The 72,089-nt window shown below is 35.9% G+C and overlaps 1 protein-coding gene across 1 annotated transcript; it reads left to right on the top strand.

Moving 5' to 3' along the window:
• The first annotated feature begins 23,081 nt into the window (after window positions 1-23,081).
• On the top strand, window positions 23,082-55,697 carry LOC143248639 (transmembrane emp24 domain-containing protein 7-like). The gene is made up of 3 exons (XM_076497156.1): window positions 23,082-23,404; window positions 45,683-45,928; window positions 52,634-55,697. Exons 1-3 carry the CDS (start codon window positions 23,231-23,233, stop codon window positions 52,847-52,849), a joined length of 636 nt encoding a protein of 211 aa, XP_076353271.1. The 5' UTR covers window positions 23,082-23,230; the 3' UTR covers window positions 52,850-55,697.
• The last annotated feature ends 16,392 nt before the right edge of the window (window positions 55,698-72,089 follow it).

The following is a 72,089-nucleotide window of genomic DNA, read 5'->3' as shown; positions in this document are numbered from 1 at the left end:
CAGCAAAAACCTCACTAAGAGTAAAATATATTTATTTTCCTTTTTTATTTTTTTACGTTACATAACATCAATCAAAGTTTATCATTTCATAAAATGCTTTCTGTTAATAGTAAAACAATGAACAAACGTAAATAAGCATAAGGACTCCTTAATCCTTAAGAAAGTTCATTATTATTGTTACTAATTCATTAATTTTATTTATGGTGAACTACTATAGTTATTAATAACATGCACCTCTTAAAGCTGTTTAATTTAAAATACTTCAAAATAATAAAAATGATAATCTGCTGTAAAACATTACCATGGGCAGGCGAGAGAATTTTTTAGAAGATTATCCATAATTTGTGCACACATCTCAAAAACGTTCGCCATCCCTATTCTAGTGGATGATATCTGATGAGTGTTGTACTGGTTGAGCCAGTTTATATAGGACTTCAATAGTTTGATACACAGAGTAGTCCAATCTTAGCTCTCTTTAAAACCTTCAGAAAATACCAAGGAGAGACAGAGATGCGATTTCTGAATGACATTCAAAAATATGTGCTACCTCTCCAGTGGGTGACACAGCAAGCATCAGTTGGTGAAATAACAAAATTGAATAGTGGCTTAGAGAGGCTCTCTAAGCCGAACGATATGTTGCGAAAGCATCCATGGATCATGGATGATCCTGGGACCATCCAAGGTTAATGAATTAGCTAAGAAATGGCAACTAATTGCTATAGTTCCCCAACAGGGATTGGTTACTCTAAAAAAAAGTCAAAGTTTCTGAGAATGCCAACTAAACTGCCCACAATTCAAATATTTCAGTTAGTTGATAGCTGACAGATTATGAGAAGTTCTAGCTGTGGTCACGGTTCTCATGATATAAAAGAAGGAGATTACCCCAGTATTCAAAAGTGCAGCAAACGAAGATTAAAACAATTTACTGTTGTATTTCAGGCAGATAATTTGGAATAGCTTGTATCCAGGAACAGACTGTACAATGTTGATCATGAGGTTAATTGTTATGGCTTTCAGCTTCATCTAGCTCTTGAGCAAAGTACAACTTCACATTCTGTGATAGTCATCACTGGTTGGATTAAATGTATGACCCACTAAAAACTGAACAATTTATTTGGCTAAGTTCTTAGCTTGGAAGAGGGCACCACAGGAATAACTGACCACCTATGCATATGATATGCATTAAAACTCACCTGTAAATGGCTATTTGAGATGACAAAGATTTTCTTATTGATAAAACTGATTGTGAAAGGGTGCTATGTTAAATGATAAGGCATCACCTGGATGTGAGAGGTCTACTTATCTTTACTGAGATATTTTATGTGTCAATGTAAAAAAGCAGCAACTTCAACCTGGTTTTAAGAGAGGAAGGAGACTATAGTGTCGTAGTTGCTGCAGATTTATCCTATCCTGTCACCAATTTTGTATCAAGTTTGAGTCAGTTAAGAGTTAATTAACCACCCGCACATCCTGGTGTTACAGTGTAACCATGCTAGTATCTATTGAATGCGCAGGAATATCCCAGTCCTCCTATGATTCACATATCACGGCTTATGTTGATGATGTTTCTGCTTCTACATGAGCCTGGAAGGGAGGAGTGAGCTATTTGCTTTATCTGTGGAGCACTGGACCACTTTCGAGCAACAGGGTATACAAATCTATTGTTTGTCTCTGGTAGCTCAGCAGGTACAGGATTGTCAATAACTGGTAGTAAAGAATCCAGCTATAGGTCTGTAATCTAATGACCAATTACTTGAAGCATGTAAAACATAACACTAAAACGTTCGGTGGTCAGTCCAGCTCTTTCAGGGATATGTTGGTTTTGGTATGTGCATGATAGAGTACAAAAACGAGAGATAGCATTTTTAATTGACACAAACATTCTCAAAACAGTAATACATATCATGGTAGATCAGACACTTCAAACAAAATCTTCATTTGTACGAGCTGACACAAACTTCATTATGGCAAATGAAGATAAACTCGACATTAATAAAGATGTTACTCTCTGACATTATTTAGAAATATCTCTTACAGCTCAAATGTGGTCAATGCTGAACTCGATTCTGGTATTGAAATTGTTGGTACAGATGTATCGTAGAGTTGTCAGTCAGTTTTACTAGTGCAACATGTGAATTGATGTTTTGTGGAAGAGTTTTCCAGTACCAGCCAAACAGGTTCCATGAACAATGAACTGCATGATTGTATGTGGGAGAGAATGTCACAGTCCTCATTTGTACACAAGCGTCATTTCATAGTTTACTCTGAAGAAAGTGTGTCTGTGCCATGTAATATTGTTTTAGAACCTGCGCATGAAACAGAATGTTTACTCATTAAAAGGCAAGTAGAATTAGCTGTGACAGATACATCTCTATATTATTTGGCCTGTTCAATAAGACCTTGACTTTCAAACAGGTAGCAATGTGAAAATTGCCTGATTTATGACAACAATGTTTTAGTGTATAGTCATACATTCGAGTCTGCAGTTTAGGGCTTGCAAATGGTGTTTCAGTAGATATAAAAAGGGAGGTTTTAAACGAAAGCCAAGAAAACTGGCATTCATGTGCATTGAAGAGAGATTTTAGTCACAAATGAGTATAAAATGGAATCCTGTAGATCCTTTTACATTAGCAGTTGTGTAAGATTAGCATCGGCCTCTGTACTGTTTAAATGGAAAGACTACAATATTTTCAACCTCTCATGTCATACTACTACCATTGGTTTGTGGGCAACCTTACCAAGATAATTTCTCTATTGACAGCTCTCACGAAAGTGAATGGAGGTGTGATGTATCACTGTTATCAAGTAGTTGGATAGGCTTCTTATCCTTAGTCGTAGCTAGTACTCACCACTATTTTGAGGCACACGATTCTGCTCTCTTTGTATAACACAAAGACTGGTGGATATCAAGGTGTCACTCACGTTTATGATAATTTGTGGTGGTTTTATTGTTGTATTTAAGGTAAGACTTTTTTACTGATATCAATAATATATGGTGCATGCCATCTAAGGAAAAGCTGGCGTAAATAGAGTAAACCCAGGAGAGAGTTCTTGGTTCTATCCTACAAAGAACATTTCTGGCTGTCTCTAGTCCACGTACAAAGATGGAATGAAGTTACTTGTACTTGAATTGGGCTATTAACAGTTTTAAAAATGGGTGGAGACTAGTCTATTACTCAATATGTCAGCACAGAATCGCTTTATTCAGAAAACGTGGTGAGATCAGGGAGCTAACGTTTAACAGCGAACTGTTTTCTGGGTTGTATAAAGTATTTTGTATGGTAAATCTATACATTTCACCTTATATTCTCCAGTTTGCTGGCTTACTAGAATGAATAACACAGGCTGTTACATGTATACTTGCTAAGCTTATAATCCCAGCTGAAATAAATTGTTATGCACATTTACTATGTGCCACGCTAGTATGTGACCACAAATCATCATAGCATGTCACACAACTGAGCAGAAATCATCAGGATATTTTTCAAACATACTCATATCTGTGTAATAATTCTTGCTTCACATAAATAAAACATATGTTTTACAATGTTTACAATAATATGTTGGGTAGTTTGTTTCATTTGTTGTAAATGAATTATCAGTTAAAAGGTCAGCAACTGATAGAGGAGGTATTATTACAATACAGTGAAGGAATAAATGTAGCAGTGTAGAAACTGGGTGTAGCCAGTGTAGACGCTACAAGCTCAGCAGCCACCATACTTTGGTTAGGCAGGACTACATCTTGTGCGCTAATGTGTTGGTTAATTAATCTAAGAGTTACATCAGTCGATGAGCATACACAAGGACTTCATACATGTTGCCAACCTGTGTCTATACGTTAGTGATAAACCTTTCATGTACTGACTTCATCAGTAATGAGATAACCAATGCAATGAATCACAGGAGAACTGTCTTATCTCATTCAAATACAGACGATGAGATGAAAGAATCTTAGCTAATACTATTTATTTGGCCGTTCAAGATGGACAACATGAGGAAATGCCAGAGCTAGTAGCAACAGAAAACTCTAATAGTCAGCAGAATTGTCGAATTGCTGTCAATAACCTCCTGGTTAAGGTGGATGGGATTAAACCTAATTAAAGCAATTAGGATCATCATCTGGTTGAATGATCATGGATTAAAAAGAATTGATTATCCTTGCTTTATATGCTGTCAGATGATGTTCATCATACAAGTTGTGCCTTACATTGTGTGATTTGTACTTGATTACCATTAAAATATGATATGGTGGTTGGTTGGTACAAATAAATATAGCACCTAGTGCAACAACAATTTGTCTGAATGGAAATGATAGTTTGGAATTCAAAGAATTGAATAAAAAGATGTTGTCCCTTTTGCTTTCTGAGCTAACAGATGGTACTTTAATGTATGATGTTTAAAAAGAAAAAATACGTCGAATTTGATGACATAAATGGCAGCACATTACTATGCTGCCTTAGACAGTCTATTTTATGTTATTAGTGTATGTGAAAATGTGTAGTAAATATACGTGTATGTGGCAATATATGCATATATATATATAAAAATCACACAAAAAACAAACTATTTGACAGGATATTAATATAAACAAAGGATCTATTCTGGATGTCAAAACGTTGTTATATGAGGTTATATGTGATGACTGATCTCTTAGAGTTATGTTTATTAATACTAGTAAGAGAATATTTTCATTTCAACACAAATATCTGGTGCTGGGAGATTCTAAATACATTTGAGAGGAAACACTATTTTATCTGATGGTTTTCGGTAACTAATTCATATGATCTCAGTTGGATAGGGTGAAATTATTGGTAGTAAAAATATCACTAAATCAAACATCATGACAGTTGTAAACTTGGTGTATTCAGTATTTTACTTAATTACGATGGAATATTTCAAATTACATAGGTGTGAATATTCAATTAGTACATAGTTTTTAAAATATTTTCTTAGTCTTCTTTAAATACGAATTTCAGTAAAAGATGCATGAATATGCAGACTGTAAGTGTAGCACAGCGGGATGTCTGTAGACTTACAACGCTAGAAACCGGATCCAAATACACCTGGGGAGAAGAGCACAGATATCCCAATTTCTAGTTTTGTCCTCAATTTCAATCAAACTGCAAGTGTACCAAATGGGGAAAAGTTATACCTGTATGGTGAAAAGTGAAATGTAATTTACAAAGATTTTCAACTTTATTATATTGCAATATTTTCTAAAAAGGAATTGAATTACAAATTAAAAAATAATAAAATTAAAAATTTAAAAAAATGTATTGAGTACTTGAAGCATCTTGCTGAATTACAATATTCATTCATCTACAGTCTATTGCAGCTAAGTGTTGTTCCTTCTCACTAATTATTTTTAAGCACATATGTTTGTTTTTATTTTTAAATAAATCAGTAAATAAAAAAACAGTTTATATGCATGAAGATAATTATATCTTTATGACATCGATTCTTGGCTAGAATGAGAATCAATGATGACTTGCTAAATAACGTTTCAGTGTAAGCTATATTTTCAGTTTTAATTTGAATGTTGGTTAGGTGCGCATGACATCAATATCAAGTAAGCTTGGAAGTACACTTAGAAACTTTTAAGTTTCACGTCACAAAATGCAAGTGAATTCCAGGTATATCGAGAGACGAGTGTAGGTAATAAATAGGCCTGGCATGACTAGGTGGGTTAAGGCTTTAAACTACTGTTTATTTGTTGTTAAGCACAAAGCTACACAATGGGTTATCTGGGCTCTGTCCACCACGAGAAATCGAACCCAGGATATCAGTATTGTAAGGCAGAAAACTTCTTGTGATCCTAGCAGAGAACTCAAATTAGCTCTGAACCATTGAGCTATTACTAGTATAGTAACTAGGAGCCTACTAGTCACTGACTGTAGGCCCGTCGCACCAAACATGCTCGCTCTTTCAACCGTGGGTTATATCATAATGTGACGGTCAATCTCACTATTTATTGGTAAAAGAGTAGCCCAAAAATTGGCGGTGGGTGATGATGACTAGCTGCTTTTCATCTAGTCTTACACTAGTAAATTAGGGACGGCTAGTGCAGATAGCCCTCGTGTAGTTTTGTGCGAAATTCGAAAACAAACAAGCTAATAAATACTGGAATCGGCGAAGCATTGAAACAGTGTATTTTGCTTAAACTTGTTACAGTTAGCAGCAAATCCACCCACTACGTTTGCTGTTAGCAGACAAATCATTATTGGTTAGGGTGTATTCAACAACAAAAATCTGAAAAAGAAAAGTTGAAGGTTTACAATATAATCATCATCACTGTTCTCCTATATGGCAATGAAACATGAACACTTTAGAGACGACACGTCAAAGCCCTTGAAAGACTCCATCAGTGACGCATCCATTGAATCCTTGGAATCAAATGGGAGGACAGAAGAACCAACATCCTCAAAAAATCTGATTTTACAAGCATTGAAATATTGCTCATAAAAGACAAATTTCATTAGGTTAGTCACTGTTTCTGTATCCAGGAACATAATCTTTCTTGTCAAGTTATCTTCTCGGGGCGAACAAATAAAAAGATGAAAGGATAACCTGAAATACAACCTCAGAAACGAATTCATCACCCTCAACATATGGGACCATTCCCACCGGAGTCGTCTAAGCCATCATACCAATGAAACATTAGAAATTGATCAGAGAAAACAGAAGAAGAAAAGAAAGAAGCTTATCCTCCTTGTAACAATGTATTCCTCTAACCACCATTTGACAGAGATGTTCTAAACAATGTCAATGTCAAATTGGACTGTTCAGTCACAGGAGATTTGACAGAGGTTTTCCAAACAATGTAAATCCCAAATTGGGCTGTTCAGTTGGTGAATTGATAGAATAAAAACCACAGATTCAACTAGTCATTTACTTAAGTTTTCCAACCTAAAACACTATCTGCTACAGAGAATAAAATATGAAAACTTATTTGTTCTACATCTGTTACAGTTACTTCTGTTTCAACTCTTACTGTAGAACTTCATTGGACTACTCCATCCAGATCACTACCAAATATAGCTCTAAAATTTTGCTGGTTAGTTCATCACTAGCCTATCGATAAATCAATGGATTATGATGAGAAGATGTCAAAACCATTCCAGAGTGAAGAAGGAGTAATGAATATCAAGCTATTCATCGTTCTGCCTATTTAAAAGTCTCAGTTTTGACAACATTAAGTAACCTTCCAGCTTAAAAGGATAATAATTATCAAGCTGCCTTATTCAACGAATTTGGAGTATACAGAGGAAAATTTCAGAACTCCAGAACAGCGTAGGTATGAAAGAAAAGACATCAGCAAAACTTGTAAAAGACGTGGGGAGGTTTGCTCAATTATCCTACCGTGATGCTCCTCATAATCAAATACGGAAAAGATGAATGCGAAATAAAGTGCTTTCAAAAATGTGGATTTATTCGTGACAATGGCGGAAATTGTAGAGAACTTGTTTGTTATAAAGATTCTAGCAAAATCCAAACTCTGATTGAGAAGATTGATGCAGATGATTCTGTGAACGTGGAAAGTTTTGCGAAAGTTTACAAGAATGTTTTAACAGAAACTGATGAAGTTGATTTAAAATCTATAACAGAATAGCAAGATGGTAACAATGTGTGAGATTCAGAAGATGAACAAAATGGAAAAGATAGTGAGGAAATAGAAATTCCTACTTCATCGCAAGTGTTAAGTTATATTAACGTTATCAAATTGTATGCAAACATAAAGGGAGAAAATGAACCTCATGAAAAGGCCATAGAATTGGCGTTTTCTTTCAACCGCATGAGAAGGCCCATTAAAAAAATGAAGCAATTGAAATTGAACATTTTCTTCAAATAAATTTGATTAAGATTTTGTGTACTTATGTATATTTCGAATATCTATTTTGTTCTTAATCTAATAAATATAGCTTAAACAGTATAATAACTTTATTCACAAGTGTCTTACTTCCCTTGAGTCAAGCAAGTATAATGTTCCGCTCAAAAATTATATATAATTTAAGAACTGCATATTCACTATCTAAACCGGACATTTTACTCGGTCCAGTGCGATTCTGCCTTAGGTTTTATTGTATTTTTCTATTTTGATTTCAGTGTACGTTCAGTATTTGTTAGGTTTATTGCAATTTGATTTTAATTTTAGTTTGTGTTTTACTTTAATAAATTCAGTGGCCCAGCATGGCCAAGCGCGTAAGGCGTGCGACTTGTAATCCGAGGGTCGCGGGTTCGCGCCCTCGTCGCGCTAAACATGCTCACCCTCCCAGCCGTGGGGGGCATTATAAAGTTTCGGTCAATCCCACTATTCGTTGGTAAAAGAGTAGCCCAAGAGTTGGCGATGGGTGATGATGACTATTTGCCTTCCCTCTAGTCTTACACTGCTAAATTAGGGACGTAGCTTTGCAAGAAATTCAAAAACAAACAATCGTTTTGTTTTATTTTTGTGAATATTGTTCTGAGACTTAATTTAAAGCTGACAGATTTCAGATCTCTAAAACAATGAAACATTTGATGTAATATGTACAACAAGTATAAACATGTAACTTGTTTCTAGCTCGAGATAAAAGAAGAAAATCTGACTCGTAAATTTCAGAAAGACTAGTGGTAAATAGGAAAATACGCTGAAACAAGTTTAAAACACGAAGGTAATGAAAGAAATTAAAATGGAAAATAAAAATGAATCTAACTCCACTGAATTTTATTAAAATATAACTGGTGGTAAACGAAAAAAAAAACAAATGCTGAATTTTTTTATTTTTTTTTTGAATTTCGCACAAAGCTACTCGAGGGCTATCTGTACTAGCCGTCCTTAATTTAGCAGTGTAAGACTAGAGGTAAGGCACCTAGTCATTACCACCCACCGCCAACTCTTGGGCTACTCTTTTACCAACGAATAGTGGGATTGACCGTCACATTATATCGCCCCCACGGCTTAAAGGGCATGTTTGGCGCGAAGGGGATGCGAACCTGCGATCCTCAGATTACGAGTCGAGCGCCTTGACCCAGCTGGCCATGCCGGTCTGAAAAAAAAAGTATAATGTGTAAAAAGTAAGAATTATTATTCTATAAGATTTATTGCTATGCTACATAACGAAGACTGTTTCATAAAGTAAATCTTCAACTGTGTTCTTAAGTTTTATCAAATTCTCCTCGCTCTAATTTATAATAACGAATTTTGATTAGCCTTTAACTTTGAACCTATTTACTTTGTAGGCAGAATGTACATGATGTTGAATCACGCCCTCTTCTATCTGCGTTCTGCCTCGACGAGTTTTTTGTTTTAGGCCTGGCATGGCCAAGCGCGTAAGGCGTGCGACTCGTAATCCGAGGGTCGCGGGTTCGCGCCCGAGTCGCGCTAAACATGCTCGCCCTCCCAGCCGTGGGGGCGTATAATGTGACGGTCAATCCCACTATTCGTTGGTAAAAGAGTAGCCCAAAATTTGTGGTGGGTGGTGATGACTAGCTGCCTTCCCTCTAGTCTTACACTGCTAAATTAGGGACGGCTAGCACAGATAGCCCTCGAGTAGCTTTGTGCGAAATTCCAAAAAACAAACAAAGTTTTGTTTGTTTTTTTATAGTTAACCACAAAATTATAAAATACGACATCTGTACTATGCCCACGAAGGGTTTCGAAAGCTGGTTACTAGCGTTGAAAGTACCTAGTTAATTAAAATATTTTATGTGAGATACATGATACGGAATGTTTATATGGGGAAACTGTTTGAGTGATTACGATTGAACTTGTGAATGACAAGTGAAACTACATAATTTAATGATTTATAACTACAAAGTACGACACATCTTAATTTTTGCTCTCTATTTAAATATACTTAGCTTTTAAAGATTCTAGTTTTTAATTAACAATATAAACGCTTATGACTCTTGGTGGCACTCCTTTTTTTATTCGCTGGGACAGCGGTAAGTCTTTAGATTTACAACGCTACATCAAGGATTCGATTCCCCTCGATGGATGTAGCAGATAGTCCGACGTGACTTTGCTATACAAAAACACACACACACAAACAGTCTTTTTCATTATTTAATGGAAAATATTTATCAATCCCACCACAAACGTGTAACACAAATGATCTTACTAACATTAGAGTCAGTTTGTTTTTCATGATTTTATTTCAGAAATAAACAGACAGATACATTTAATATATAGAATGTAGACTAATGTCTTTTTTTCACAAGCAGTTCACTATTTACCTGCCATTCTGGTTTACACATACATATAATATGCAAATTGTAATATACAGTAAGATTCTCTTTTGTTGAAATCTGTATTCAGTTTCCAGATACATTCACTTTTCAAATCAAAAGATTCTGAAAAATATTTTTCTTTAAAAAAGATCATTATCATAATATTTTCTTTATTACAACAAATCAAATATTTCTTAAAGGTCGTTTATTATTCCAAAACTACGTAAGCTATAGCAAATGGTTACAATTATTCAACTAAAGGCCTTTTAAAATATCCTTAACTGCTAAAAAACCTTCATAATATTGTCTATAGTATAGACAACAACCCAGTGAGATAATTGATAGATACACACCTAGTATAGCCACTTAAGTGTAACGATTTGATCCTAAATGAATATTAATTCCACTTGTCATCACACAATACATACAATATGTAATGGTACTAATTATTGGAAGAAAAGTGCAAGCAAACCCAAATGCTCTGTACATTGAGATAAAAGATATCCAAAGAAAAAAAGTAATTCGACCCACCACGAAGAAAACACGAGTAGAGGAATAATCCTCATTTGTTCTTCGTTAATGTACGTACAAAGTACGAGCTGGCTAAAACTACTAAGTAGAAACTGTTCCACTGTGTTCTGCAAACAGTTTTTGGTGATCTGCACCACGTCCTCGTGTCCTGCAAGTGGATTTATAGCTGACGAAAAAAGTCGTTGGAAGGCCACAACCCAGACACACACTACAACCGTCAGCAGCTCAAATAACTGATATCGTAAAGTGAAAAGTACACGGTCGCTTAACTCGTGAAGATGTGGTAGCTGAACTTCCATATAATGAACGTAGGTATATGACACCAAACACATGAAACCGACAGCCATGAAAATCCAGAATATAACACGCATTTGTAACTTTTTGTTAGAAGGTGTCATCTCCACTTTTTTAACTTGTTTTGCCATAACTGTATTACTCTGATCAGGAACCCAGAGATCTATAGATTTCGATATTAGAACAGCGTTATTAGGTTATCTCGTCGACTCACGTGCTTTATCTGCCTTGAAATAAGGGATGGTTTATTAATATTAGTTTTATTAGAAGGTGATACAACTGATTTTTAAAAATAATTGTGGATAAAAAGTTTTATGCACAATGTAGTATACTCAAATAAATTTCGTAATTACTAATTTGATTCTTGCAAAACAAATCAATAATATATAGTTTTATTTATAATTAGATATGAAAATATTGGATGAAACTCGAAGGTTTTGTCATATGTTTTTTTTTTGCTGTTGTTTGTTTTTAATGTCGTGCAAAGCTACACGAGCGAGATCTGCGCTAGTCGTTCCTAATTTAGCAGTGTAAGATTAGAGGGAAGGCAGCTAGTCACCACCACCCTCCGCCAATTCTTGGATTACTCTTTTACCAACGAATAGTGGGACTGATGTTACATTATAACGCCCCACGGCTGAAAGGGCGAACATGTTTGGTGTGACGGGGATTCGAACCCGCGACCCTCAGATTACGAGTCGAATGCCTTAACCAAAGACTGTGCCGGGTCTCTTTAGAAGTAAATGAATGGGTACAAATTCATATATATCTATTTTTATCTGTTTCTATTTCGATATGTCCATATGATTTTGGTGTTTTGAATGTAGTTATAGTGGTGCATTTTGAACTGAATGTAAAACGTTGTCGTGAACATGTGTTTAATCCTATAATTTATACAAAGGCAACATATTACAGCTATTGTTCATTAAGGCTTTTTTCTCATTGAACCTTAACCATGCCCTCTTGTACAAAATTATACTTATTTCAAGAGGTTACGCAGAAACTTATTGAAGTAAATATGAGTTGGGGGTCTATCATCTTGAATATGCATAACTGGAGTGGTCATTGACGTAGATAATATATAATTGTAAAGTTCCGTATGGAAAGTATTCAGTGTTGGGCAGTTCCTTTCGTATAATACAATGGAATATGCTTTGACTTGAATCTTTGGTACAGTAAAATTCTGCTCATCAAAGAGAGAAAGGGAGATTGAGTAAAAGCCATATTCTTAAATGAGAAGTGGTTAAATGCCATGTTCCTAATTGAGGTGTCGGTAAACTCAACTTACCTTTGTTTACTCTCAAATAGACTACTGTTATTGACTGATTTGAATGGGTGAGATCATGGTGATGATTCTTTCTTTACGTGTTGCAGAATTGTGGCTCTTTTGCTCCAGTAACCAAAGTAGTATTTATAGTGAATATTGAAACGAGCCATAATTATAAATAAATATTTGTTTTATTTGTACATGGTCTATTTTTCTTTTACTTATTTATTGCTGTCCGTGTTCCAAATTATTATGCAAAATGTTTGGAGAATATGATGCTTTGCAGATACTTATAACTTTCGAACGGACGTAACCATAGTTGAAAACCATGCGTAATACCTTTTCATTTCATTATTACTTTGATATTTCTTAATAAGGCCCAGCACAGCTAAGTGCTTAGAGCGCTCGACTCGTAATATGAGAGTCGTCGGTTCGAATTCCCGTTACACCAAATTTGCTCGTCCTTTTAGCCGTGGAGACACTATAAGTGATGGTCAATCCGACTATTTGTTGTAAAAGAGTAGCTAAAGAGTTGGCGGTAGGCTGTAATGCTTAATTGCCTTCCCTCTAGTCTTACAGTACTAAATTATGGACGGCTAGCTCAGATAATACTCGTGTACTTATAATTTTGTGTACTTATGTATATTTCGAATATCTATTTTTGTTCTTAATCTAATAAATATAGCTTAAACAGTATAATAACTTTATTCACAAGTGTCTTACTTACCTTGAGTCAAGCAAGTATAATGTTCCGCTCAAAAATTATATATAATTTAGGAACTGCATATTCACTATCTAAACCGGACATTTTACTCGGTCCAGTGCGATTCTGCCTTAGGTTTTATTGTATTTTTCTATTTTGATTTCAGTGTACGTTCAGTATTTGTTAGGTTTATTGCAATTTGATTTTAATTTTAGTTTGTGTTTTACTTTAATAAATTCAGTGGCCCAGCATGGCCAAGCGCGTAAGGCGTGCGACTTGTAATCCGAGGGTCGCGGGTTCGCGCCCTCGTCGCGCTAAACATGCTCACCCTCCCAGCCGTGGGGGCGTTATAAAGTTTCGGTCAATCCCACTATTCGTTGGTAAAAGAGTAGCCCAAGAGTTGGCGGTGGGTGGTAATGACTAGGTGCCTTACCTCTAGTCTTACACTGCTAAATTAAGGACGGCTAGTACAGATAGCCCTCGAGTAGCTTTGTGCGAAATTCAAAAAAAAAATAAAAAAATTCTGCATTTGTTTTTTTTTTCGTTTACCACCAGTTATATTTTAATAAAATTCAGTGGAGTTAGATTCATTTTTATTTTCCATTTTAATTTCTTTCATTACCTTCGTGTTTTAAACTTGTTTCAGCGTATTTTCCTATTTACCACTAGTCTTTCTGAAATTTACGAGTCAGATTTTCTTCTTTTATCTCGAGCTAGAAACAAGTTACATGTTTATACTTGTTGTACATATTACATCCAATGTTTCATTGTTTTAGAGATCTGAAATCTGTCAGCTTTAAATTAAGTCTCAGAACAATATTCACAAAAATAAAACAAAACGATTGTTTGTTTTTGAATTTCTTGCAAAGCTACGTCCCTAATTTAGCAGTGTAAGACTAGAGGGAAGGCAAATAGTCATCATCACCCATCGCCAACTCTTGGGCTACTCTTTACCAACGAATAGTGGGATTGACCGTCACATTATATCGCCCCACGGCTTAAAGGGCATGTTTGGCGCGAAGGGGATGCGAACCTGCGATCCTCAGATTACGAGTCGAGCGCCTTAACCCAGCTGGCTATGCCGGTCTGAAAAAAAAAGTATAATGTGTAAAAAGTAAGAATTATTATTCTATAAGATTTATTGCTATGCTACATAACGAAGACTGTTTCATAAAGTAAATCTTCAACTGTGTTCTTAAGTTTTATCAAATTCTCCTCGCTCTAATTTATAATAACGAATTTTGATTAGCCTTTAACTTTGAACCTATTTACTTTGTAGGCAGAATGTACATGATGTTGAATCACGCCCTCTTCTATCTGCGTTCTGCCTCGACGAGTTTTTGTTTTAGGCCTGGCATGGCCAAGCGCGTAAGGCGTGCGACTCGTAATCCGAGGGTCGCGGGTTCGCGCCCGAGTCGCGCTAAACATGCTCGCCCTCCCAGCCGTGGGGGCGTATAATGTGACGGTCAATCCCACTATTCGTTGGTAAAAGAGTAGCCCAAAATTTGTGGTGGGTGGTGATGACTAGCTGCCTTCCCTCTAGTCTTACACTGCTAAATTAGGGACGGCTAGCACAGATAGCCCTCGAGTAGCTTTGTGCGAAATTCCAAAAAACAAACAAAGTTTTTGTTTGTTTTTTTATAGTTAACCACAAAATTATAAAATACGACATCTGTACTATGCCCACGAAGGGTTTCGAAAGCTGGTTACTAGCGTTGAAAGTACCTAGTTAATTAAAATATTTTATGTGAGATACATGATACGGAATGTTTATATGGGGAAACTGTTTGAGTGATTACGATTGAACTTGTGAATGACAAGTGAAACTACATAATTTAATGATTTATAACTACAAAGTACGACACATCTTAATTTTTGCTCTCTATTTAAATATACTTAGCTTTTAAAGATTCTAGTTTTTAATTAACAATATAAACGCTTATGACTCTTGGTGGCACTCCTTTTTTATTCGCTGGGACAGCGGTAAGTCTTTAGATTTACAACGCTACATCAAGGATTCGATTCCCCTCGATGGACGTAGCAGATAGTCCGACGTGACTTTGCTATACAAAAACACACACACACAAACAGTCTTTTTCATTATTTAATGGAAAATATTTATCAATCCCACCACAAACATTTAACACAAATGATCTTACTAACATTAGAGTCAGTTTGTTTTTCATGATTTTATTTCAGAAATAAACAGACAGATACATTTAATATATAGAATGTAGACTAATGTCTTTTTTTTCACAAGCAGTTCACTATTTACCTGCCATTCTGGTTTACACATACATATAATATGCAAATTGTAATATACAGTAAGATTCTCTTTTGTTGAAATCTGTATTCAGTTTCCAGATACATTCACTTTTCAAATCAAAAGATTCTGAAAAATATTTTTCTTTAAAAAAGATCATTATCATAATATTTTCTTTATTACAACAAATCAAATATTTCTTAAAGGTCGTTTATTATTCCAAAACTACGTAAGCTATAGCAAATGGTTACAATTATTCAACTAAAGGCCTTTTAAAATATCCTTAACTGCTAAAAAACCTTCATAATATTGTCTATAGTATAGACAACAACCCAGTGAGATAATTGATAGATACACACCTAATATAGCCACTTAAGTGTAACGATTTGATCCTAAATGAATATTAATTCCACTTGTCATCACACAATACATACAATATGTAATGGTACTAATTATTGGAAGAAAAGTGCAAGCAAACCCAAATGCTCTGTACATTGGAGATAAAAGATATCCAAAGAAAAAAGTAATTCGACCTACCACGAAGAAAAACACGAGTAGAGGAATAATCCTCATTTGTTCTTCGTTAATGTACGTACAAAGTACGAGCTGGCTAAAACTACTAAGTAGAAACTGTTCCACTGTGTTCTGCAAACAGTTTTTGGTGATCTGCACCACGTCCTCGTGTCCTGCAAGTGGATTTATAGCTGACGAAAAAAGTCGTTGGAAGGCCACAACCCAGACACACACTACAACCGTCAGCAGCTCAAATAACTGATATCGTAAAGTGAAAAGTACACGGTCGCTTAACTCGTGAAGATGTGGTAGCTGAACTTCCATATAATGAACGTAGGTATATGACACCAAACACATGAAACCGACAGCCATGAAAATCCAGAATATAACACGCATTTGTAACTTTTTTGTTAGAAGGTGTCATCTCCACTTTTTTAACTTGTTTTGCCATAACTGTATTACTTCTGATCAGGAACCCAGAGATCTATAGATTTCGATATTAGAACAGCGTTATTAGGTTATCTCGTCGACTCACGTGCTTTATCTGCCTTGAAATAAGGGATGGTTTATTAATATTAGTTTTATTAGAAGGTGATACAACTGATTTTTAAAAATAATTGTGGGTAAAAAGTTTTATGCACAATGTAGTATACTCAAATAAACTTCGTAATTACTAATTTGATTCTTGCAAAACAAATCAATAATATATAGTTTTATTTATAAATAGATATGAAAATATTGGATGAAACTCGAAGGTTTTGTCATATGTTTTTTTTTTGCTGTTGTTTGTTTTTAATGTCGTGCAAAGCTACACGAGCGAGATCTGCGCTAGTCGTTCCTAATTTAGCAGTGTAAGATTAGAGGGAAGGCAGCTAGTCACCACCACCCTCCGCCAATTCTTGGATTACTCTTTTACCAACGAATAGTGGGACTGATGTTACATTATAACGCCCCACGGCTGAAAGGGCGAACATGTTTGGTGTGACGGGGATTCGAACCCGCGACCCTCAGATTACGAGTCGAATGCCTTAACCAAAGACTGTGCCGGGTCTCTTTAGAAGTAAATGAATGGGTACAAATTCATATATATCTATTTTTATCTGTTTCTATTTCGATATGTCCATATGATTTTGGTGTTTTGAATGTAGTTATAGTGGTGCATTTTGAACTGAATGTAAAAACGTTGTCGTGAACATGTGTTTAATCCTATAATTTATACAAAGGCAACATATTACAGCTATTGTTCATTAAGGCTTTTTTCTCATTGAACCTTAACCATGCCCTCTTGTACAAAATTATACTTATTTCAAGAGGTTACGCAGAAACTTATTGAAGTAAATATGAGTTGGGGGTCTATCATCTTGAATATGCATAACTGGAGTGGTCATTGACGTAGATAATATATAATTGTAAAGTTCCGTATGGAAAGTATTCAGTGTTGGGCAGTTCCTTTCGTATAATACAATGGAATATGCTTTGACTTGAATCTTTGGTACAGTAAAATTCTGCTCATCAAAGAGAGAAAGGGAGATTGAGTAAAGCCATATTCTTAAATGAGAAGTGGTTAAATGCCATGTTCCTAATTGAGGTGTCGGTAAACTCAACTTACCTTTGTTTACTCTCAAATAGACTACTGTTATTGACTGATTTGAATGGGTGAGATCATGGTGATGATTCTTTCTTTACGTGTTGCAGAATTGTGGCTCACTTGCTCCAGTAACCAAAGTAGTATTTATAGTGAATATTGAAACGAGCCATAATTATAAATAAATATTTGTTTTATTTGTACATGGTCTATTTTTCCTTTACTTATTTATTGCTGTCCGTGTTCCAAATTATTATGCAAAATGTTTGGAGAATATGATGCTTTGCAGATACTTATAACTTTCGAACGGACGTAACCATAGTTGAAAACCATGCGTAATACCTTTTCATTTCATTATTACTTTGATATTTCTTAATAAGGCCCAGCACAGCTAAGTGCTTAGAGCGCTCGACTCGTAATATGAGAGTCGTCGGTTCGAATTCCCGTTACACCAAATTTGCTCGTCCTTTTAGCCGTGGAGACACTATAAGTGATGGTCAATCCGACTATTTGTTGTAAAAGAGTAGCTAAAGAGTTGGCGGTAGGCTGTAATGCTTAATTGCCTTCCCTCTAGTCTTACAGTACTAAATTATGGACGGCTAGCTCAGATAATACTCGTGTAGGTTTGCACGAAATTAAAAATAAACTTCTTAATAGCCATTATTGGTACGTTCCTTTAATCAAAAAACGGTAAAAGTTTACAAGATTATGCAGGAGAGGGTAATCACTATGATTAAAGATTCTTCTTTATTTTTTTATTTTATTATGAGGATAATGAGATGGCAGATTTTTCTGAGTTAAAAAAAATAAACTAAGCTCCATTTTAGGAAATTTCATTTGAATTCCAGGGTGATTGACTTGTGAAATAAGTTCCCGTGAACAGTTGTGCAGCCAACATTTTGCATGAGCTAAAAGGGGAGAACGGATTATATTTTTTTTTTCCTGAATTGAGACCGGTGGGCTTACATTTTTACTTTTGTTAAGAGTTGGGTATAAGGTGTAAGATCAAATGGTTTGCTGCTGTCCTTACGTTATGTTATGACATAAACAAATCTCATATGTTCTGTTCTATAGAGTTCCCAGGCTGATGACAGCCAGAGCAATCCAATACGACTCTGGTCGAAGTAATCTGAGAACACTGGAAAGAGACTAGAAGTTTTATTATGGACGATGTACACCAATCAGAGATAACCTCAGACGCTGAGTGGTAAACTATCAGAATCATGGGGCAGTGGTAAGTCTTCCTGAGTCAGAAGTTATACTGCCAACGTAAACATAATCCACAGAGGTCGAGCAGAAGCAATAGACAGAAACTTAGACTACCTCATCATTTTGTTAGCTTGTATTAACATGGTCGAGAAAACTGTTAAGTTGATTTCATTCTTATCTAATTGTGTCTATTCGTTGTTCTCGGAACTGGATAATATCTCTTATCCGTGAAGAATATTGGTTAATGCGACTTGTTGTAAAAATATTTTGATAGCAGTCTTTTATTTTCTGAAGCATCAAAGTTAATCTAAAAAAATCAAGAAAAATTTGCAAAATAGTTAAGAAGATTAATCGTCGATCAGTGTATCAAGCAGGTCATCTATGGAATATAATGATTCAAATGCATAGAAGTAAAACTGCAAAAATCTGATGTAACATAAAAGTAAAACTTGTGTACAGTAGCGTCACTTTATCACATTTAACAACTGAAATAAATTAGTATTGATGATGTTTTATAACAATGTGTGGAAATCATTTGATGCGTAACCATTTAGCAAAGCATCTATATTCATGAGGTAGCAAGCGTGTGTGCTGTTGAAGTCGATGAAACTTTGTATACTAGATAGGCAAAGGCATTTTCTGAGGAAAATATAGCTATGTAAAAAAATTAAAATATGCAATAGTGTATGCATGGATGCATTAAAAAAAAACAATGTCAATCACCAAAAACTTCATTTTTATGCGGCGTTTACATGAATATTCTTTTTTTTTTTTAATTATTCTCCAGTGGGTCAGCAATACGTTCAAGAAAAGTATCTCAAAATGGCTGGTATGAGTATTATTACTTTTACTTATCAGTAAGAGAGATAATATCCATATAAACCGTTCTGAGATACATTTTTTATTTCAAGTAGGTTTCTCGTCATCAAGAGTTCAAGAAACGTTCAATTTTAAAATCCAAGGTTCAATATTCCTCAGTGAACAGATAATAAATAATCTGTTGTGAAGCGTTAAGCTAAAAATAAATAACAAAATATATTCTGAATAATTATTTGCATGTTAAAATTTAAAAGTCAAATCTTTTGTTAATACACGTGTTGTGTTCATTCACCCAAACTCATTAAGAACAAGAAATTGAAAATATATTTAATGTTGAGTAACACATTTATATGCAAAACGGCTCGTTTGGGCTGAGAAAAACACTTTACATAGAAGAGCGAACAACGTTTCGACCTTCTATGTAAAGTGTTTTTCTCAGCCCAAACGAGCCGTTTTTGCATATAAATTTCTCAACAAGTGGGTTTCTCGTCATCACTGAGTAACACATTGTTTGAGGATTTTCATTATCAAACTACGAACAATTTAATTGGAAAAGTATAAAAGTTAGTTTTAGAAAAACAAGAAAAAAACTATTAAATAATTTAAAAAATAATCTTTGAACAGTATACCAAGTACGAAATAACAAAAAAGGTGAAACCTATTTCACACAGCTACAGTTTTCATGTCTTTTCATTTAATTTTGGTAATTTATTTTTAACTCATATGTCGCTTTAGTAAACAAGTAAACATTTTGCTATTCTACTAATAGGACATTATTGTTAATTTCCAGTCATGCAAGAGAAAGGGATAAATTAGAAAACTTAAAGTAAATATTTAGTAAATATGATAGTTTCACAAGTGAACATGCTGAATTAGTGTGATATTGGAATATATCATGATTTTCTATATTATTGTAATGTTATACTATTTATTCTTTGTTCTGTGCACGTTTAGGTTTCACATAACACCTAGTGAAGGTTAAGAAAACCATTAAGCTAAATTTTACCTTTATTATCCTCAGAAATAAATAATAACTGTTATGAAGGAAGGATATCGCTTAATCCATGTTGTGCAAGTACGTCGACAACAGTGTATTTCAACGGTTATTTAGGTGATACCTAGATGTTATGGCCCATCTACATGGCCCAGCATTGTCAGGTGGCTAGGACGCTCAAATCGTAATCTGAGGGTGGCGGGTTTCAATCCACGATTCACAAAATATGCTCGTCCTTTCAGTCGTGGGGGCATTATAATGTACGCTCAATCCCACCATTCGTTGGTAAAAGAGTATCCCAAGAGTTGGCGATGGGTGGTGATGATTCGCTGCATTTACTCTAGTCTTATACTGCTAAATTAGGAATAACTAACGTAGATAGCCTTCATCTTGCTCTGCGAGAAATTCAAACGACTACATAATTTTTCAAAGTTGTGATGCTTTTCTTTAATCTTATTCCTTACACCCTTTGTGAGCCAAATTGGTTTTTACTTGTAACCATCCTTTTCTTTCTACAAGGAATACATTTATCCTAAATATTAAAAAAAAATTCCATTTTGATCAATGTCTCGAAATAACTTAGATACTCAGTTCACAAGAGACAATTCTTATAGCGTCCTTTCAAAATTTGTTTTTGAAATGTGTGACCAAAATATCATTATTCCTGATATATTATTCAGCAAAACATTGAATCTATTAGAGCAATGATCACTTATGCCCAGATTTTCCCCAGTTCCCCATTTAGCCATGTCTGCATTAGAAGTTAACAATAAATCTAAAATAACATTTTCTAGTAAATTATTTGACATATTGGTGAAGAAGACCACCTCTTACAGTTTCCAGAAACCTCCCTCCCCATGGTTTGACTCTAATATTTCTCAAGCTATATGTCTAAAATTAAAATCACCCTTAATAATGACCTCATTAACAGATGAAATCTTAATCTCACTGTAAAGTTTATCATTAATTTCAGGCCTGGCATGGCCTAGCGCGTTAAGGCGTGCGCTTCGTAATCTGAGGGTCGCGGGTTCGCGCTCGAGTCGCGCCAAACATGCTCGCCCTTTCAGCCGTGGGGGGCGTTATAATGTGACGGTCAATCCCACTATTCGTTGGTAAAAAAGTAGCCCAAGAGTTGGCGGTGGGTGGTGATGACTAGCCGCCTTCCCTCTAGTCTTACACTACTAAATTATAGATGGCTTGCACAGATAGCCCTCGAGTAGCTTTGTGCGAAATTCCAAAACAAACCAAAAACAAAATCATTAATTTCATCAGTATCATCTGGTAGTCTGTAACAACTTAACACTAAAAGCCTTTCTCTTCATATTTACTAACAGAATTAATCACAAAGCTACACCATGGATTATCTGTTCTCTGCCCACCACATTTATCGAAACCCGGATTATAGTTGTGTGAGTTCATTGTATCACTGGGGGGCATTATTTTTTATTTCAGTTTCAACAAGATGTAACTCGTATTTTGTATATAAAGCAACTCCTTTCCTTCTCTTTACTACTCTATCCCTATTAAATAACTTATAATCTTGAATTTCAAAGAAATTTCTGTCATCAAATTTGTCTACAACTAACCAAGTTTCTGTTATTTTCATTATACCAAAATCTCTCATTCATGCCAGCACTCTGAAGTAAGCTATTTTATTCCTTATACATCTAAGTTCTATATAATAGCAACAGTTAAACCTACCCTTAGAACTGCTTCAATCATTAGGTTCTGTGCTAAACCTTTCTCTATCTTTTTTTTTTTTTTTGTATTTATTCTATTCTAGCGTTCACTGCTATCTGGTTTGTTTGTTTGTTTTGAATTTCGCACAAAGCTACTCGAGGGCTATCTGTGCTAGCCGTCCCTAATTTAGCAGTGTAAGACTAGAGGGAAGGCAGCTAGTCATCACCACTTACCGCCAACTCTTGGGATACTCTTTTACCAACGAATAGTGGGATTGACCGTCACATTATAACGCCCTCACGGCTGAAAGGGCGAGCATGTTTGACGCGATGGAGATGCGAATCCGTGACCCTCAGATTACGAGTCGCACGCCTTAACACGCTTGGCCATGCCGGGCCGTCTGCTGTCTGGTACTAGTTATAGATTTACATGTGATATAAGGACAAACTCATTTATCTCAACCTTGCATCTAATTTTAACAATCTTCCCATGATATTTTGGTAACATTTATTTAATTCTTTAAGTTCAAGAACACAGAGCTTTTAAACTTTTTAGCAGTTGAACAGTCACTAAGCAAGATATTAGATATTTTCATAAGCGCTCGCTATATGCTGAACGTAGTATTTTTTATTATTTGTTTAGATATCTTAATTAATCAATTTTGTTTTGGTTTCATTTTACTTTTAGAATAAAACTATACCATTGGTTACTTGAACTCTTTCCACCACGGGGATTCTGAATGAAATAATAATGGTCCTTGTACAAAAACAACAGAACAAAAAACGTTCTTAAATATATTTGTCGTCAAACAATGTTTTCGTTACAAGATGATCTTTATAATTTTAAGCAGTAACAAGGAAATTAAAGCATAATAAAAATATAGATTTGAAGCCCATGCTATTAAAATATAGTTATTAAATAATACTAATTGTGGGAATTACAGTTTCATGTGCAAATCCAATATACTCATGAAGAAATTCTTTCGATAAGTATTTTGTAGGTAGCACTGCACCGTAGTTATTTTGATTTTTTTACGTGTGTACTGAAGGGACACGTTGGAAGACGAACAAAATTTCAAGTAGTTTAAAGTACAGTTCAAGTCCATAGTTTGGTTTATAGAAAAATATTCTTTGCAAATTTATTTTAAATTTTAATACTAGAAGATGAGCCGTGTAATTAATTTGAATCATAATTTGCATTTAGTTTATCTGTTATGGTATTTTAATCTTACGTTGTTAGTAAGCGCTGTCGAATTGACTTTTGAATTGCCAGATAATGCTAAGCAATGCTTTTACGAGGAGGTAACAGAAGGGACTTTGTCCACGATAGAGTTTCAAGTACGTACTTTTGTTTGAAGTTTTTCATTGGGCGTACAGGTACATAAATTTTTAAAACATTAACGACAGTTATATTTTACTTAAAAACTATGTTTTGAAAGTCACCCTAAACGGCGTAACTAATAGTAATAATTAATGTTGCTCCAGCATATGTGATACGGTAATTTACTAAGTTGGTTCGTTGGTTCTTAGATTGGCGTTTATATTTATAATGTTATCTTTTTTATTTATATGATTTGGTAAGCAGAATGTTATTTTACGTTTAAAAATTATGTTTAGATGCATGAATCATGGTAAGCTCACCTACAAAGTACAATGTAGGCTACAGTGCACTGACTTAGTGTCATACTGATAGTCTTTGCAAGAGTAAGTCAATGCAAAAATATAATAATGTCTTAAGCACATTAGCAAGAAGTTAAAATACTGAGAGAAAATATTTGTTTAAAATACTTTAATCTACTGAAATATTATATATGAGTTAGGAATTGACAGGGTAGGTGATACACATCTTTTTTAAGTTTTTAAGCAATAATATTACTTTACATATAAGTAGAGATATTAGGATGCCACTGAAACAACAGAAAAATAATGGAAATAAGAAAAAGTACATAAACAGAAGTTAGTATTAAATATGGGTCTAAATGAGACACTTCAAAGAAAAAAGAAATGAATTTGTTTTTTGGGGTGGCACAAGAAGTTAAAAATATTAGTGTAAAATGTCAAGAAAGATAATTTTATGGTATAACAAATATAGCTAGAATAAAAAGAATGATTAGAGACTAAAAGAGCAGCAACAAGAAATAATGAAAAAAAATGCTGTGATGAAATCAAAAACAAAAACTTAAGTTACATAAACTTAGAAAATATGAAAACAGAAAGAGAAAAAAACACTACCAAAAGTCCATAACAGAAAACAAATTAAAGGAAACCTTGTAAGTGTTGGTAACAAACAAAATAATTTATTTACACAATCCAAAGAGAACAAACAAGGAAAATATATTGTACCTTACTGATAAGGGAAAGAATACACACAAAAATAAAACCTTACACTAATTATCTAGGTACCATAAATACAAGAACTGTGGATGATACACAAACATGCAAAATAATAAATGCCAAGGAATAAGAAAATATAAACATTGAAACTGTCTCATTTGAATCTTAAATTGTTAAAAGATGGAAATGCAGAAAAATATTTTTTCAAAAAGTTCACCATTAGACACAGAAATACAGAGCATGTAAAGTATCACTAACAAAACTAGAAAAATCAGATAAGAAAAACAAACTACTGTAGAGTAAAATAAATGAAATAGTTTCTCGTGAAAATACTTGATTTGATAATATAAATAACAAAAAATGTTGAAGAAGCATTTGTTATGAAGTACATTTACAAGGAAACAAAGTTAGAGATAGAAACAGTGATATACAATAAAGAAATAACTTAGTCACATAAGAGCAGTAATTAGTAAAATTGCTAAGTGAACAAAAGTAAAGAGAGGGTATACACAGATATCAAATCAAGATTCAGAGAATATAGAATATATGTAGAGAAGGGAGACATGTAAAAGAGCTTCAGTGACATTAATAGAAATATCAATAACACATTAAAATCAGATACAGATAAATAACATTGTTAGAAAGTATATAAAACATTACAAGACATTTGCATGCTATACTCAGTAGTGACGTAATAAATGAAGAAAGAAAAATGTAAAGGCCAAAAAAACTATAAACAAAAATATCACTCTTTATCTCATTTATCAAAATAATTAGAGAAAAACATTAACATTGTGGAAACAGTAAAATGCTTAATAAGCACTACAATTACTGCATACACAAAATCACAAACACAATAAAAATATCCATAAAATGGTATGAAAATATTTATAACATATGACCCCTTTCCTATGTAAACAATAAGTTAAGAAAACAGGTAAATCATGTATTGAAATTTTGTTAATCTGGAAATGGAAATAAAAGCTAATGACGACACATGTACCAACACATACAGGAAAACTTTCACACATAGAAAGGCTATAAAGAACAAGCAAGAAACAACAGAAAAAAATAAAATATATAGTTAAGAAACATCTAAGGAATTATGTAAGGAAAAGTAAAGATAACTACGAAATGATGGAATAGCCTATTAGTAAATAAATTACCAAAAACAAAGTGATGTTCCTACATGGAATATTAGTTTATTTTACTTAAAATACATTCAATTTTTTTAAATTATGGTACTTCTTAATGGTAAAGACGGACAATGATTCCAAATAATTCATGTGTCAAAGAATCTGTGACATCAAGTTTCTAAGCAAAAGACCAACCATTCAAAGTATTGGTTATGATACACTATGGACATATATATTAATAATATGGGAAAAAAGATCACTAAAATTTCTGGTATAACAATTTAAAAATTTCTGAAATGACAACTTTGTCATTTTCTACCTACCCACTTGATCAAGTCAGTAGTGCTAGTCCCGAGACTGCTCTGCTTATCACTACAAGATTTATCCAACTTACTTGACTGGTCTGTGGATATCTGCATTTGATATTTCAATAAAAATCTATATAGTGATTAAAAGTTAGAGAAAAATAACCTTTAAATTCTAGATAATTATAAAGGAACCAATGTCTTTGAGGTTTTACTAGTGAAATATTTAAAGTTAATTGAGGGTTAGGCTTAATTAGACTTTATTTTATATTAATTTTGAACCAACATACAACATTCAGTAAAACATTGAAAATTTTGACCCAGAACTTGTCACACTCACAGTGATATATTTATGAAGGATTAATAAGTTGTTTTCTGTGCAAGAAACATCATCTTTCTCAATACTACTAAATACCATTAACAGTTACTACAGTTATAATTAACAAGTGAGAAATTTAAGAAGTATGATGTTTTATGGTTTGTATAAATATACAAGGAGACCCTGTTTTATTCAAGTAATAGGTTTCCTAGGAATTAAGAAATTAGAGCTATCACAACCATTGTTATGGAATTGTAATACATGAACAGTTGCTTTTTAATTAGAATAATTGTATAAACCACTATGTCTCAGTGATTAACTCTGTTGAACTGGTTATTAAATACAATAATATCACACAGACAATGAACTAATCAAAATTAGTTTTCAACTATCTAAGTAACCAAAATATTGCCGTTATGATTTCTTATGTTTTGACTACTTTATTAGTGTCATAACCTAAAGTAACCATTTAATTTAAATAATCCAGTAGTTGGAAATAATCAATTAATGAGCCAATTATTAATTTATTAGCAAATTCTACTTCCTGCTCAGCTCTAAAAACAATGTACACTGGCCACACACTGTCTCATTTTTGATCAGGATACCAAATACTCTTGCACTTTAAATTATTTTGTATATATTCATTATATTTCATTTCTTATTAATTTAATGAGGTGTAATGCTTGATATTCTTAAAGTTGTAAGAATAATTTTATGCAGTAGTCATACATAATGATGATTTTAGCCTTGAGTTAATAATGTTCTTAATTGTAATGAGAAGCATGAAGATCATAAAATTTCCAGCAGAGAATCAGTTTTAGAGGAGTTTTATGTTAATTGTGAATAATTCTACTTATTCTAGATTAATTTTCCATTTGAAAATAATGATGCAAGGTCACACAGGCACGTCTCTTCTACTTGTAAATCTTTCACTTAAAAATTTTTTGTCTCTTTACTGCATAGGAATCCTTTATTTGAGAATATTACTATAAATCTACACATCTTTTCACTATTTTAAGAATCATCTTTTAGAGGATGTTGGTATAAGTTCACACATGTTTCTTTACTACTTAGGAATCTTTTTCTTTAGTTTTTTTATAGTTTCATTAGTGTTTATGTAGGGGGAAGTGAGATCTTAAGGGGCATAATGGCTGTGCCTCAGATTTTGTTCTTTTCATAAATTTATCTTTTTTTTTTGTACATCTGATTCTTTATATTTAAATAATCAGTATGTGGATGCAATGATGGACTCTGGAAAAATGATGTAATATTTGAAGCTGACTATTGTGGCCAAATTCATTAATAGCAGTTCTGGGTTCCAAAGCAAAACAATCAGTGGACCATAAAATGGGACTGCTTTCTATTGTGACACTTTTTTATCTCATTATTAATACCAGTAAATAGTTAATTATGTTTTGTTCCAAATTTTAATTTTAAATCAGAAAATTTATCTGTAGATACTCTGCTTGAGCCACAGAGCAGTTATCCTCCCATCCTTAATTTTGGCAGGCCTAGTTGTGTCAATTGTAACTCCAATTTGTTAAAAGATTCATGAAATTACAGATTTTTGAGTTCTATTTCACTATTTGAATCTGTTGTCAGAGAGCATTAGGAAAATATTTTAAAGTTGTTGCTAATAAATAGCACTGAATATACTCTGTATCTTAATAAGAGGATCATTTTTAATTGAATTCTAATGGCATCTTATGATAATCAGTAATGATGTTAAGTTAGTAGACATTCCTAACTGTACTAACATTTTTGTAGTATTATACACACATATTTGATGAGCTGAGCTATCACATGGCAGGTGCCTACAAGTCTCAGTAAATTCCAAGATAATACCCCCCCACACACACACTTAACACAGTCAGCTATGTACCTCACGTGTTTGTCGGAGAGATTTGCATGCCACTTGCCTTGAGGTAACTTTCACCTAATTTCATGTGATCTAATGTGAATTACACTACTGCATGATGTAATCATGGGGTGATGTCTTCCACCAATAGCAGGGTGATAAACATCCATGCATGATAATCCCTGGGCATTTTCTTTTCCATTCCTTTATAGATATTGCAAATTAAACTACTGAGAATAAATAGAGCTATTTACTATAGTGTAACTCTGGTTTTCAGGCATTTTCTTTTCCATCTCATTGCCTGTGTTCTTTATTCATTTTGTGATTTAGAATTCTTGGGTTTATCTCTTCCTTCTCTCCTTCCTTGTTATTAGATTTTATATTGTTTTTTTTATCTTTTATCTAATAGCTCTTTCTCATGCCTAAATGCTTGTACATCTCATGTTTGTGACTCCTTTTGTCTTAATTTGTAGATTTTCTTCTTTTTCTTTTCCAAATTCCCTGTTATTGGTATCTCTATGGACAGCTTGGGGATTGAGACCATAACCTTTTATTTCACTTTCCAGTTTTCCCTTTTCATATTTCTTATCTTTGTCTCTTAGTTATTTTGTATTCCATTTTCTACCTCAACATTTTGTCATAGGCACTTAATGCTTCATTAGAAATTTGTTTTCTTCTCTCTTTGGCCTCTATTCCTGCTGTTAGGAATTTTGTTTTTGTTTTTCCAGATTTTGTTTTTCTCTTTCTTGAACTTGTTCTTTACTTCTATTCTTCATTTATATATATATTTTTTTCCTTTTCTCACATCCCATTTTGAATTCCAGAACTTTATTTCATTTTTTCTCATTTTCTCTTTACTGGTACCATTTTTATTCGTTTATAAGACGGGTCCCAACTTCACCTAAGAGATTGTCGATATTCTGTTTAGACTCGTTTATAAGACGAAGGAAGGAAAGCAGGTAACGAGAGAAAAGTGAAAAAAATGGAAATTAATAGAAACCTAATTTTGGGTTTAGATATCGATATTCGATTTCAGATTAGAAGGAGAAAAATAGAAGAGATAGAAAAGTGAAAATAAATGAATAAATCCAAACTCGGTGTTCAAGCGTTTAATGGAATTTCATCAACTATTTTATTTACTGTATGATAAATATTCATATTTAAAACACATAACAAAGAACAATCTAACGCACAAAACTTATCACAACATATTTCAGTATCAAAGTACGTTTATGCTAACTTTTAAACCACATTTCTTCAAAGTATTAAAAGAGTTTACACAAACTGCACTTTAATAGAACACAGCAAATCAGTATGCAAGTTATGAAATTCAAAAGCCTTCAAATTATTCGTTGTCACTATCTCCAAACAGTTCATAAAACTACTCCTCGGACAATCCATCATCATAGAGGTCACATTCCTCCATGTTCTCCTCCTGCTCTACGTCATCTCTGCCGCCGATAAACTCACTGAAAAGTTCATCATCCTCACTGCCGTCAATGGAATTCGAAATTCTGCATTTGAGGAACGATCTGATAAACTGAGTGAACTAAATTTATTTTCTATGTCTGTAGACCTCGCCTATAAGACGGGCCCCCCAATTTGAGCCCGAAATCTCGAGGCAAAATCCCCGTCTTATAAGCGAGTAAACACGGTAGTTTTGTTTTTCACAATTTTTACCAGTGACTGTCACATGTACAATTCTTTGGATGTCTCTCTCTCTCTCTTCTGCTGTTCTACTCACTCTCATATTGACAATTGTTTTACATTTCTTCATCTTGGTCTCTTTCTACTCTCTTCTTTTCTTTCCATTCCCCAAATCTAATTGGCAGTCTTTTTTCCCAGTTCTGTGGTTGGTCATAATCATATAACTTCCTACACATCTATATTGGTCTATCATTTCTTTGTTTTCTGTTCTTTCTTTCTTGTAAATTCCATCTCTTGATCTTCTCTACTCAGTATTAGACCCTTTTCTATTCCTTGGTATTGTAATGGCCTTCACTTGTAATGATATTTAAAAGCATGGAGCTGACATTTCTTTCTTGGACTGATTTTTTCTGTTAATTAATTCTTGGATGTTTTTTCTTCTCTTACCTACTGCCCCCTAGTGGCTCAGCAGTATGTCTATGGACTTACACCCCCAAAAACTGGGTTTTGATACCCATGGTTGGAAGAGCTCAGATCACCCATTGTGTAGCTTTGTGCTTAATTCAAACACAATTCTTACCTCCTTTCCTGTGGCTACTTGGGTGGGGGGGAAGGGAGACTTGTCCCTAAATCTTGATCATTTTTCACAACTATTCTATGTTTAATACCAATTCTATGTATACTGCAGGATGTGTTATTTCACAAGACCATTTGAGGTATACTTATGGCATATCTGTATATTTGCCATTTTGTCCAGTCCAGATCATGCTTGTTCTACAGACTATTGTGGTAAAATGCTAGCACAAAAGGTGTATTTTCTCTGCTTACTGGCTCACACTTGCTAGCTTTTCAAAATAGGATATCAAGGTCTTCTATTGCACTGTCTCTGGTAAAAGATCTTTCTCAACTGAAGGACCATCAGGGACTTGAGCACTTTGGACCAATGTTACTTAGCAGTTCCTAGCTACTGGGATAGTGGACAGTGGAGAGCTCTCACTGATTAGATTTGTATGCTGAAGTGATATACAACTGATTATCAATATGGTGAAAAGTGGTCTGTGGTGACAGTGTCATTGTAGTAAGCCACCCCTCATATAGCTACACTTATAACATGTGCTACTTGTGCTAATCTCCTCAGTAGAGTTGAGGCAAAAATACTGCATAATACTGTTTTCTCCTTTTGCAGCTACTGTCTGTTCAGTTGAAGTGAGCATGTAACATGATGCTGTGCCTTCCTACAACCACAGTCTGTTCAGTAAAGTTGAGGTAATTTGCTCCACCTGTGTCCTCCTCCTGTGGGCATTATCAGTTTAGTTAAGGTGAGTATGCACTACTATACCATGGTGATGTCTGTTCATTGGAGTTCAGGTGCCACATGTCCATTGGCTTCCTTCAGGCACTTTCTGAAGGGAGTTTATCCAGGTAAATCTTGGCATCAGTCCCTCCACCCTTTTGACATGGAGTTCTAACTGATTGTGGTAATGTCTTGGAAGTTTATGTTTTTTTTACCTAAAATGTATTTCTGTGAGATAACTCTTTTCTTCCCGAATATTCCTCACATATCTGGTGCACCTTTTCCTCATCAAATAATGGATTTCTCTAGTGCAAATGCATAGGGGGAATTATGTATGGAAGTGTTACCCTTTTATTGTGGGAGTTTTGCTTCATCATTTATCATGCAGTAGCACAGTTCATATAATTTTATTGCTCTTTGAACTATGTCTGAGTACTAATCCTGTGAAATTGAAAAACAAAAACAAACTACACTATACAGCTGTTGTGTAGTTTAGTTATGTGAATGAATTATGTATTTCAAGCAACTTTGCATTTTTTTACTAACCTGATAAGTATCTAATTGTTACATTTTAGTTACTCGTGTAGTATTAAATAAAATACAATCATAAATAATGAAATATGTTTAAACAGTTTATTTTTGCTGTTGGCTTACTAGTGAATCTTAAGCTTTGTTTTTTACAAAGATGATACTGGTACTGAAATTTTGAAATAAAAGTAACTTGATCCATTCTAATGTGTAAAATTACTGTAATGTTAGCTAATGATGAGAAAAAAAGATGCAATTATTGCTTGAAACAGATATTTGTACTTTTCACAGGCTTGTATGCACTTGACTTGCATATTTTTGTAATGGCTAACGCTAAGGATGTTTTCGTAAGAAAGAAGTATTAAAAAGATAGTCACTGTTGGTTCTTATTTTGCTAACTTTAGTGATAAAAATGTTTTATTATAAACTACTTGTTTAAAGCAGTATACCCTTCCACTCTTATTGATACATTTTCTATTTTTTAATGTCAGCTGATCTTGTTACATTCATGCAACCCTCGCTGTGGATTCCTGTACTTGGTGAGGGGACCTCCCAGGGAAGGTTCTGTTCTTTCAGGTTACCTCTTCTGGGATCTAAACATCCACTCGCATGTTTACCATGCATGACAACCCATGAAGGGGACAAGAGAATCCTGATAGTTGAAGGGTCCAACCATAACACACCACTTTGGCCTTGAATTCCTGAAGACGGGCAACCTTGGGGTGGCTCCTCTTGGGTCAGTCGGCTGGTTCATTTATGCTAAAGTTAACCGAGTACCAGTGTTGGAAGTTCTCGACGGGTGTTGTGGACATTGTGTCTGATGCTGGTGTTTGGTTATAGTGCTTACGAAACCCTGGCATTGCTGCAGTGTCCTTGCATGACATTCTAGTGTGTCCCCTCATAGAACTTCATGGTGGGTTGGGTCACTGGGCACTGAAATTTTCTTTTTTTCCTATGGATCCTCTTACAAAAAATTTAAATAAAATAGTGAAAAATAGTCAGTAGGTAAAGGACAATGTCTTGAAGACTTTGATCAGTAATCTTCAATGTCTGTACCACCATTTGTACCTCATTTTCTCATCCTACATTCTTTTTTAGAAAAACTTTAGGGCAAATGCCCCCTTTTTTATTCAAAAGGAACTGGAGGGATTTGCTAGGTCTCCAAAGTCAGTAAAAAAGCTTTGATCTGGAGACATATTGGTTGAAACATCCACATCCCAACACAGTGAACTCCTCTTGAATTCAAAGGCTATTTGGGATGTACCTATTGAGGTTATCTCTTATGCTACCTTGAATTCATCACGAGGAGTTATTGTTGAAAGGGATTTGAAGAACATCCCTGAGTCAGAGATTTTTGCTGGTTTCTCCACTCGAGTTTCTCTAGTGAGGCGCATCTCCACTCGCAGAGATGGAGTTACACTGCTGACACATGTTCTCGTTTTGACATTTACATCACCACGTGCACCTGCCACCATCAAGGCAGGTTATCTAAATTGCAAGGTATGGCTGTACATTCCAAACCCTCTCCAATGTTTCCAATGTCAAGAGGTTCGACCACTCAAAAACGTCATGTCGTCTTTCCCTGACGTATTTGTTGTGGTGGCAAGGACCACGATGCCTATGAGTGTGAAACGGACCCACATTGTGTCAACTGCAATGGTTCTCACCCTTCCTACTTTTGTTCTTGCCCTAAATGGTTGGAGGAAAAAGAAGTGTAGCATTTGAAAATGACTTGTAACATCACATATCCTAAGGCTCGGAAATTGCTGTCCACCACTTCATCTCGGACATATGCTGCTGCACTTCATTCCACCACTACAGTGGGAGTGCAGACAGATCTCTTTGTGCCTCCAAGAGAATTGTTCTCAAAACAAATGAAAAGCCTTTTGACCTCCATGGTTAAAAAAGTTGATGAATCAACTTCTACACCCATCGCTGTTCCTCTCATACATTCCAACAAACCCCATGATCCACATCTTTTGGCTCCAGGTACAGGCATTTCTTCAGATACATGGGCAAAGACCTGCCCAACCGACTCAGGGCAGGATCCATGGAGGTCAATAGACCTCCCCCAAATAAGGACAGTAAAGATAAAAGACATAGTCATAAACAGAAGGGTTCTTCAGCCAATTTGCCTACACATCATTAAAAATGGCCAATGTGATACAATGGAACTGTCGAGGTTCACATTCTAATCTGGATGATATCAATACACTGATTGCTTCCTACCATCCTGTATGTCTTTCCTTACAAGAAACATTTCTAAACTTTGCCAATACAGTCACCTTTTGGCAGTTTTCATTGGTTGATCAACTTGTGCCCACCCTGTCTTTGTAACTCAACATGTCTTTGGAGGCTGTAGCCATCCGTGTTTCCTTGGGTCATAGCATCACTGTTTCTTCTCTCTACCTGTCACCTGGGAGAGACATATGATCAATCAGACCTTGCTGCTCTCATTGAACAGTTGCCATCTCCCTTTCTAATCCTGGGGGACTTTAATGGACATCATTCCCTCTGGGGGAAGTGCTGTTATTGATAGGAGGGGTCACTCTGTATTGCATATGCTCTCTGATCACAACCTTTCCCTTTTCAATACTGGTTCTCCCACTTATTTTCATATACCTAGTCAGTCCTTTACTGCTATTGATCTCTTGGTTTGCTCCCTTTCATTATTCTCCCATTTTTCGTGGAGGGTTGACAATAATCCACGAGGCAGTGATCCTTTGAGAGAGACTGGCCATGGTCGATGCCACCCTACCCACATGCCCCAGTGGAAGCTGGATCAGGCAGACTGGTCCACTTTTACTGCTCTCGCAGAACTTGATCCTGCCATCATCTGTCAGCCATCAATACATGACTGTGTGGCAGCAGTAATTGACTATATTATACAAGCAACTGCTTAATGTATTCCTAAAACCTTGACACATTTTCCAGTATATCCCTGTCCATGGTGGAATCCTTTCTGCCACATGGCACGGAAGGCTCAAAAACAGGCCTGGTATACTTTCCGTAGATATCCCACACTTTCAAACCACATCGCTTTCCAGCAGGCCCATGCACATGCTAGGTGGGTAAGACAAAACAGCCAGAAGGAATCTTGTATTAAGTTCACAACTGGCATATCTTCTACCACCAGTTCCAAGATCATATGGGACAAGGTTCAAAAAGGTCAGTGGGCACTACAATTCTGTCCCCTCTCGATCTTACTTTCTGATGGCCAAGAAGTAGCTGATGTCCTGATCATCACTGATACTCTAGGTGAAAGCTTTTGCCAGGTACCTAGTGCTTCTGCTTGTTCCTCCACCTTCATGGCCATCAAGACTTGAGCAGAGTGATCACCTCTTTCCTTTCGAACTGACTATCTTTTTTACTATAATCATCCCTTTACATTGGTGGAACTGAAACTGGCTCTTCATCGATCTGGCAGTACATCTATTGGACCAGATGATGTACACTATGACATGCTGTGCCATCTATCTCCTGCTTCTCTTGATATTCTTCTAATTGTTTTTAACCAGATCTGGCAGGAGAATGTTTTTCCTAATGCCTGGCACCAGGCTATTATTTTACCTTTCTCTAAGCCTGGGAAAGATCCCAAGATTCCTTTAAACTTCCATCCAATTACTTTGACGAGCTGTCTCTGTAAGACCTTAGAGAGGATGGTTAATGCTTGTCTTGTTTGGTTCCTCAAATCAAACAACCTCCCTTGCCCACCCAGTGTGGGTTCCAACAACAGCACTCCACCATGGAACACTTAATTAGACTTGAAACAATAATCAGAGAAGCCTTTCTCAAATGACATCTTGTATCAATATTTTTTGACATTAAGAAGGCTTATGACACAACATGGAGATAAGGCATTTTGCGAGACCTCCATGTATATGGGTTACATGGACATTAACCCATTTTAATTAAAAATTTTTTAACGGACAGGAGATTCCAAGTTCATGTGGGTTCGAAACTTTCCCGTTCTTTTCTTCAGGAACTTGGGGTCCCTCAGGGCTGTGTTTTGAGTATCACTCTTTTCACTGTAAAGATTAATGCTATCACTGAACAACTCCCTCTCACTGTTGCAAACGGGCTCTATGTCAACAACTTTCACATCTCATGTCAGTCATTGAACATGAGATGTATTGAACAGCAACTACAAACTGCTTTCGATCGTGTACTGAAGTGGACCACAGCAAACGGCTTTAATTTCTCTCTCCCTAAAATCATTTGCATGCACTTTTGCTGCCAACAGGGTATTTACCCTGATCCTGAACTCTGTATCAGTGAAGTTTCCCTGCCTGTGGTCCCTGAGACCAAATTCTTGGGGCTTATCTTTGACTGTAAGCTGACCTTTATACCACACTTCAAGCAGCTACAGGTCAAATGCACAAGAGCACTGAACATCCTCTGTGTCCTCTCTACCACTAGTTGGGGAGTGGATCGGTGTTCTATGCTAAAGATATATTGTACTCTTATTCGATCGAAACTCGACTATAGAACACTTGTCTATAGCTCTGATAGACTCTCGGCCTTAAAGATACTGGACTCCATTCATCATCAAGGACTCTGACTCTACACTGGGGCTTTTTGCACTTCCCCAGTTCAGAGCTTATACGTAAAATCTCATGAACCTTCTCTGTACCTTTGCTATTTGCAACTCTCTTTACTATATTCTTCAAAACTTCATTCCTTATCAAAGCATCCCACCTGTGATTGTGTTTCCCTTCCCCGGTGGGCCATACTTTTTCACTACAGACGATCTGCCATTGTTCTTTTTTGCCTTCACGTCCAGGTGCAATTGGATGAATTGGGTCCGTAGTTGGATAACATTGCAGTATCCACTGGTCAGCCCATCCCACCATGGCTGATTACAGTCCCCAAATGTGACCTTTCTTTAAGTCATCTGAGAAAGGCAGATACTCCTGATTGGAAGTACCATCTTTTATTTACTGAACATCTTTCGAACAATCTTTCCATTACAATTTATACTGATAGTTCCAAATCAGGTGACTCTGTGGGCTTTGCCATGGTTTGTTGTGGTTCAGTGGTTGCGTGCAGAATCCCCTCTACAGCTTCTGTGGTCACTGCTGAACTGTATGCCATTTTTCTTGCCCTGGATCATATTGAAGCTAAGCAGTACTCCAACTGCACTATTTATACTGACTTGCTTAGTTCTCTACTGGCCCTGGAATTACTTCATGTTGGTTCATACCCTGTTCTCACTGATATTCAAAACTGATTAACCCATTTCTCATTAACTGCTACTTCTATCCAGTTTTTCTGGATACCAGGCCACGTTGGTATTTGCAGGAACAAGCTTGCAAACATGGCAGCTAAATCTATCTGCTCTGGCACTATCACCACTGTGCCTATTCCATACATGGACTATGGTCCTGTATTCAAGGCTTGGCTACGTGCCAATTGGCAGTCGACTTGGAGTGAGCAAAGTGACAACAATCTTTTCCAAATAAAACTATATATTGGACTTTGGCTGCCTTGCTTCTTTAAGGATCGGAAAGAGGAAGTTGTTCTAACTAGACTACGCATTGGTCACAGTTTTTTAACTCATCGTTTTCTTTTATCTGAGACTGATACACCAGTGTGTAGTTTGTGTAACACTTAAATCATTGTAAGCCACATTTTACTTTCTTGCCATCATTACGACTCTCAACAACAGCACTATTTTAAATATGTTCTTTCCCAAGGTTTCTCCATAACATTAGACAGTGTTATTGGTGAGGGTGACACTGTCCACCTAGATAAAGTTTTGAGTATTTTAAAGGTCATTAATCTTTTTAATGTCGTTTAAGTGTTTTATATTTATTCATTAAACCATTTTTATTGTGGTTCCCTTTTAATAGTCACAATCTCTCTAGTTCAATTTGAAATTGGAAAATGGCCAGAAAATTAAATAACTCGACACCAGGACTGGAAAGGCCAACTTTAGGTGACTAATGCTGCTGTTTGAAATTTCTGTTAGTCATCCTGGTGAGTTATTATTACAATTTTGCTGCATGTCTTATAACACTTTTATTACTTTACTTTTTGATACTGTCCATAATGACACATAACCCTGAACCAGGACTAGAAAGGCCAATTTCAGGTGACTGATGGTGGTTCTTGTACTTACCTGTTAGTCTTCCTGGCAGGTTATGATAATTACCATTATGCTATAGAAAGTCCTTTACAACTTCTATTACTGTAGTTTCTCTCTTAACATTGTAGACTGGATGTCAACATTGGTTTTATGCCATTTATGTTTTTAATTGCTGTTTTGTTTTACCTTCATTTCCTTTTATGAATTTTACTACATTTATTTTACTTTTACCTTTTTACCAGATGTTTGACACAGATAGCCTAGCTGCTTTGTGCCATAAAACACTAAATCAACCAACTACATTCCTGCAAGCTGTCTGAAAACTTTGAATCCTGGGAGATAATTCCAGAAGGTAGAAAACATCTTTTACTGATGTTACCATGACATGATATGGTGCTTCTCTTGCAAAGTTTTCTGTTTTCTCATTCACTTCTACCCTGGTACATAAGCTAGATGATGGTCTTACTATACTTTCTGTCATCTATATGGATCCCAACCAAGTCTATGCAGTGCTATTTGTCTGTCAGAAATAATACGATGATGGCACTGTTTGTAATAAGACATTGCTTTAACTAATCTGGAAAAAGCTTGCTTTATTGCTTCCAGCTTCATCATTATACTGTTTGTGGGAAGCTTGAATGCATAACTTGATTTATGTATAATGTTATTGCTCTACAAGACAAAATATGTCCAATTAGCATTCTTGCTCTGTGATACAATAACCACCTGTGGTAATGGTGACTGGTCACCATAATCTCAAAATAGGACTTGCAGGCTTTCTTTCTGTTTGAACTTCCGTCTACTACATGTATTTTCTGCCCAGTCTGATTTCCAAAGATCCTTGTGATATTGAATGTTTATTTCAAGTGGAAATGTCTGAGATTTAGTTGCAACCAATGTAAGTCAGCAGTGGATGTGTGGTACCTGTCCAGTCATGACTATCTCATGAGATACCTTTTAGAAATTATGTGCTTGACTGATATCTGTGGGATTATGGTGAAGCGTTAATGTCTCAGTTGAGAAGGGCAATGATTCAATGATTGAATGCGTGGTCTTTACACTGCAAGGCACAAGTTAAGAAATTTGCTTGTAAATAATGTTTCTGCTGTGTGATGTTGATGAATCTTGTGAGGTGTAATTGGGTAGGAGGTGGCTGTAGCACATCTTGTGACCATTCTTAAACTGCTGTTTCGTATTCCAGTCTTTATTTAGCTGTGTAGAATTTGTAGTGATAATTGTTACTGTCTAATCCAGAATGAAGCATATAAGATGGGTAGTACATAAGCAGATGATGTTCTTCAGTTCTAGTTCCTGCTGTAACATTCAGAATATTGATACCTTTGGTAGCTCAGGTTACTGTGGCCAGTGGAGGTGTCACTGTTAAAAGTTGACTTTTTTAACTTCATTCTACATTTTGACCCAGAGGCTGGGATGGTCAATTTAGTTTGATACCAATCAGTGGAACAGTCTGATAGCATAAATGTGTGTATACTGGTGATATCAATGGGATTGAGGCTCCATAAATTTTGGTAGAACCACATAATATCTTGTCATTAATATAACCACAATGTTTGGATAGTTTCTTGATGTTGCTTTCTTTACATAACATTTTCGTGCAGATAAAAAGAAGAAAAAAAAGCTACATCTGTACATATATTCTAAAATAATACATACCTCCTTTCACACTTATATATATCAGTTGACTGCCATGGTTTCTTCCTTTGCCCATCTTAGTATTGGTCTTATTTTTCCTCCCTTAATTCAGTGGTATATAAACCCCACTTAACTGCTCTTGGTGATATCTGTCTCATGAAGTTTTCCACCTTCGTCATTGCACTCTCTATCCTGATACTATATAAAATCACTTCATTCACATGATGTTATAACTTTTTTTCTCTAGAAATAATTCACTGATGTGTTTCTCTATACTATTACTACAATCATTGGAGATACTTTGAGCATTCTTAGCAGCATCTAGTTGAATTTCATTTATAAAAAAAAGACTAACAAGCTGATATATAGTATAAATTCCTGGATTATTATTTCTGACACAGAGGCAATTCATGTCTATTCTTTGTCCTCTCTGATATATAGTGTCACACAACATTGTGGAGGTTTTTTTTTATTCTTGGTTGTGGTTGTGTCTGTCAGTGACCTTATTTGTAGTGAGATAAAGATGTATATTCGGTTCAGTGGTGCTTCTCCAGGGTCTCTGAGATTGCAATTGTGGCAGTCATGGTCATTTTGGAGTGAGATTTGATTATTTTTTTTATTTCTGCACATTCGTTTATTCTGTTACCTTCTCAGGTCCCTTGAGGTTATTCAGTTTCCCAGGATTTATCCTTATTTACATTGAAAAGGTGGGTATGAAATTCTTCCATATTGATTATTCTGGGCTCTCTTTGAGGACAAAGAATCTACCATGAGTCATAACTAATCAGGTTAGTCACATTTACATGTCCTTAGCAGCTTGGTTTAATTGTTAACTAGAGGATGTTGTGTAACTGCTTTGTAGACCTCTGCTAATACTTTTCTATTATCTGTATGATCTGGCAATATCTTCATTTGAGGGTGTTCAACAACTTCCCTGTAGCTATTTTAACCACTTCCCCCTGGATTATACAGAGGGGTGAGTATTTTAATTGCTATGCTTGTCTATTCTTTATCTCTCAGGGTTCCTTACCTCATTTTCACAGGATTCCACTTTGTGACATGTGCCCCTCAGGGTGGATTTCTGTACGTGGTGAGGGGACCTCCCAGGGAAGGTTCTGTTCTTTCAGTTTACCTCCTCTGGGATCTAAACATTTATTGATGTGTTTGCTGTGCATGGTGACCTCCTCTCCTTCACAGGTCCACCCCTAACACACCACTTTGGCCTTGAATGCCTGTAGGTGGGTGGCCACTCTTGGATCAGTTGGCTGGTCCATTTGGGCTAGGGTCAACCAAATACCAATGTTGGATGTTCTCAACAGGTGTTGTGGACATTGTATCTGATGCTGGTGTTTGGGTATAGTGCTCACAAAACCTTGGCATTGTTCATTGCTGCAGTGTCCTTGTTTGGCATTGTGGTGCATCCCCTCGTAGGGCTTCATAGTGGGTGGGGTCAGTGGGCACCAAAATATTCCTTTTTTTTTATAATGGATCCTCCAAATAAAAACTTAAATAAGATAGTGAATAAACAGTCCATAGGTAAATAACCACATCTTGAAGATTATCAGCAGCAATCTTCAACATCTGTAACATCTGTTGTACCTCATTTTTTTATACTACATTCTTTTTCAGACAAACCTTTAGGGCAGATGTCTCCCTTTTTCATTCAAAAGGGACAAGAGGGACTTGTTGGCTCTCTGAGGTCAGTAAAGAAGCTTTGCTCTGGTGATATATTGATGGAAACATCTGCATCTCACCACAGTGAACTTCTCTTGCATTCAAAGGTGATTGGGGATATACCTATTGAGGTTACATCTTGTGCTACTTTGAATTCAACACGAGGAGTTATTGTTGAGAGGGATATGAAGGACATCCCCCGAGTCAGAGTTTCTGCAGTGAGGCTCATCTCCACTCACAAAGATGTAACTATGATGCTCACCAATATCCTCATTCTGACATTTACATCACCACTTCCACCTGCCATAATTCCAAATCCTCTCAGATGTTTCCAGTATCAGTGGTTCGGTGACTCAAATACATCATATCATGGTTCTTTGACGTGTGCTCATTGTGGTGACGAGGACCACCATGCCTATGAGTGTGAAATGGACCCTCATTGCATCAGTTGCAATGGCTCTTATCCATCCTACTTTTGTTCTTGCCCTACATAGTTGGAAGAAAAAGAGGTGTAGCATTTAAAAATGATTCATAACATTACTTATCCTGAGGCTCGAAACTTGCTGTCCACTACTTCATCTTGGACATGTGCTGCTTTTCTACAGTGGGAGTGCAGACAGGTCTCTCTGTTTCTCCAAAAGAATCATTCTCAAAACAAATGAAAGTATTTTGACCTCCATGGTTAAAGAAGTTGATAAATCAATTTCAACACCCATCTCTGTCCCTTACATACATTCCAACAAATCCCAAGATTCACTTCCTTTGGTTCTGGGTACAGCCATTACCTTGGATACATCTTCTTCTCTGATCCCAAATTGCAAAATGATCATTTGTTCATGTCCTCAGTCACTGGAATCCTTTTCCAACAGCATAGACCTCCCTCGAATAAAGACAGTGAAGGAAAAAGACATAGTCATAAACAGAAGGGTTCTCCACCCAGTTTGCCTACACATAAATAAAAATGGCCACCTTGATACAATGGAACTTTTAAGGTTTATGTTCTACTCTAAATGATGTCAAAACACTGATTGCTTCTTACCATTCTGTATTTGTTTCCTTAAGGAAACATTTCTGAAGCCTGCCAATACAGTTACCTTTCAGCAATTTTATTTATACAGAAATGACAGGCTGTGTGATAAATGACTGCATGGAGGGGTGGCACTGTGGTTGATCAGCATGTGCTCACCCTGTCTTTGCCACTCAATACACCCTTGGAGGCCATAGTCATCTGTGTTTCCTTGGGTCGTACCATTACTGTTTGTTCTCTCTACCTGTCACCTGGAGAAACCTATGATCAATCAGATCTTGATGCTCTCACTGAACAGTTGCCATCTCCCTTTTAATCCTGGGGAATTTAATGCACATCATTACCTCTGGAGAAGTGCTGATATTGATGGGAGGGGTCACTCCGTAAAGTGTATGCTCTCTGATCACAACCTTTCTCTTTTCATTAGTGGTTCTTATACTTATTTTCATGCACCTAGTTAGTCCTTTATTGCTATTTATCTCTCAATTTGCTCTGCTTCTCTATTCTCCCACTTTTCATGGATGGTTGACAATAATCCACAAGACAATGATCATTTTCCTATAATTTTGAGAGAGACTGGCCATGTTGATGCCACCGACTTGCATATCTGGGTGGAAGCTAGGTCAAGCAAACTGACCCTTTTTCACTGCTCTTGCAGAACTTGATCCTGCCTTCATCTGTAAGCCCTCAGTATACAACTGTGTGGCAGCAGTAACTCACTGTATACAGACAGCTCTGCAATGTATTCCTAAAACCTTGACATGCTTTCCATGATGTCCTCGTCTGTGGTGGAATCCTGCTTGTCACATTGCATGGAAGGCTCAAAATGGGCTTGGGATCCTTTTGTAAATATACCACGCTCTCACACCACATTACTTTCCAGCAGGCCCAGGCCCATGCTTGGTGGGTAAGATGTCAAAGCCAGAAGTAATCTTGGATTAAGTTTACAATCAGCATATCTTCTACCACAAGTTCCAAAGTCATATGGGACAAGATTCAAAAGGTCAGTGGGCAATATATTTCTGTTCCCCTCTTGATCTTGCTCTCTGATAGCAAGGAAGTAGCTGATACCCCAAGCATCACCAATACTCCAGGTGAAAGTTTTTGCTAGGTGTCTAGCACTTCTGCTTCTTCCTCCACCGTATTATCCATCAAGACTCAGGCAGAGCAATCACCTCTTTCCTTTCGAGCTGATGGTCTCTATGACTATAATTGCCCCTTTACACTGGTGTAACTCAAACTGGCTCTTCATTGGTCTGGCAGTACATCAGTCGGACCTGATGATGTACATTATGAAATACTGCACCATCTATTTCCTGCTTCTCTTGGTATTCTTCTGATTGTTTTTAACCATATCTGACAGGAGAATGTTTTTCCTGATGCCTGATCCCAGGCTATTGTCCCACCTTTTTCTAAACCTGGGATGGATCCCATCATTCCTTCAAACTACTGACCAGTTGCTTTGTGAGGGGTCTCTGTAAGATATTAGAGAAGATGATTACTACTCATCTTGTTTGGTTCGAGGAACCAAACTACCTCCTCTCACCCACCCAGTGTGGGTTCCAATGACAGTGCTCACCTGTTTTGACTTGAAACATCAATCAGAGAAGCCTTTCTGAAACGACATCTTGCATCAATATTCTTTGACATTGAGAAGGCTTATGATACAACGTGGAGGTATGGCATTTTGCAAGACCTCTCTATATGTGGTCATTTTTATTAAACTTTCACATCTCAAGTCAGTCATTGAACAAATAGGTATGTTGAGCAACAGCTACAGACTGCTCTCAATTGTTAACTGAAGTGGACCACAGCAAATGGCTTTAACTTCTCTCTCCCTAAAACCGTTTTCATGCATTTTTGCTGCCAATGGTATAGTCATCCTGATCCTGAACTCTGTATCGGTGAAGTTTTGCTGCCTGTGGTTCCTGAGACAATGTTCTTGGAGCTTATCTTTGACCATAAGCTGACCTTCATACCACACGCGATGCAGCTGTAGGTCAAATGTACAAGAGCACTGAACATCCTCCGTGTCCTCTCTTCCATCACTTGGGAGCTGATTGATGCTCTATGCTGAAGATATATCGTGCTGTTATTTGATCTGAAATTGACTATGGATTACTAGTCTATCGCTCTTCCAGGACCTCGCCTTAAAGATGCTGGACCCCATTCATCATGAAGGACTTTGGCTCTGCATGGGCTTTCCACACTTCCCCAGTTCAGAGCTTATACATTGAGTCTCATGAACCTTCTTTGCACTTATGCCATTTGCAACTGTTTTTACTATATGCTTTGAAACTTTGTTCCTTACCAAAGCATCCTACCTGAGGTTGTGTTTTCCTTCCTTTCCTTCCTGTAATTTTCTCTTACTGCTGTAGATAAGATGTTAAAATTGGTTTTAATGCAACTTATGTTTTTTTTTAAACTTTGATTTTTTACCTTAATTTCCTTTTCTGAATTATACTAATTTTAACTTTTTACCAGATGTTTGGCACAGACAGCCTAGTTGTTTTGTGCCATAAAACACCAAACCAACCAGCTAACCATTTGTGGCAAGTGTTACCCATTGCATTGTTTAAGGAATAGGTCTACTCTTTCCTCATAGTGGTTCCATCCTGGGTCCTTGGTTTTGTACATTTGTTCCACCTCTTACCCATAATACTGGGAGCAAGTGGAATGTACTTTGTCCACACAGTTGGAGAGTGAGGGTAAATGTTCATAATCCTAGTCAAAAGGAGTTCTGCTTCCTTAGATTGAACAAGGTATACTCAGTCTTGTCATTCCAAACCTGGAATGTTGCATTTAGGGCTGCTTCAAGTAGAGAAGATGATTTATCTACTTCAGTGTTGCTTTATACCTACAGTATGTGATTTACTAAAGTGTGTGTGTGTGTATCTGTCTTTTTTTGGACTGACCTATAGTGATGATCACTTATGTGCAATTCTACCAATGATACAAGAATTAAGTTCAGGGTGTAGTACATACCTGTTTTGAATATAGTTTTTATTTTAAGGGCAGATTTAATTGTCAGCTAAAGTTAACTGGGCCTTATTTGTTTTTGCTCAATGTATAATGTTGGTATGAATGGAGCCCTTTATGCCTCTTTAGCTGACCACACATTTACACTTAAATGTTCCCTTGCCTCTAGAATGCCAACCCTCTATTGACACATTCATGATCTGTACAGACACTTTTTATATAGATATGTCCTCACCAGCCCCTTCACCTTTTCACTGTGGGATTCTAGCGATGAGAGGTTCCATTTGGAAGTTAACATTTTCATGAATTGAAAACGTATTTTCAGTCATACTTACTTTTTCTGACACTCTCACACCATTTTTTCCCATGAAGAGGTTCTGTTAGAGACTGTAGATTGAGTCAGTCTCAAAAATGTGATAAAATTATGTGAATGAGGTAATTGTATACAGTACTAAAATATAGAGTGCATTGATGTAGGTGGAGAATTTCATGGGACAGATATTTCCAAGGGTAATTAAGTTGTGTATAAAAGATTAGAGCAAGTGAGAAATAACCAGATCAATGCTTAGCTTGGCAAAGGAATAAACTGTCGCAGTTGAGTAGTCGCTGTAAGTGTGAGAGGAGGTGAATATAATTGGAAATACATTATAAATTTAGGAAAATGTTAACTTCAAGATCAATATAGAAATTTCCTGTATACATATTAGATACCATACTTGTTTTAGTTTAGTTCTAATAAAATTAGATACTGCATTGGTTTGTATGTTTCTACAGGTTGTGACAGGTGGTCAGTATGATGTAGATATGACTCTAGAATCACCAAAGAAAGAGATTCTGTATAAAGGAATTAAGAAGCAGTTTGACAGTTTTACCTGGACAGCTGCTCAGACAGGTGTTTACACTGTGTGCTTCAGTAATGAATTTTCAACTTTCAGTCATAAGCTGGTATACATGGACTTTCAAGTGGGGGATGAAAAACCCCTTCCGGGCATAGAGGAGCATTTGTCTGCCATGACAAAGGTTAGTATAGACACTTTAAAGGAATTTATTTAGATAATAACATTTCTATTAAATTTAGTGGTGAATTTAAATGGAAGTAAAGTGCATACTGTATTTTTGTGTCATTTTTTAAAATCTTTTGAGGCTCACAAAGCCAGTCCAAGAGCTACAAGTGTGTTCCACAAACAGTGGTGATGACTTCTCATAAGTTATACTTAGGATGAACCTTTTTTTTTTTTACCAAATTTATTCTGAAGTGTGTCTTGTTACTTGTCCTTAGTTCAGTCCCCATCACACCAAACATGCTTGCCCTTTCAACTGTGGTACCATTATAATGTGACAGTTACTCCCACTATTCATTGGTAAAAGAGTAGCCCAAGAGTTGGCAGTTGGTGGTGATGACTAGCTGCTTTCCCTCTCGTCTTACACTGCTAATTTAGGGACGGCTAGTGCAGATAGCCCTGTGTAGCTTTGCAGAAAATTCAAAAAACAAAGCAATTTTCGGTTGCAGATTTACTTCCTTCTGCTCTTAAAAGTGTTTGTTAAACAAGTGAATAATATTGTGATTTTTTAAACAAGAAATATGAATAGGAAAGTAAAATGTAAAGATGTAAATACTAATTACTAAATTTTTTGTAATTGTTACAATGGTTTTTGCTGAAACAAAATGCATTTTAAATGAAATATTAAATATACACTAAATAATTTCCAAAAACTAGGTGTTAGTGAAAGAAATCATTTTATGTTAAGAGAGGTGATATTTAGTAGCACAAGAATAGAATAACTTCATAAGATTTTTCATAATATAACATATGAAATAACATTGTAAATTGCTGTGTCAGGACCAAAAATACAATAACTGTCATAAGTTGGAGAACTTTTGTTTCACTTCATTTCTAATTAATATTATAGTTACTTTTATGCCCATTTTAAATATAATAATAATTCATAGACCATTTTGATGTTTTGTATTACCAATGAACTTCAACTTTAGGCATTTCCTGTGCATTTTAATTTTATTTATTAAAATGCCTCCACAAGTTTTTTTTCTACTTTAAAATCGATCATTGCTGGGTATGGTAAAAAGAATGCACTGGCCATTGAAGAAATGAAGTTTTATTTTGAAAATAATGTGTACCTAAAGTGCAATGTGGTACCTTCCATATTCTCACAAGATTAACTTTTCCCATTTAGTGTTGTGTTGCCCTTTATATTCAATTTTTTCAAAATATATGCCACAAACCTTCCACATCTTTCTGTTAGAATCCAAAGTTCCAACACATCTCTTATGCAAATCATTATGCTTTAAATCTCCACCAATAGGAGAGTACTAATATTATGTGACTTTTCTATGCAAAACTGCTTAACTATCACTTTTTGTTTGGGAGCGCTTGAGTGCAGACATCTTTCTTTAGACCACTTACTACCTAAGAAGTGGTTTAACTTTACCTCAGTTGAAGTTCATTTAATTTAATTTCACTTTTCTTTGAGAGCATTTGATATACTCATGTTGCTGTGTATTTTCAATGGTTTAGTGTATAACCTGAATTCTGAAGTTGCTGCTACCATTTCTGGTGTATGCCACTTGTCTGTTATTGCACTTTCGTCCACAGACACAGGCAAGTCATCAGAGAATTTCTTGGCCTTTGTTCACAGGGAAATGGAACAGTGTATGGCAACCATGCTGTCTCCTTTTCATGCACTTCTTCCTGTATTTTTAAGCCTCTTACATGATGAAAATTTGATTCCAACACCTGAAGTTTGCCATACTTTCCCACACATTTTGTTCAGCTGTAATTAGCTTTATCAGGGATTACATCTCAGTTATGTGATGTTTTATTTCTTTCCATAGTTATTTTCACTTTATTGTTTCCACCTCTCTCCCTTGTTTCCCTGTCCACTTATGTTTGTGTTTACATTGAGCCTTTTTCACCGTGTTGGGTGATGGTACTGGTATGCTTACTTTCCTGTGGGCTTTGGGTCAGTCCACCTTTATGACTTTTAGGGTTGGCTTCCAAATTCTGGACCATCAGTTCTGGGTTCAGTTTTACCTCTTTGGAGAGCACAGGTCCCAATTTTCCTGTTCATCCGATCTATACCATGTTTTTTTCAATTTGGTCTTTTTCTGACACTTTATAATACCTCATCTCACTCCTCTTCATGTTTGAGGCTTTCACAGGAAGCCTAGGGGGGTTTTCTGGGGACATCCTTTCTCTCTTCTTCCACTGTATTCCACATATTGTTTCTGGTCCTACACACGTATTACATTTCTTGAGGATTTTTTTGGTTACGACACTGTATTCTCATGGACTCATCACGCAGGTACATATATATATATGGGATCTTTTTATGGCTCCATTTTTTTCATTTCAAGTGTAACAAGGTTACTGTGTCCTTGAAGTTGTGTGTGGCTTCTGTCCAAAAGTGATTCACTGTTCCCACTGGATGCCCCATTGGTCCCCATTGGAGTCAGTCATGGCTCTGTGTCCTTGCTCCAGATTTTATCCTTCACAGCCTTATCTATCCCAGCACCCCTCTGGACCACAGTTTACTGTTTTTTATGCTGATACACAGTATGCAGACAATGGTTCCTGTGACTGCCTGTTGGGTTTGGAACTAGTGTTAACTCATCTGGCAAATTTGGTTCATTAGAGCAGCCCTTTCCTCTCTGATGTTCAGGTTTGTCTTGTTATTTTAGAGGGTTTCATGTTACCCCTTTTCTCCTTTCTCTTCTTTCCTTTGTCTTGTGTGGGATCCCTGGTCATACTAGTGTCTGTCCAAGGCAGTAGTCAACCTCCTCATCCAACATATTTTTGTATTTGCTCCACATGTGTTGTGTGGGTTTTGCTCCTATCTATTTGCCTGTCATTGGGTGCTATATCTTTTTGGTACCTGGCCCTTTCATCTGACTTCCAAGCTGTATGTTTTTGCCAAGTGGTTTGCCACTTTGCTTGGCATATTCATACCTTTAGGTTGCACTTTCACATGCACTGCTGACTTCTTTCTCATTCCAAAGAAGAGACAACACAGATTCCTGTGTTTTACATGTTGAATCTTATCTATTGAGCCAACTCCCATCACATTCACTTAATGGCATGCAATATTCTTGGTGCATTCAATCTGGTGGAGGATTGTCTGTCCCGACTGGATTGGGTTTATCCCTCAGAATGGTTTTTACATCCTGCTGTTGTTCAGTAGTGCTATCATTGTTTAGGTACTCCCCATATTGCCACATTTGCCACTGCTCCCAGTCACAAGTTACATCAGTTTTGGTCCTCCGTTTCCCATCTTAGAGCTTTGTAAGTAAATGCCTGTGGTAGGAATTGGTTATACCTATTTTTCCTCCTCTATGATTACTTCATCAAGTAAAGTAGTCTCACATACCCTTGACATTCTATGCAGAATCCTTCTGATTGCTCCTTACTGATCCACTCAACTATGGTTCCTTATATTGATTTAGCTCCTGGTGATCCCTCCTGTCTCTTTTTCCCTTACTTCCAGACTTGTTACATGAACCTCATTTGCTGGTTCTATATCCCTCATTTCCCATCTTTCATCCTTACATCTGGCTTTTGTCTGGTCCTTGGCAAGGAGAACTGGATTCTCTCACAGTGTAGCTACTCACTTAGCCCATCCCATTTGTCCTCCTTCTTTGGCTGTTTGCCTGACAAAGTAGAGTGTTATTTTGCTTGTGGCATTGACTCTGAGTTTTTGGATTTTTCACCCAACAGTTTCCTCTATTTTTGAGTTTCTCACATAGCTTTTTGAAAGGGTTCTTCAGTATCCTCGATTTTAGGGTTTCATGTGGTATTATCTTATACTTTCCACTTTCCAAGTTTCTGCAAGTCTTTGCTTCCATTGTTCTTTCCATGTTAATCCATTCCTTATGGCTCCATTGGCCACTGAGGCTTCTATTGCTCTTGGACTGGAATATTGACAAGATCCTTCATGCTCTCACTTTACCTCTGTTTGAACTGCTGTCTATGTGTTCTATGTTTCACCTCACTTTGAAGGCATATTTTCTCCTCCTCCTGGCTTGCAGATGTTGTAAGTTGAATATTTTTGCCATCAATGTTACTAGGACCTTGTACCACCTCTCCTGCATTACTATTTTTTTGGATTGTGCTTTTCTTCATAAGATCTCTGCATCTTGAAAAAGTCAGTCTTTCTTTTCCCTTATCTGCCTATCCTCTATTTCTGATCTCCACCCTTGTCCTTATCAGGATAGACTCTTCTATTCTGTCTATGCAATCTGTTGTTATATTACTTGCATAGCTTCCTTTCAAGGTCCTTGTTTCCACTTTTACTTATTCTTTGGCAACCTTCCTTTTCCTGTGATCTTTTCCTGGTTACACTGACCAGTTGGGTTTGATGTTTGATCCAGTTGTTCTCATCCTCTTTGTCTTCATTTCAGCATGATATCTTTCATGTTTTCTCATATCATATTTGCCCTTCTACCTTCTGTCCTGCCATTCATTTTGCCAGCCATTGGAAGAGATTCTGTAATCAGGAACATGGATGATTCCACACACATTTGTCTCCTGCTATCTACACCACATCACTGTTTCTGCTTCCTTGGGGTATCACCTACTACCTGTGACTGTTCTACAGACTTCAGTGCACCTGTGATACAAGGTATGTTTTTACTAATGCTTTCTTTTCTTTCAGGAGCCCCTACTTCAATTTCACTTTGGATCCTGCTCTGTGGCAAGGTGTGCATGATCGTATATTCTATCTGTACTCAGAATGGGTTCCACTTAGATGGCTATAAGCATTTTCAGACATCATGCTATCAAATTCACACTGTAAGCCATGTTGATTCTTGTGCATTTTCTATGGCTATGTATCCTCCCCCCTTGAGATGGGTTGTTTCATGAGATCACTAGTGTGTAAATTCCTCATGATAATTGCATTCTAATGTGCTCATCCCAGACATTAGCCCTCATGGATGACATGGGTAAGATAAAAGAAAATTGCTGTCCATCCCTGCCATGCCTACATTGAATAAATTCGTATGGTCTGCTTTTAGAAATAGGTTTTGTGATCACTCATTGCACTATTTTGGGTGTTGCATTTCCTTTAGACTCTCCACCCCTCTTTTACTCCATCTTTCAGTGGAGTATATGATTTTTTACCATTTATCATTTTCAAGCTCTTGGAAGGAGTGACCTTGGAGGCAACCTATAACCTTTCAGTTCTTCAGAATAGGGCAGTGGTGTTCAGTCAGTGTACATGGAGCTGCTAGATCCTCTAGTTGAACAACTAATTCCTGGAGTTAGAACACCCAAATACTATTCACCCCTTCGATTGGATATCCCCCCTCCTGTCCTCGCATGGATGTTGGTCATTTCAAGGTCGCAGGGATTGAGTGCATATGAGGGACTTCTCTCAGATTTTGGATGATGCATTCTTAAATCCCTGGCATTAGGCTACCCTGTGGATTCTTGAAATCAAATGTTAGGCTCATTCTTTGCCTTGGGACTCGAGGTGAAGTCAGTGTGAACCTCCTCCTACTTTGGATTTGTGTATCCAGCGAACGAGGTTTGGGATGTTATTGACTTACCAAGTATGGTCTGTCATGCACTATCTACATCATGGAATATATCCTCACATGCTCACTTTCCATAATGGGATTGGGTGATTCTTCTTTCTTTGTAACATTCATTGCTCAACTATCCCACATGTATGTGCTCCCTATGGCCCACCATATTTTGATCACACCTTTTCATGTCAAAAGAGATTCCTAGTTCAGAAGTGGTGCAGTGCCCCTCTTCAAATCACCTGTCTTTTCTCTCTCACATCTATGTGTGTCCTTTCAACACTTTCAGAGGATACACCTGTTCTGCCCTCACAGATGCCCCTCATCCTTTTCACTATGGGATTCAAGCTCATATTGTGAAAAGTGGGAAGGTACCATATCAGAAATTATAATTTTTCTATATAAGAATGTATTTCCAATAGGTACTGTCCTATGCTTACACTTCTCACCCTTCCTCCTCAAAAGATTCCAATGCTCACATCTTCTTTCAAGCTTTGAAGTAATTGTTTGGTAGTGACACATAGGGAGCCACGTGTCACATAATAGTGGCTTTTTCTTATTGATGGAGAGTTGATGCATAATGTTTTGCATGAGACATGTTGGAAGTTTGGATTTAACAGAGGAATGTGAAAGGCTTGTGGCATGTATTTTGAAAAAAAAATATTTGCATATGGAGAGCAGTACAAAATGGTGATAGCTAATATTGTGAGAGGAGGGAAGTACTTTCTGGAAATGCATTATCATATAAGAAATTTGTAACTTAAAAATTATGGTACATATCAGCATTTACAATGTAGTTACAAACAGTACAGTATATTGCTCAAAAATATCAGTATAGTAACTCAAGAAGTCAGTGTGGCCATAGATTCTCTAAAGGTAAAGCTGTTTTTGTAATAAAGGAATAATAAGGCCAACATTGATATGGGATATTTTGACTGGAATGTTAACAAAGCTTTTAGTGTTTTTTAAGCTCTTTAAAAGTTTGTTTGACAAAAGAAGGAATCAGTTTGAGTATATTCCCAAAACATTCATTGGATATGGGGTGTTTTCTAAAATAACCACATTTATTCCTTACAGATTTTGCAAGTTTAAATGAAGTTTTTGCTCTATTGACCTTGCTGCAACTCAGCTTCTTTCTCTAATTATTATATTTATTTTATTATTGTCATGTCTTTAATTTTTTTCAGATGGAATCTTCATGCACCCAAGTTCATGAGAATTTAAACACTGTTATTGATTACCAAACACATCACAGATTACGGGAAGCTCAAGGTAGAAAGTTTGCAGAGGATTTGAATACGAGAGTAATGTTCTGGTCCACTGGTGAAACTTTGGCCATTCTCTGTATTGGCATTGGTCAAATCATCATTTTAAAGAACTTCTTTACTGAAAAAAAGACTTAGATTATGAAAAAGTTTAATTTCATTTTTATGTTAAAATGAGATATACTGCCACAGTATTTATTGCTGGGAGGAGAGTTTAGTCTGTGAAGAAGATTACGTACATCTGTATGTATAAGAATTATAGTATGGTCTTGTGTGATTGTAAAGTTTATGAATTGAGGTTGTAGACTTACTTGCATTGAGATTGACAAATGCATGTAAGATAGTGTTTTTTTGTTGTCTTTTTTTCTCTCCACTTGACACGGAATTAAAATGTATCTCAAGGTAGCTGGTATGGGTATTAAAACTTTTATTAAATTAAAATTTTAATACCCATACCAGCTGTCTGAGATACATTTTTACATCAAGTGGGTTTCTCGTTGTCATGAATGACATGAAATTAGTTTTTAAATATATGGCACCCAGGTAGGTGTATCTCTCCCTCAAAGTCAATATTACACAGTTCGGTTAAGAAATTATTAAAAAAATACTTTTAGTCATTTTTTCACACATTTTGCAAAAAACAAATACAAATATTGATTTTAGTAAGTTCAGAATGAAAACATAAGGGTTTGTGAATTTCTTGAATTTTTTTCTGAGTTTGATACTGTGCTGATAAACTCCTAGGGAGAATTTCAACATAGTTTTGAACAAAACAGCACTAATTTTAACCTTAATTTCAGTATGAATGTAGTTTTATCAATGCTATTCAATCTCTCTTTCTAAATCGTATTATCAGGGTGTGATGTAATTACCTGCATCTCAGCTTTGACAAATCATAGGCTACAGATCTCAACAACTAGTGAACCTCTTTTCTTTTTTTTTTCTATTACATTCAATTGTTTAAGCTCATAGTGATGAAAACTTAGCTTAGTGATATGTTGCTAGAAGAAATGATGTTTGTGAACAACTTCCAATATAGTTATAGTCCTGGTATTTTAAAGTTTTTGCAAAGCTTCTTTTATCATTTTATACTTCAGTTAAATTATTATGTTACATTATGACAAGAAAAGTTTTCTTCATAGAACAAGTTAAACTAGGCTTAGTAAGGACCATTTTGCAATAACTATATCAAATTTTGTTTGTCCAAAAAGATTTATGTTTGTTACTCTCTGCTTATATTAGGCTTTACTGGCTTAAGCATGTGCTTGAATGAACAAAGAACATGAAAATAAATTTACAAAATGTATATAAACAAGTATAGGTTTAAAGTTACATATTAAATGAAACCTAATGATTAATAATAAAAAAAAAAGAAATCAGCTTATTTATAATTTTGGTGTGGTGAAGTTGGATACTGAAATTACATATAGTGTTTATTGGCTTGAAACAAAGATAAAACCTAAGGTTCTGTAAAATAAATTTCATAGGAAAGTTTCAAAAGAACATAAAAAGTTGTTAAACTAATTCAAGTCTACATTAAGCTATTTTAATTTTCTTAAAACATATCACAATAAAATATTTTTTCAATTTTCAAAGCTGCAAATTCATATGGATGTTGCATATGGAAAAAAAGTTTTATTAGCAGAAACTACATCATCTTTACAAAGTTTACAGAAGTTTTTAAGCTACTTCATCCAATAAGTTGTTTGTAATTTAATAAAACAAACCATAAAATTGGTGCATATCATCGATGGGCATTTTAGAGTCAATACTACATACCTAAAAATAGAATCAACTTGCTTTTATAGCATCTTATTTTTTGAAATAAATTTGTAATTTTGTTTAATATTTTTGTTTTGAAACTTGTTTCAAGGAAGCTTGAGCAGTGTTAAAAGTGTCATTTTTGTAGAAGTTGCAAAGACTGAACATAAAATATACTAATAATTTTGTTCATGTTAATTAAGACTGAATCTCAAAATATTTACTTGATTAAAGTGCAATTTGTTTAACTATGAAAATTTATCTGGGAGTTTGAAATTATTTCAACAAAATATAATAGTGTAATAGATTTACTTTGAAACTGCATGAAAGGTTAGAAGGTACAGGTAATGTTACAAATAAGAGATAAACTGGGAATTATTTTATACAGTTTACAGAGAGTTCAAATGAAAGTATGCTTAATTCTAAATTAACTATTATAGTATAGCTATCTTCCTGTTCTAAATTTTATTATATTTATTTTTCAGTAGATGTTTGTGCTAAAAGGAAGTTTTCTGTTGCTATCATAAGTTTCAGATTTGTATATTAAATCTAAACAATAACCTTGAAACTGATTGCAGTTTGAACTGACATTTAAGATATCAACATAGATAACCTATTAAGTTGTTTTTTATGAAAGAAAGTAGTTTTGTCTAATAATTTTAGTAATTATTAAATGTAACCCAGAATAACAATATTTAATATTGCACTTTTACTTAAAGAAATATACTCTACCTAACCATGTAACAACTTACTTTAATGTTCATAGTTTTTATTATCTTTGAAAATTTGTAATGATTCAAATTCAAGCTTCATTTGGAATTTTCATGTTATGTTTTCTTTTGTTTGTTTTTTATTCAGTAAACCAAAATTATTTAGTAGCACCATACACAAAAACTTGAATTGTTAGTTACTTCAATTTTCTTGAAATAACCATGAATCATTTTACTTAAGTGTTTAGTGTATTTAAACCTAAGAATATGTAGTTATATTTCTTTCTTACAGTGTTAAAGGGTGGGTAGGTACTGTACACTGATATAATTAAAGGATTTTTTTGGGTGGATAATATACTCTGTCCTACTTCATTTTTTGCACTTGACTCTTATATGAGGCCTAATGCATCTTTTAATTGTACAATATTAAAATGTTTGGTAATGTGATTCTGGTTAAAATGTAATTCTGGCAATGTAAATCATAAATATTTGAACAGTAAATTGTTATATATTTATATTAGTTTGTTTTTTTTAAAACACCAAGCAACATAGTCTGTTATCCCTATAAAGGATCAATGGCAAATTTATGACTTTTCTCTAGTGCATACCTTGTTTACTTAATTTGCAATACCATATACAAATATTGAAAGCTAATAAGGATAAATGCTTAACTGTATTATAAGGAATAAATATGATAGTATGTTTTTAATAAAGGTAAGTCACAAAGCTTAATTTCCAACAAAACTATCTAAAAAATGTGTGTGCAAAATTTTTGAATTTTAAAAAAATTCTTAACCCCTTAACTGTGGAGTTTTTTTTTGTTAAAAATGACAGTGCAGTGCAGAATGTTTTCCCAGAATTTTATAATTTTTTATTTTTATGTATTTCATTTGTATTTTGTAATATTTCAGTGTGTGGGTGTGTGTGTATATATAACTGAAAGAAAATTGCATGTAATTTTTTAAAAAAGCAATTCAGCATCTTTTGAGCTAATGAGTGAGCCAGTCATATCAGGGAAAATAAATAATCAACTAAAATTTAATAATCAGTTGGCTGCTTCTGCAGGCTTTTGTTCCAAAGAAATTAAAGTACACAATATGGTGTGTTCCACAATTGCTTGCCAGTTTACAATTGTACCATATGGTGCATTCTGCAACTGAGGGGGTTAATACACCTTACTGGGTTTGTTCTCATGGTGGAAATGATTTAGACCAATTTTATGTTTTAGTTTAGAGTTTTCACAGTTGCCAATAACAAATACACTTAAGTCCAACTTTAAAATAATGCATATATGCATACGTGTCTTTCACAATATTTCTAACTTCAATACATGTTTAAGTCATTTAAGTTCAAATGATCCAAATTCTCTGGTGAAAGAGTTATACTCTAGGTTCATGTTTTTCAAACCTATCTGGAGAAGACAACTGGTGGTTTAGGATGCTTGACTTACAACTTGCAAGTCCTTACCACTTAAAAAGGTTTTCTCTTCAGCCTTGGAGGGTTATAATGTGATAGTCAATTCCACTATTAACTGGTAAAAGAGTATCACTAGAGAGGTAGTAGATGGTGAGATTTTTTGTAAGAAATACACTGACATTTTCCACAAAAAATGGTGCTTTTGATTGGGTTTATTGGATTTTTTTTATATAATTATTAACATTGCCATGTTTGTGTTTTATACTTCATTTATAATTTTTATAGCTTTAGTGGAGGGAATTTGGTTAGTCTCAGCAAAGCATTGGATGAATTCTTTGATAGTTTTTTTCCACCATAGTAGCACATATGGTATATGCAAAATTGAGGCTTTTTTTGCTTAATTTTTTGGTGTATTACATAATTAGAAAACCAGTTTATTTAATATTCATTGTGCTTGGGTCTTTGGAAGGGACTTGTGATTTTTGCACTTAGAAAATTTATTGTGAAACTGTGTGTTGGAAGAATAGTGTTTATTAATTTGTGTGTTTGCACCTGCAGAAAACGTTCTCTACAAATTAAAATCATGCTTGTTAAAGGATGTATTTATGGCATGTTGTTCAATATTATAAAGAAAAAGGGTAGCCAACAAATCCCCTTGGTGTAGATTTCTGTACGTGGTGAGGGAACCTCTCAGGGAAAGTTCTGTTCTTTCAGTTTACCTCATCTGGGATCTAAACATTCACCCATGTGTATGGCAACTCATGAAGGGGAGGAGAGGATCCTGATAGTTGAAGGGTCCAACCATAACACACCACTTTGGCCTTGAATTCCTGAAGATGGGCAACCTTGGGGTGGCCCCCCTTGGGTCAATCAGCTGGTCCACTTAGGCTAAGGTCAGTGTTGGATGTTCTCAACAGGTGTTTTGGACATTGTATCTGATGCTAGTGTTTGGGTATGGTTCTCAAGAAACCCTGTCGTTGCTGCAGTGTCCTTGTTTGACATTGTAGTGAGTCCCCTCATAGGGCTCAATGGTGGTTGGTGTCAGTGGGCTCCAAAATTTCCCTCTCTTTATTATGAATACTCCAATTTAAAATATTAATAAAATAGTGAAAAAACAGTATAGGTAAACGACCACATCTTGAAGAGTATCAGCAGCAATCCTCACCACCTGTACCACCTGTTGTACATCATTTTCTTATATTGCATTCACTTTCAAACCAACTTTTAGGGCAAATGTTTCCCTTTTTCACTCAGAAGGGACTAGAGGGATTTGCTGGCTCTTCAAAGTCAGTAAAGAAGCTTCAATCTGGTGACATATTGGTGGAAACATCCACATCTCAACACAGTGAACTTCTCTTGCATTCAAAGGCAATTGAGGTTATACCTCATGCTATTTTGAATTAATTATGAGGAGATATTGTTGAGAGGGGTTTGAAGAACATCCCCTAGTCAAAGATTCTCGCTGGTTTCTCCAGCCAAGGAGTTTCTGCAAAAAAGACGTATCTCCACTCACAAAGATGGAACTACGATGCAGACCAATATCTTTCTTCTGACATTTACATCACCATTTCCACCTGCCACCATCATGGCAGGTTTTATCTTAATTGCAGGATACGGCCATACATTTCAAACCCTCTCTGATGTTTCTGGTGTCAGTAGTTTGGTTACTCAAAGACGTCATGTCAGGGTTCCTTGACATGTGCTCATTGTAGTGGCAAGGCCCATATGATGCCTATAAGTGTGAAACAGACCCTCATTGCGTCAATTGCAATGGCTCTCGCCCGTCCTATTTTCATTCTTGCCCTAAATGGAAGAAAAAGAAGTGTAGCATTTGAAAACAGTTAATAACATTACTTATTCTGAGGCTCAAAAGTTGCTGTCCACCATTTCATCTTGGACGTATGCTGCTTTTCTACAGTGGGAGTGCAAACAGATCTCTGTGCCTCCAAGATAATCGTTCTCAAAACAAATGAAAAGCCTTTTGACCTCCATGGTTAAAAATGTTGATGAATCAACTTCAACACCCATCTCTGTCCCTTACATACATTCCAACAAATCCCAAGATCCATTTCCTTTGGTTCTGGTTACAGGAATTACCTTGGCTACATCTTCTTCTTCGACCCCAAGTTGCAAAACGATCATTTGTCCACGTCCTCAGTCACTGGAATCCTCTTCCAACAGCAAAGACCTGCCAAATCGACCCAGGGCAGGATCCACGGAGGTCGATAAACCTCCCTTGAATAAAGACAGTAAAGAAAAAAGATGTCATAAACAGAAGGGTTCTCCTCCCAATTTGCCTCTACACATAAGTAAAAATGGCCACCTTGATACAGTGAAACTGTCGAGGTTTACATTTCAATCTGGATGACATCAAAACACTGACTGCTTCCTACCATCCTGTATGTCGTTCCTGACAGGAAACATTTCTGAAACCTGCCAATACAATCACCTTTCGGCTGTTTGCTTTTTATAGAAATAACAGGCTGTGTGATGGAGGGGTGGCACTGTTGGTTGATTAGCATGTGCATGCCTTGTCTTTGCCACTCAACACACCCTTGGAGGCCGTAACCATTAGTTTCCTTGGGTTATAATATCACCGTTTGTTCTCTCTATCTGTCGCCTGAGAGACATGATCAATCTGACCTTGATGCTCTCCTTGAACAGTTTCCATCTCCCTTTTTAATCCTGTGAGACTTTAATGGACATCATCCCCCCTTGGGAAGTGCTGTTATTGATAGGAGGGGTCGCTCTGTATTGCGTATGCTCTCTGATCACAACCTTTCCCTTTTCAATACTGGTTCTTCTACTTATTTTAATGCACCTAGTCCATCTTTTACTGCTAATGATCTCTCAATTTGGTCCACTTCACTTTTCTTCCATTTTACTTGGAGGGTTGACAATAATCCATAAAGCAGTGATCATTTTCCTATAATTTTGAAAGAGACTGGCTGTGTCAATGCCACCCAACCTGCATGCCCTGGTGGAAGCTCGATCAAGCAAACTGGCCCTCTTTCACTGCTCTTGCAAAAAATTTATCCTGCCTTCATCTGTAAGCCATCAACTGCTGAACATCCAAAGTCTGCAAAGGCGAAGTCCACGCTCACTAGGTGAGGTTTAACGTCACTAAACGTCAATAATGAGTATGCCCCCCGTGAGCATCAATAACTGCTTGACATCTCCTGACCATGGAAGCGATGAGATGACGAATCACATCCTGTGTAATGGCTGTCTACTCAGCCTGCAAAGCTGCTGCAAGCTGAGGTAGAGTCTGAGGTTGAGGTTGTTGTTGTCGCAGACGTCGGTCCAACTCGTCCCAAAGATGTTCGATGGGGTTTAAATTTGGTGATCTGGAAGGCCAGGGAAGAACGTTGATATCGTGGTGTCTCAAGAAGACAGTGGTGAGTCGGGCTGTGTGAGGACGGGCGTTGTCATGTTGAAAAACGTCGTTGACGTTCACCATGATGGGTTGCACATGGGGCCAAAGAATCTCGTCGACGTATCGTTGAGTCGTAAGATTCCCTCGAATGTGCAAAAGGTCTGTTCTGGCATTGTTGGCGATGGCAGCCCACATCATGACGCTGCCACCATTAAATCTGTCAGCATCCTGCACACAGTTTGCTGCAAAACGTTCACCTCGGCGACGGTAAACACGGGTCCTTCCATCCTGCCTACGAAGCATAAAACGTGATTCATCGCTGAACCAAACATGCCTCCATTGTCGATGAGGCCATACTCGATGTGCCCGAGTCCACTGCAGCCGTGCTTGACGATGTTGCTGGGTGAGGATGACGCCTCTGACTGGACGTGGAGGTCGAATTCCTGCATCTCGTAGACGGTTGCGTACGGTTCTGATCGGAAATCCTACGCAGCCCTGGTATGGTTGAGGCAGACGTCGCAGTGGTGGTCCTATCCCGAAGGTGACGTAACCGGGTGTTGCGATCTTGGGTGGGCGTGATCATACGAGGTCTGCCAGATCGTGGACGGTCACGAGTTGATCCATGTTGTTGGTGACGATTCCATAGCCTTGTGAAGGTGCTTGGGTGGACATTCACACCTCTGGCAACATCTGATCGAGATTCGTCTGCTTTCATCGACCAATGGCGTTGTTGCGTTGTGCTTCAGTCAGTCTTGGCGTAACTGTATTGCATGTTGGTGGCTTAACACTGAGCTATGGAAAGCGAGAACCCGTCACTTTTATAGGGATTTTGCACATGTTGCATTTGCAGAACATGCAAATCTCTCAAACAAATTTATTGGACACGCATGCGTTTTGGCGAAAAATCTGATGTTTTCTTCCGTTTTCAAAGTGCACAACTTTTATTGTCATTTTGGTCTGACAATCAGTGCCTTAACACGTGTAACATCACATACTCTGAGCTTGTAACGTTATTACATATATTTCTCTTTAAAATAACAAAAATATATCTTTCACGTTTCTTGTTTTGAAGAGTATATTTAGTAATCAGATATGGATACATTTATTCATATTTCTTAACATAAACAAAGAAACTCAAATATTTAGGCGCATGGAGGTAATGTGAAGTGTGTATTGTTCATTCAAAATTGGGATTTTTCTTTATTTGATCATGCATTAAACTTACACTTTAAATCCATTTGTTCTTGTAATTATTATGAACTGCACTTTAACTGCCTTTTTGCAGTCGTTGTTCTATACATTAAATTATATTCACAAGGTCTGCTCGCACTGCTTACGGTCTTTATAATTTATAATTCAATTATATTACTGAAGGTTGAAGAATTTCAAACAAAATGTTTCAGGGGTGAAAATTGTGATAAAATGTGTGTGTGCAACATTAGAGAAATAACTATTAGCTTCATGTATGTTGTATGAAGAAACTTATCACATACGTGCACAAAAGTATAACGTAATAGTTTGAAGTGAAAATAAACGTAGACAGGATAGTTTAGAAATTAATGCTCCATAATGGTTGGCTGGAGAGTTCGATTTATCAAGTACCCTTTCATTACTCTTCCTTCGACTTGAGTAGATTTTACGTGTTTTAATGTGTGAAAAAATATAAATATTGTACTATTTTTTTGTGATGTTTACCATTATTTGTATAGTTTAAAATCATAAAGTGTGAAGGTTTTGAAAGAGTTTTAAACCATGAAACTCTCTAACGTTTAGAAACTTAGAAAATAAGACCTGTTTTCCTGGGCAATATGGAACTATAACAATTGTGAACTCCTTATATAGCTACTCAATATGTGTTCTTAAACACATGAAAACATGCTATTCTCATATTCTAAAATACCAGAACCCTTGTGGCTTTGCACTTGGAGTAACACCATAGTCTCATTCTATATACATTTTCTACAACACTTCAAAGTTTTACCAAGTTCATAAAACTTAGTTTCTATGATAATAGCAATAACTTTAATTAGTCTTAAAGTATCCACAATGAAAAATAAGTCAAATAATTTAGCGATTCAGTAAAAGTGAATGTTCCACAAATATCGTAAGAAATCATAAATAATAAACAGCTAATGCAATCTGTTTGTTTTATAATACAACAAATTCAACAAAGTAGGAATTTTATTAGCACCAACAACAACAGAATTAACAAGAGTCCGTAATCTTTTATAACCGACAATAGTTAATCAAATCAACGCAAAGAACCACAAATTTAAGAAGAAGCCTATTTTGAATTAATAATTTTGTTTGCTTCTTTGTTGTGACCCCCCAACGGCACAACGGTATGCCTATGGACTCACACCACTAGAAATTGGGTTTCGATACCCGTGGTGGGCAAAACACAGATAGTTCATTTTATAGTTTTGTGCTTAATTCCAAACAAACAAATGCTTGTTGAATTTCGCGCAAAGCTACACCAGTGCTATCTGCGCTAGTCATCTAATTTAGCTGTGAAAGAATGTAGGAAAGTCAGCTAGTCATCGTCACACACCGCCACCTCTTGCGCTATTCTTTTACTAATTCACAAAACAGACAAAGCGGGATTGACCATACATTATAATACCCCCACGAATGAAAAGGCGACCCTTAGCTTGCGAGTGAAGCATCATAACTAGCCATTGAGCTTTCTGTGCTCTATTCCATCATGGGTATCGTAATCCTATTATTAGCGTCGTAAGCTTGTAAACTTACCGTTGAGCCACTGGTGGCGAACTGACGAGAACAGAGCAGTGCTGTCCAGTTGTGGCAGTTTGTTAAGTATGTCGCAAAAGTTTGACCAAACAAAACAAAATTAACAAAATGAAAAAACTCCCAAGAAAAATATTACAAGTACCAGCAGGTGGATGTCGCGCAAATCAAGGTGAGTTAAAATGCAGTCAATGGGAACCGCTGCATCAGATAAATGGTAACAAGTCAAGAGTACTCGCTGTCAACTCTTGGGCTGCTCACGGAATAGTAGAAATTAACCTTTTCTCTTAAAGCTCAACCACAATCCAAAGTGCAAAGCGTGCTTTTGCGGTAACAAGACGCGAACCAATAATCCTCAGGCTTACAGTCAATGTTCACTAAAAGTCTAGGTAACGATTCGTTAAGTATGAAAAAATACTGTTTATGGAGACATAACACAAGTACTTATCAAACGGGGAAAGGTATGACAGTTCTGTGCTGATAAGACACATTCAACACATTTTCTCAAATTATTTATAATTTGATAAAATAAGGTACTAATTTCTGTTTTTAGTTCGCTGTCTCTTGTGTCCATGTATTGTCGTCTGTGCTTTATTAGTGTTTGCACGGTTTCTATGCGTTATTTTTCGTTCTATGTTTTTATTTAGGTATTGTTTGATTTGCTGCAGTTTGAAGGCATTCCGTAATTATTTGACAGTAATTATCAATATCTATTTTATTTTTAGCTGTTGTTATAATTTTATTTGGTAATCGATGGTCTTATTGTTTTTGATATTATTTCCAATTTACTTTTTTGTAATCGAATATTTCTTTTCTCTGTATAATATTTTTTATGGGGTGAGATCGAAGACACATCATATGGGTAGATGATCGCTGTCTGCATCTTTTCCCACTTCAATTTTATGAGCTTTTTGCTCATGTTGTAACGAGCTCAGTCGTACGTCTAGTATGTCACTAGTATTAGTGGCATAGGCTGTATGCAAAGGTGTATCGTTATTCAAGAAGGCTATATTATGTTCATCTATAAATTGTAGGAGTAGCCTTCCATTAGCATTTGTTGAATTACAGCCAAAATTAATATGTTGTTTAGATCTCTTATTAAAATGGTATTGTGATTGTGGGAAAAGATGTTGTTTATTAAGTTTAAGTCTATTTCCTGCTATTGTGACTATTGAGCGATTACTTATCAGGACATCTATAATTATATTTTCGTTACGGTCACTGATTTGAATTTCTGACACTAAAAGGCTTGTTTTGTATAGCAGCAGCATTACTCTAATTATATCCTGATTATTTAATCTGTCTTTTCTGATAGTTATATAAAATGGTATTTTAAATCTACTGGTTTTGTATAATAGGGTTTCACTTACTATTACAATTTCTGGGTTAGTTTGTTGAATTAAGTCTTCGATCTCGTACTAGTTGGGAGCCAGTGCACCTTGGATGTTGATATATACGACAATGAATTTAAGTTGAGAGCAGGTATTCCGTTAGTGTTGTTAATTGTGGGATATAAGGTATTATATGCTTTTTTGCTATGTTTATAAATAGTTCAAAACAGTCTAATGTTTGTGTTGGTTTTGTGTATTCAGCTAAAAAGTCTGTTGTGATATTTGTAACTATATTTATAAATAAGTTTATTTTCTTATTAGTGTTTATTTCTTTGGTAGAGTTATCGTAGTCTTGAGGTTTTGGAGTTTTATGTTTTATCTCTGTGCTGTTCTTTATCGTTTCTGTTGGGTTTTGCTGTGTGTTCAGTTTCGGTATTTGTGTGATAGATTTTTAAGTGTTTGTGCATATGTTATTTTATCTTGTTTCTGAGTTGCTGTGTGTTGTTATCTGTTGTTTCGTCTTTCTTTAATTGAGTGTTTTTTATTTTATAAATTTTTGTTTTATTTCTTTATATTTTTCGCATCCTTTATAGTTTGCAGTTTGTTCTTGACCACAATTGCAACATTTCGGTTTTTCTTTTCCTTTTTGCACTGTAATATGTTATGTTCCCCACGACATCCGCAACACCTCGGTGTTGCTTGACATGCTGCTGAAACATGTCCATATCTCTGGCAATTGGACCATTGTGTTACTACAATTGTTGCAGTTTTGGTTTGTTCTGCTTGGTATTTTTGATACCAAAGTATAATTCTATTATTGATTAAGTTTGAAATGTTGTAAGTGTGTTGAGTGCCAATTCTTATGAGGTTTGTTGGTTTTGGTGTTATTTTAGATATAATAAGTTCTACGTATGTGTGTGTAATGTTTTGTTCGTCTTATTTCTTTTTTATGTCGTCAGTGGTGATTGAGTAATGGACTCCAGGAATGACTACAGATTTCGGTTGTGGTTTATTTCCTGGTGGATGTATTATAACCTTGCCTGGTTTGAACGCGTCTTCCGGCCACTCCTTAAACAATTTATTTAGGTCAGCTGCCTCTTGGCCTCTGACTAGGACACCACCACGGGGTAGATGCTCAATGGTGGCGATAGACACGCTCGGCTACAGGGTTTGACTTACGTTGCCAGTTGTGGCTGGTTATATGTGCATGGTATTCCTTCTATTATTATGGAGTGTTGTGATGACTTGAGTTTTTGGTTTGAACTGTTATTTGGTGTATTATTTGTCTGTGTTAGAGTTTGTTTTTCGCCTTGAGATTACTAATTCAAAACTATTATTTTAGTATTTTCTGTGGTATGTGTACCTGCTTCATTACTGCTATCTATATCAACATCCACTTTGTTTTTTTTTGGTTAGTTTCATTAATAATTTCTTTGGTGGATATTTGTTGTACCGCAGTACAAGAATTACCCTCCAATTCTTCATTTTCCTTTAAATCAGTTAATTTTATAATTTTCCTCTTAGCTTTACGCTTTTTTCTAATATTTCTTTCTTTTTCTAGAGTACTTAGTTGTTTTTTAGCTTCGTTACAAAGAATCATCAATGAGTGGTGCTTCTATCAGTTAAGTGTAACTTAGTAATTGAATTTAGGTCACCTACGTAACTAGACTTACTTTTTTGTTGCTGTTGAGCACGGATCTTGGTTTTCTGCATTCGACGCCATGTCGTCGTTCACTTTGTTAGTTTGCTCCGGCATCCTGGCCGGTACGGCTCAAGCTTTGCCAACGAAGTCAAGCTTCTGTAGGTCTCTGTTTCTTCTTTTTTGTTCTTGTTGTTGTAGCTTTGTTTTAGCTTTTCTGTCCTAGTAGTCGTTTTCTTGCAGTTGATTGGTGTGTAGCCCAGGTAAATTGTTTCACTCAATATCGACCTATCTTGCCAAAAGCCGGCCTTCACCGTCTGGTCTAGTCTCTCGGTGTTTGGGTATATTTATGTGTATACCCAGGAAGGTCAGGTACACTCGACCTCTTCCTCCTTCCATGACTTTGTTAGAGTGGCCAGATTAATATATATTTCGATTTAAATACAGAATGGCTGGAGTGATATCATTAAAATTTAGTCTCGGTCATTTTCAGGACAATGTCCATTTATATTCTTGATTTATTATTATTATTTAACAAGTCTAGAACGTAGGTGGCCTGTTTTTATTTTATCTATATTCTAATACTACTATTATTATTATTATTTTAAATGATTTTGTCTTGATGATCTAATGTATAGATTTAACGGGAAAGGTGTTTAGGTCTCTCTTCATCATATATGAGGCCTGGCATGGCCTAGCGCGTTAAGGCGTGCGCTTCGTAATCTGAGGGTCGCGGGTTCGCGCCCGAGTCGCGCAAACATGCTCACCCTCCCAGCCGTGGGGGCGTTATAATGTGACGGTCAATCCCACTTTTCGGTAGTAAAGAGTAGCCCAAGAGTTGGCGGTGGGTGGTGATGACTAGCTGCCTTCCCTCTTGTCTTACACTGCTAAATTAGGGACGGCTAGCATAGATAGAACTCGAGTAGCTTTGTGCGAAATTCAAAAAACAATCATCATACATGCAATACCTGTCTAGTTCGCATAGCAACTCATTTTATCGCCAATTTTTATCAAAATATTTTATTGTACTCTGTAGAAGTCTCTCTGGTATTGTTTGTGTATTTGAGTAATTTTGCATGAACTTTGATGAAGTAGTTTTAGGTACTCTGTATGCTGATGTAATTAGTGTATTCTGTAATGTTTGGAGTTTGGTTTGTATTTGTTTTACACTTACTATTGATCCATGCAGGATCTGCATAGTCTTTTACAGGTCTAATGTATGACTTGTATATTTTAATGATGTTTTCTGGTGTTGTTCCGTAGTTTTTACTAGTTACTCTCCTAGCATAGTTTATTCTTCGCCAAATATTACTTTTATGTTATTTACATGTTTTATCCATGTAAGTTTCGAATCATATGTTAATCCTAAAAGTTTTGCACATGTAGCAGTCTGGAGGAGTTCCTTATTCATGTAGATTTGGGATTGAACTTTTTGATATTTCGTAGATTTTGAAAATATTACTAATTGCGTCTTCGCTGTATTTATTTTGATTCTATATTTTTCACAATATTCACACAATCTATTTAGTTGTGGTTGTAAGTTAGTGGCTGCTATTTCTGGTGTAGGGGCACTTTTCCAAATTGCTACATCATCAGCGAACTGAGACGCGTATCCATGGTTTGGGTCTTTACATACATGATGAAGAGAATAGGGCTAACCACCCCTCCTTGAGGGACTCCAGCTTCTGGAGTGAAGAACTCCAAGAAAGTTCCCTCTACGTTTACTCTACATTTTCTATTTTCCAAAAAGTTTGATAACCAACGAATAATTTCTCGCGGTAGTCTCATTTCATACATACGGAACCGAAGACCATTGTGCCATACAGTGTCGAATGCTTTCTCGATATCGAGGAAGCAGGCTACAGTGCATTCTTTTTTATTAAAGCTGTTTATTATTGTTTCAGTTAATCTAATTAAGTGATCTGTTGTTTGTCTATATTTTCTAAATCCACTTTGTTCTTCTGGTAATTTTGAATTAATCTCCAAAAATGTGGAGAGTCTATTGCTTTTTATTCTTTCAAGAATTTTACCTACACAGCTGGTCAGGCTGATCGGTCGATAACTGTTTGGTCTATTGGCTGGTTTTCCTTCTTTGTGGAACATTAAAATATCAGCTTGCTTCCAAGAAACTGGGATGTATCCAAATTAAAGAGATAAATTAAATATTGCTAATAAGTGATCAAATAATTTTGGAGTGTCTTTTTTGAGAAGTATTGTTTGTATTCCATTATTTCCAGGCGCTTTGTTTTTTAATTTTTTGATTGCTTGTTCAAGTTCATTAAGTTTGATTTTTCTGGTGAGTAGTTGTGTATTGTAGCCATTTGTAATATTAGTGTTACTGTTCATAATGTTGACTGGAAAGTGTGGTTTATATAATTCTATGTTATTTGTTACGTGGTTGTTTATTTTATTGTGGTAATAGTTGTTCATGTCCGTGTCATTATATGTTTTAAATATGTTTTGTAACTGATATTTGAAGGCTTTTGCTTTTTCTTTGTTGGTTTGTGCTAAGGTGTTGCTATATTCCAGTGTTGGGTATTTTCTTGTGGTGGGTTCATTTGTGAATCTTTTCAAGTGTAGCCAGAACTTACTAGGGTCGGTTTGTTCGTTTAGTTGAGAGCAGAAGTTGTCCTATTTTTCTTGTTTTAGTTGTTTAATTTCTGCTCTAATTTTATTTCTAATGTTGTTAATCTGCTTTTTGAATTCTTGTTCTCTTGTTGCCATGAATAGTTTTCTTAATTGTCTTCGTTGTTTAATCATTGTTGGTAGTTGTTTGGTTAGTTTCCATGCATTGTTTGTTTACAAATAACGTTCACCATGGAAAGAAAGGTTTGATTTTGCGCAAAGCTAGATGAAGGCTATCTGCGCTAGCCATCCCTAATTTATCAGTGTAAAACTAGAGGGAAAGCAGCTAGTCACCACCGCCAACTCTTTGGCTACTTTTTTTTTACCAACGAATAGTGGGGTTGACCGTCACATTATAACGCACCCACGGCTGAAAGAGCGAACATATTTGGTGTGACGGTTGTTTAGAACCCACGACCCTCGTATTACGAGTCAAGTGCCTTAACCATCTGACCATGCTGGGCCCGGAAAGAAAGGTAAAGCGCAAATGAATATATTTAATTAATTTTGTTTTAATGCTTCCACCTGGTTCACATGCTATCAAAATATTTCGTCTATCTAGGCTAGAAAATCCTAGAAACCTGCTCATTGGCTTTTATAAGTTTCAGGTAATCGGGAAATGTGTGTGTGTTTGTTTCTTATAGCAAAGCCACATCGGGCTATTTGCTGAGTCCTCCGAAAGCGGGCCCCTGATTTAAGCGTTGTAAATTCCACAGACTTACCACTGTGCCAGCGGAGGGGGGACTCAGGGTAATTTTTTGTCAGAGCTGTCTAAATTGATCAGTTTTCACTAAACAACGATTTTCAACCCCAGTAACTCAGCGGTGTGTCTGCGGACTTGAATTGCTAGAAACTAGGTTTCGATACCCGTGGCTGGTAGAGCACAAATAGTCCTTTGCGTAGCTTTGTAATTAACTACAAAATAATCAAACAATGATTTATTGTACGCAGTTCTAAAATAAGATTTTTCCAGTTTCAAAAAATACAATAAAATACCGGGTAATATATCGTAAAGGGTAAATAAAAAACAAAAACAACAATAATGGAAACAATCTGAAACTTTCAATATATCTCAACGTTTTTATTGATCTCAGGAGTGAAATGTAGTGAAAGAAGTAGAGTTACCAAAGGTCACCAGAATATAGTTTTTTTTCCTTGAAACATGTAATGACTTTTTTCACAGGTACTTTGTCGAACATTAACACAACATCAAAGTCTTTAAGTTATCCTTCTGAAACAAATGTATTCACTTATTGTTTTTATGTATTTATTTTTATCCTTTAAAGATGAAAATTTTTTCGATATGAATTTCGTTTTATTACACGCTGAATTCTTTAACATTTGATACACTAGGCTTAAAATTGTTCTTTCTTATGAATTTTAGTTTTGTTTTGAATTTTACACAAACCTATACGAGAGCTGTGCGCTAGCCGTCCTTAATTTAGCAGTGTAAGACTAGAGGGAAGGCAGCTAGTCATCACCACCCACCGCCAATTCTTGGGCTACTCTTTTACCAACGAACAGTAGGATTGATCGTAACTTTATAACGCCCCCACAGCTAAATTGGCAAGCATGTTTGATGCGATGGGGGTTCGAACCCGCGACTCTCAGATTACAAGTCGAGTGCCATCACCACCTGGCCATGCTGTGCCTTCTGTTAAGTGTTAATTATGCACTTTTCACTAATAAGCTAATATTACAAAAAAAGCCAAAAAAAAACAGATGTTACGCCACCAAGTGATACAGCGGTATGTTGCACACTTACAACGCTAGAAACCAGGTGTAGCCCATTGTTTATCAACAAACAAACGAAACACCGAAACTAACTGGAGTTATTGGCGTTTTGGGCGGATATTTCTCAACTCTTTATGCATTGCATGATCTTTACTTTGGTCAAGAAAAATAAAAATATATACTATTGGCTAGTCATAACCTTTTATAATAAATAATCAAATAATTAAAAGGCATAACATCAAAGTGGAAAAAGAAAACGTTGGTGTAACGCGTTGTAGTCGTTTGCATAAAATAATTAACATATAATTAATTTATCAGTACAGTATGCCTGATGAGAACCTAGTGATATGTGTTTCATTTATAATCAAAAATTAAACATACTATATAAATCAGTATACAATATATAAAGCATTGACAATAAATAAAACATAAAACAAAGGATTTTACACTTGGTTGGTTTATTCAAGACATAAAACATTGACAACAAACACAGAAGAGAAAACAAAACTCTATGCAAATGGTTTGTTTATTGAAGATATAGAACACTGACAGCAAGTAGGAAAGACAAAGCATTATATACAATAATAAGCCAGTTACAGAAATACACGAGAATTGATACAAACGAACAGTTGTTGGAAAACATTCAATAATAAATGTATACACATAAACACGAATATAGCTAGATGGAGAACTTGCCGCAGGAAGTAACAGTAATGATGATACAATAATTGAGGTTAACTTTAAAAAACTAGGAGGCTAAGAGAAGACTTACACTATAGAAGAGTTCAACATAAATGTTGATTCCCAAACGTTTTTATTTATCAAGATTTTGTATCTCTTTCGTTAGAATGTTCGTGCATTTATAAGTTTTTCAATATTCTCTCACACCTTGGTTCAAATGAAAGATTATTTGTCATCGACGTAGGTGGAAGAGTGGACGGTTTTTTTTCACTTCACCATGTATCTTCAACATTATTAAAAAAATATTTTAACATATACAAATTAGAGCTTTCCCTGTTTGTGTTTTGAATTTTGCGCAAAGCGACACCAGAGCTATTTGAACTAGACGTCCCTAATTTAGCAGGTGTAAGACTAGAAGAAAGGCAGCTAGTCATCACCACCCACCGCCAGCTCTTGGGTTACTCCTTTACTAACGAATAGTGGTATTGGCCATCACATTTTACGCTCCCACAGCTGAAAGAACGAACATGTTTGATGTGACGGAAATTCGAACCCGCGACCCTCGGGTTTCGAGCCGAGTGCCTTTACTACCTGGCGATGCTGCCTTCCCTCTGGTCTTACACTGCAAAATTAGGGATGGCTGGCACAGATAGCCCTCGAGTAACTTTGTGCGAAATTCAAAACAAACTCTTCTCTATCCACTACTGGGAATCGAACCCTACATTTAAGTGTTATATTTCTTAAGTTAAATGCTGACGAACTGGGGAATACCTAGGGACTGTAAATTGCTTCAAATTTGTTTTTAATCCTAATTTCTCGAATAAAACAAACATATCAGTAATATCTTATTAAATAAATCATTATTAGAATTAATCAGTAGTGTTACAGTGTTATTGAATCATTTTTAAGGTGATTCTTCTTTTTTTAGTAAATACTAGTTTCAATCACGATTAATTCAGGATGCAATGTAAACTCCAGAACAACCAAAATGATGAACTTAGAAACAAGAGCTACAAAATATATGTTGTTGTTGTTTTTAAAAACGTTGTAAGTAATAATTTACTTTAGGTTATTGTTTTCTTATTCTTCGGTCTGTTAATTTTTTTGAAGTTCAATATGATTTAGTTAAGGCCGCAGTCGGTCTGTAGGAAACACCCAAGTATTTTCTTTAGAGCTTGGTAACAAATTACATCACTATACCTCTTATGCCTTTATGATGTTCTATAGATTTTTAATTAAATATGAAAAGCTATGGTGTTATTTCAAAATATAGAGATTGGCCCATATCACAACAGCTGTAAATATGTGGAATATTTACAACTAATAAATGATTTTATTGAGATGATAAGCGTTATGT

Source organism: Tachypleus tridentatus, chromosome 4, assembly GCF_004210375.1.
Source record: "Tachypleus tridentatus isolate NWPU-2018 chromosome 4, ASM421037v1, whole genome shotgun sequence".
Lineage (NCBI taxonomy): Eukaryota > Metazoa > Arthropoda > Merostomata > Xiphosura > Limulidae > Tachypleus > Tachypleus tridentatus.
The sequence above is the reverse complement of the archived record's forward strand: the minus strand, read 5'-3'. Positions and strand labels throughout refer to the sequence as shown.

Bases quoted from the DNA above. Each gene is read 5' to 3' on its own strand.
- LOC143248639 (XM_076497156.1), top strand. From the start codon at position 23,231: ATGAGCCGTGTAATTAATTTGAATCATAATTTGCATTTAGTTTATCTG. The intron at 23,405-45,682 runs GTACGTACTTTT...ATGTTTCTACAG, and splicing joins TGTCCACGATAGAGTTTCAA to GTTGTGACAGGTGGTCAGTA. The intron at 45,929-52,633 runs GTTAGTATAGAC...AATTTTTTTCAG, and splicing joins ATTTGTCTGCCATGACAAAG to ATGGAATCTTCATGCACCCA.